Raw genomic sequence first — 72,089 nt, forward strand, 5'->3', positions numbered from 1 at the left:
ATAAAAACATCTTTTTTATCCCTAAATTTGGTCACCATCACAGACAATGACCTGCTATCACCAGGTCTCAGTTTCTGGTCGCCCAAATTTTTTAGGAGGCCTTTTTGATTCCTTCGCATTGTGTGACTGTATTTTTATCAAATAGGTAGTGGAACAGTGGGACGCTAGTATAGAAATTGTCTACATAAAGGTTATAACCTTTATCTAGCAGGGGGTACAAAAGGTCCCACACAATTTTGCCGCTTGTATTGAGGACAGGGGGACACTCTGTTGCAGGGGCGTAACTAGGAAAGACTGGGCCCCATAGCAAACTTTTGACTGGGGCCCCCCCTCCCCTGGGTGTCACACAACCCCCCCTTGTAGATAGTGCCTTCTTTACAGCCCCCCCTGTAGATAATGCCATACAGCCCCCTCTGTAGATAGCGCCATACATCCCCCTGTAGATAACGCCATACAGCCCCCCCCTGTAGATAACCTCTTACAGCCCCCCTGTAGATAACACCATACAGCCCCCTCTGTAGATAGCGCCATACATCCCCCTGTAGATAACACCATACAGCCCCCCTGTAGATAACCTCTTACAGCCCCCCTGTAGATAACGCCATACAGCCCCCCTGTAGATAACGCATACAGCCCCCCCTGTAGGTAACGCCATACAGCCCCCCCTGTAGGTAACGCCATACAGCCCCCCCTGTAGGTAACGACATACAGTCCCCCCTGTAGGTAACGCCATACAGCCCCCCCTGTAGGTAACGCCATACAGCCCCCCTGTAGGTAACGCCATACAGCCCCCCTGTAGGTAACGCCATACAGCCCCCCCTGTAGGTAATGCCATACAGTCCCCCTGTAGGTAACGCCATACAGCCCCCCCTGTAGGTAACGCCATGCAGCCCCAACCCCCCAAAAAAATCCCACCTACAGTGTGTCCTACAAAAGACATGTATCCCCTATCCACAGTATCTACATGTCTTTTGTTTAATGGCAGAGCGGGGAGATACCTCCCAGCTCTGCCGTGGTGTTCAGTGGCGTCGCGCTGTAGCAGCCATAGCGGCTGCTAGCGGAGCCTCCGGCCATGGTGGGGGCTCGTGCCGGCGGGCGACACGGGCCCCCTCATGCCGCGGGCCCCGTAGCAGCCTCTACGGCTGCTACAGCGGTAGTTACGCCACTGGCTGCTACGTACATGTACGTGGCATGTCGTTAGGGTGTTAAAGGGGTCCTCTGGACATTTCTTATTGATGGTCTATCTTTATCATAGGTCATCAATATTAGATCGGCAGGGGTCCAACTACCGGAACACCCGCCGATCAGCTATTTTGAAGGGGCCGTAGAACTCGTCGCCTTGGCCTCTTCAGTGTTTACTAGGCACAATGCCGTACACATCGGTAGCAGCTGCGCCTGGGATTGCAGCTCAGTCCCGTTGACTTGAATGCAATCCCAGGCACAGTCGCCCTGTGTGTGTATGGTGTTGTGCTTGTTAACTGGGAAAAGTCAGACGAACGCTATGGTCCCATCAATCACGGACCCCCACTGATCTGATATTGATGGTCTATCCTAAGGATGGGCCATCAATATAAAATGCCCAGAGGACCCCTTTCTTTAATGTAATGTGTGTGAAGTTTGAAGTTATATAACGTGGCAGAGGGCAGGCATCAGTATATGTGTTAGGAGAAATTCGCACTGAGTTTTTCAGCATGCTTTTTGACACGGAAAAACGTGTAAAAAAACAGACGAAAATGGATGCGTTTTTTCCAGCGAGCGCTAAAACCGCTCACGGGAACAAGCGACTTGCCCCTATCTTCGTGCGTTTACGTCTCTGACCTCCCATTGACAATAAGAGGCAGAGAAATTTGCCCGCGGCGCTCAATGTCCGCAGCCAAAAAACGCAGCAAAAAACACGGAAAACAGCGGGCAGGCATGTGAAAATCTGCCTCAAAATGAAAGAAGGAATTTTGAGGCATATTTTTCTGCCTGCAAAAAACTCTGTGTGAACAGGACCTTAAGGCTTCAGTATAGGTGTTAGGGGGAGTTCACACTGAGTTTTTTGACGCGGAAACCGTGGCAAAAAACGTCCGAAATCCATGACATTTTTCCTGCGAGCAGTAAAAAACGGCTGCGGGAAAAAGAAGCGTATGGCTATGTTCACACTGAGTTTTTTGCAGGAGGAATATCTGCCTCAAAATTCCGTTTGGAAGTTTGAGGCAGATTTTCCTATCCCTGCACGCCGATATTCGCTGCGTTTTTCACCCGCGGCCATTGAGCGCCACGGGCATAAAACACAGCGAAATGCGCTTTCTCTGCCTCCCATTGAAGTCAATGGGAGGTCAGAGGTGTAAACGCCCGAAGATAGGGCATGTCGCTTCTTTTTCCCGCGAGGCAGTTTTACTGCTCGCGGGAAAAAGACGCCGACGCCTCCCATTGAAATAAATGGGAGGCATTTTCGGGCCGTTTTTGACGAGCTTTGCGATGCGGTTTCCGCGTCAAAAAACTTGTCAAAATACTCCGTGTGAACATAGCCTAATGCCCTTTCTTCAGGCGTTTCTGTCTCCGACTTCCCATTGACAACAATGGCAGGCAGAAAATGCGTTTTTTGCTGCGTTTTTCTGCCCACGGCCCGATGGCCGAAAAACGTCACAAAAAACACAACGAAAAACGCGGGAAGTGTTAAAAATATGCCTCAAAATTCCGGAAGGAATTATGAGGCAGATTTTTCTACCTAAAAACTTTTCCCTTCTCCCATGAACTTCATGTACCTGTCCTCTGCATCTGCAGTCTGCACGTCCTCCACCCGTCCTATGAGATACTAGTCCTCCGCCCGAAGTCTCGCGTCGCCCTTTAGCTCCGCCCCCTGTCCTCTCCCCTGCCTGAGCGCTCCTCCTACCACCTATCGCCGTCCTATGCAACTGTGTGGCAGACTATCAGTGCACAGGGAGCAATGCAGCGGCTATCACCCGGCCCCCCCCCCCGCGACTATCACCGAGCCACCAGCCCTCTCCCCCCCCCGGATGCCTAGTGTAACGTTAGTGATGCTACTACTAGGCATGAGGGGGCCCGTGCCTCCAGGCCTGGCACATAATGTAATGTGCCTGACAGGGCGACACGGGCCCCCCCATGCCGCGGGCCCCGTGGCAGCTGCTACGGCTGCTACTGTGGTAGTTACGCCACTGCTCTGTTGGGCAGATTTGGGAGTCTTGTCCCTCGTAAATTCTAACTCTGTGAGTGTACCCACTTTCACAGAGCTTATACATTTTTATCCCGTATTTTGTCCTTTTACTTGGCAAGTATTGCCTAAATAGTAGCCCTCCTTTGAAGCGCACGAGTGACTCATCTATGGCAATATTTTTATTAGGGGTGTATGCCTCTGAAAATTTTTCACTCAGAAGTGAAATAAACAGCCTAATTTTAAATAACCTGTCCTGGTTGGGGTCACCAGGCGTAGGGCACTGGCTGTTGTCAGTGTAATGGAGGAATCTTAATATTGCCTCAAACCGAGTTCTCACCATCACAGCCCTGTACATTGGCGTAGCATACAAAACGTCAGACGACCAGTAGAACCGTATGGTGGGTTTCTTAATAAGCCCTATATTAAGAAGGAGCCCCCAGAACTTTTTAATTTCTGCAGCACATGTTGAATGCCACTTCTGGCCTCTAGCGTAATATGACGCGGGGTGACTGGCCAGATACTGTTCGGCATAAATATTTGTTTGGGTGACCATTAGGTTCACCAATTCCTCCGTGAAGAAAATGGAATTCCGTGTACCCAGTGGTATCAATTTTTATTCCTGGGGCAGAAGTGAATTCAGGAATTTGGGGTGAAAAAATATTTGGGGGCACCCAATTGGAGTCACTTGAGTGACTGTCACTCTGCCTACTCCGCCTTTGTGGGGGTTCATAAAAAAAAAAAACAAAAAAAAAAACGCACCTAAAATGTCAGCGCTGGAAGGGTTAACACTCTTTTTCGGATGTCTGCGTACGATAATAATATAGCGTATATTTCTAACATATGTACACACTATATAACGTGTATATATATATAGTGTGTGTGTGTGTGTGTGTGTACGTATATAAAAAAATAATCACCTATATATATCCTACACTACCTATAATTTTTTTTTTAAACAAATGAAGTAACTTTTGACAGGTCTCCCAAAAAGAGAAGGGAGGTGGACTGGGGAGCTCTATGGGGTTAAAAAAAACGGGTTTGTGTGGTGTATTTCACTCATGAGGGGACGCACTAAATTCTCTCTGGTCCGATCTCCTCAGAACTGTCACAACTGTGACAGAAATTAGGAGATCCGTCACAGAGGAAGGGCGGCAATTCATTTTTCTGATGTGATTGGTCAGTCTGGAGTGACTGACCAATAAAAGCGATCCGGGGGGGGTGTGTGATTGGTCCCACCGCCGATAGCCGTGACAGCTGAAGTCACTGTCCTGTCACCGTTTGTTTACAAGCGGTGACAGTTTTACTGCAGGACGAGAATGCTCGTCCTAATGCGGCAACAACCCGCCGCTCAGGACGAGCATTCTCGTCCTGCATCTTCAACCAGTTAAACAACATCTTTATCACAACAATCTCATTACCCTGGTCGCCTGAGCATGGTAGTGATATCTAGCCTCCCTAATGGACTCTAATTATGCGCTGTTCAAATCAGATCAGTCTTCCTGACTTAATCTCCAATAAAAGGACCTACTTATGCCCAATTCCCTAAACATGCACGGCTGAGAATGCATGTTTATGTCTATGGGGAGAGGGATATAAACTGCAGCAAGACACCTCTGGGATCCGCTCATCTCCCATGGCTCCATACACATTAGATAGTCGTCAGATCTTACAGCCTAATTGGTCAGGTTAGGGCTTAGTTCTAATGGGTATGGCCACCTCAAAGGGGTTTTCCCACAAACACCACTTCACTCATCCATCATATGTGTGGGTGATAAGTGTCTGATGGCTGTGGGGCCCCACCGACACGAGAGCAGGTGTGCGGTATCCCGTTTGTGAATGAAATGAAGGTTAAGAATGCATGTTGGCGCTCCATTCAACACTATGGGACAGATGAGTACATCTATCTCTGCAGTCCCAAGGCATTGAATGGAGCGGAAGCACACATGCTCGACCACAGCTCCATTTTAACGGGGGACACAGGACCCCCAGCAATCAGACACTTATCCCCTATAAGTGCTGTTCGTGGGAAAACTCCTTTAACCCCTTAATGACCAGCCTATTTTAGACCTTAATGACCAAGCTATTTTTTACGTTTTCCATCGTCGCATTCCAAGAGCTATAACTTTTTTATTTTTGCGTCTACATAGCTGTATAAGGTCTTGTTTTTTGCGGGACAAGTTGTATTTTTTAATAGCACCATTTTGAGGTACATATTATTTATTGATTAACTTTTATTAACTTTTTGGAGGGGGGGGGGGGAAATAGAAAAAAAATCTGAAATTACGCCATTATTTTTTGCTTCCTAAATCTACGCCGTTTACCGTGTGCTATAAATAACACAATAAATTTATTCAGCGGGTTGTTACGATTGCAACGATACCAAATTTGTATATATTTTGTATGTTTTACTACTTTTACACAGTAAAAACACTTTTTTTTTCAAAATTATTTGTTTTTGTGTCTCCATATTTGAAGAGCCGTAACGTTTTTCGTCGATGCAGTTGTATGAGGGCTTTTTTTTTGCGGGACGACATGTAGATTTTATTGGTACCATTTTGGAGTAGATGCGACTTTTTAATCACATTTTTTTTAAAGTCAGGATTCACAGAAAACATCAATTTTTTCGTTGTTTTTTATTTTTTTTTTTACGGCGTTCACTGTGCGGGTTAAGTAATGTAATCGCTTTATAGTCGGGGTCGTTACGGACGCGGTGATACCAAATCTGTGTAACTTTTTTACTTCATTTTTTTTAATACTAAAGCAGTTTGTAAGGGGAAAAAGTGGGTTTTTCATTTTTTTTTCATTAACTTTATTAAACTTTTTTTTAAACTTTTTTACTAGTCCCATTAGGGGACTTTAATATGCGATCCTCCGATCACTATTATAATACACTGCAATACTTTTGTATTGCAGTGTATTACTGCCGGTCCGTTTAACACGGACAGGCATCTGCTAGGTCATGCCTGCGGCATGATCTAGCAGGCATTCGCTATAGGCACACCTGGGGGCCTTAGTTAGGCCCCCGGCTGCTGTTGGAGACAGGCACTCGGCGATCTCATCGCCGGGTGGCAGTGGGATGAGAGGGAGATCCCAAAAAAACAACTCAGATGCGGTGCACGCTATTGCGCACCAATCTGAAGGGTTAAACGGGTGAGATCGATACTAATATCGATCTCACCCGGCAGAGCAGGGACGCCCCCAGCTGCCTCTGGCAGCTGAGAGCAGGGAGATTTGACAGCTCCCTGCTCTGTTTACTTTATTCTGATGCAGTGGCGTAAAAAGGTATATGCATCAGAATAAAGCCCGTTAGTGGCCGCCGTGAAAAGGCGTATTGGCGGTCACTAACGGGTTAAGATGTGAAATACTTTTAAATAGGCTACAATAGCAACATTCAAGCACACAATACTCCACTGCTAAATTATGAATAACTTACCAAGACCAAATACAAAAATATAAAAAGTTAAAAATTCATGTATAATTTTCAAGCATCGACTAGACTGAATAGATGCAATTACATGTAATCCAACTATATGAAAAGTCTTGCAAATAAAAAAAATAGAAGTAAGGGTATTCACAAAGCACTCAAAGTGCCAACCCTTTAAAAGGGCAGCACCCAGAGCAGGCATTCATGATGAGTCGTGTTTACAGAGGCAGTAGTTTAATTATCTATGCACTGCAGTAATATTATCTTCACTACATGTGCCAGATAAAATCCCTTATTCTTTAAATGTGATATATATGCAAAGATATGTTACATAACGTAACATGGGCCCTCATACATCATTCCCTGACCTCTACAAATAATAACTGAATACAATATTAATAACTGCCACTTTCCTTATCAGTTACCTGCATCGTGAGAGTGGAGCGGCCTCTCCGGTTATACACCTTTTGTTCCCAGCTCCCAGGGGGCCTTTTAAACAACAGGTCCCCTCCCCCTTATCTATCATGGGTTACAGAACAGGTTGTATAACCAAAAACACAGTGACGATGGGCAAGAAAGAAATACAAGTACAGAACAGTAGAACTTATATATCAGTATATACACCTTTTACCATCAGATTCTCTGTTGCATATATAAAAAACATTGCTAAAACAATAAAATAACTCAAGTATACTGTTGTCTCTGCTCACATTTTTAACATTATTACAGAACTGTCCTAGGTGCAATGTGCTAGGTCACCAAATCTTTAGGAAAAAAATTTACTCCACAGAGACACATCTTATAAAGTCTGTAGGTGATTGAAGCTGGATATACAATTTACTCTCTATTCCTTCCAGTTTTGCCAGTTTGCCTCCTACGCTGAGCTTTGCTTGTACGTCCAGTTGTTTTGGCTGCGGTTTGCTTCTTGTCCTGTAACCTTTGTGGGCGCTTGTTGTATTTACGTTGATTGCGAGCGTGGAGAGACTTGGTGAGAGTGCAGATCCTATGGAGACAAAGTATATTTAATTAGCAAAATCTGTCACTTTACATCCTACATAACTAAAAGGCAAGTCTATACAGCACAGTATCTATATCGGTCAGGGTTGCTGTAATAAAGATTATTATCCCACAAATAATGTATATTCTGCACAATGCACCTATTTGGATAAAACTTCGTGGGTTTGGAAAACATAATAAATTACTTACTTTGGAAGGTGAAAAAAAACCAAGGTGGAAGCTTAAGAACACAATGTATCCACTACTAGAGAGAGGACTAGCAGATCCTAAATTTTGACTATTATTTGGTCACCCAATCTACTTACTTTTGTGACTGGTCAAGAGACTTGTTCTGTCAGCGTCCTGTTGATCTTTGCAAAGATCCTAAGTCTGACGAACTGGTCGAGCTTTCGGAATCAGGCCCTCTAACAAGAGCAGCCTACAAAAAGGTTTTCACTGGCTATTCATAGGTATATGTTCCGGGAGGCGGTTAGAGAGATTGGGAGTATAACGATCGCAACTACACAGTTCCACAGCTTTTGGATAAAAAAGAAAATTAAATTGATAAAGTCTTTATAGAAGGTAGACTAAAAAGCTTTGATATGTTCATAGATCAGGGTATAACGGTGAGATCTGAAGTCTTGTCTTATCTTCAACTAGTGAGTATGGTGACCAATCTCGCTAACCCTCGGAATATGGAAGTTGTGGATTTTAGATTCATTGTTTTTGTCCATGCCGATGGGGCGGTCAAAAGGTCATCTTTCTAGAACATTCAGACTTCTAATAGAAATGTTCATATGTGTAAATGGGCTTCCGGGTAGATACAAATAGAACGTGACATGAGAAACTCATGTCACCAACCACTACCCAGGTATTTTAATAGATTAGGGGTCAGTTTTAAAAAAAAATAGAACAAAATGTAAAAAAAAGTTCACACACATAACCACTCAATGGTTATTGATCAGACTAGACAATTCACCAAGCAGATGGGCACTAATGGGCCTTAGATCTACCTCGGAATGTCCAAAGTGTTTTTCTAGCAATGCAAACCTTATACACTTGTATTGCAGATGTCCAAAGTTGAGGCGCTATTGGGTAAAAATCATGAATGCTATTAACCATATATATGAAAAGGCCATACTTACTCATGAGGGGAGGTACACACACCACCATCCAACAGGGCGCAGACAAAACACAATGCTACATAGCGGTAGATTACACAGTTGCAATATACTGATAAACACCCACTTACACGCCTACTATTCATGAGGGGGGGGGGGGGGTGGCTGCATAGTATGATCATTGCACACAAACGTAGCTTTTATAAGAGTGTCAGTCACATGGGTGCATGTAGTGCACTATGCTGGCTTACAGCCTATCAGTCAAGCCCATAATGTTCGACAAGGCGGGCTGCCCAGCATCTTGACACAACATTCCCCCAGCACTAGATGGCCTGGCTGCACCCCGAAAAGATATCCATGATACACGATAAATATCAATGATAAACATGTGGTATTAGTTAAAGGGATCGTCCCGGAATAAATTGTATTTATATTCTAACTTAATTGGACATATTTAAGTACATTTCTAATATAATGTCTGTTTACCTGTGGCAGCGTTACTCTGTTCTGATCTGCAGTCACGTGACCGCACCGAGGGTAAATTTTTCATTTCCTGTGACTTACGTGTCTTTGCTCAGCCAGCACTTCCGGCTGAGAAAGGCACGGCGCGTCATCAACTACATTTACAGGCAGTGGGCCGGCGGATATTTCATGAGCTCTTCAGAGCTTTGCCTCCTCTTCTGCCGCCTGTAAACAGAGACGATGGCGCGCCGTGTCTCTACACAGCAGGAAGTACTGGCTGAGCAGACACATGGAATGTCGTATTTGCTTGTACACGCCCCCTCCTCCTATCTCGGAGCTCCTGCACTGCCTGCCAGTCTCCTCATCCCCCATGCCGGCCCCCATGGCCCACCCCCACTGATCACAATTCTTCAAATAAATGATTTCCTCACAAACACAGATCTTCATATAATAGAATCTTAACCCTTTCAGGACCGAGCTCATTTTGGCCTTCAGGATCTGCCCCATTTTTTCAAATCTGACACGTGTCACTTTATGTGGTAACAACGCTGGAATGCTTTTGTCTATCCAAGCGATTCAGAGATTGTTTTCTCGTGACATATTGTACTTTATGTTAGTGGAAAAATTTGGTTGATAAATTTAATATTTGAGAAAAATAGTAACATTTAGTGAAAATTTGCAAAAATTTGCATTTTTCAAAATTTAACCCCTTTAGGACACAGCCTGTTTTGACCTTGTGGCACAGCAGATTTTTTCAAATCTGCCATGTGTGTCACTTTATGTGGTAATAACTTGGGAATGCTTTTACCTATCCAAGCCATTCTGAGATTGTTTTCTCGTAACAAAAATTTGGTCAATAAATTCAATATTTATTAGTGAAAAACACCAAAATTTTGAGAAAATTTGCATTTTTCTACATTTAAACGTATCTGCTTATAAAACAGATTGTAATACCACAGAAAATAATCACTAGTTAACATCCCCCATATGTGTACTTTAGGTTTGCATCGTTTTGTGAACGACCTTTTATTTTTCTAGGACATTACAATGCTTATAAGTTTAGCAGCAATCTCTCACATTTTCAAGAAAATTTCAAAAGGCCATTTTTACAGGTAGCAGTTTAGGTCTGAAGTGGTTTTGAGGGCCTTATATATTAGAATCTCCCAATAAATCACCCCATTTTAAAAACTGCACCCCTCAAAGTATTCAAAACAGCATTCAGAAAGTTTCTTAACCCTTTAGGAGTTTCACAGGAAATAAAGCAATGTAGAGGAGAAACGTACAAATGTTTTTTTTTGCCGAAATAAAAAAAACAAAAACAAAACTCTAACACAGAAGGTTTTACCAGAGAAACGCAACTCAATGTTTATAGAATTCTGCAGTTTTTAGGAATATCCCACATGTGGCCCTAGTGCCCTAATGGACTGAAACACAGGCCACAGAAGCAAAGGAGCACCTACAGGATTTTGGGGTCTGCTTTTTTTTAGATTATATTTTAGGCACCATGTCAGGTTTGAAGAGGTCTTGTGGTCCCATTTTGGAAACTACACCCTTCAAGGAATTTATCTAAGGGTATAGTTAGCATTTTGACCTGACAGGTATTTTGCTAGTTATTGGAGTGAGGCCTCATTTACACGAGCGTAATATACGCGCGTGCGACGCGCGTGCTTTTCACGAGTGTCGTACGCACCTATATTACTCTATGGGGCAGTGCAGACGATGCGTGAATTTTGCGCAGCGCGAGTGCGTTGCGTAAAACTCACGACATGTTCTATAATCGTGCGTTTTTCACGCATCACGCACCCATTGAAGTCAATGGGTGCGTGAAAACCACGACGTGCGAACTGCGTGATTCGCGCAAGAGCTGTCAAACTCTGCATGTAAACAGAAAAGCACCACGTGCTTTTCTGTTTACAAACATCCAAAAGGAGTGTCTTAGAGATGAGCGAACCGAACTTCACCGGGTTCGGCCGAACTCGTTTTGACCGAACCCGGCAAAAAATGTTGCGGTACGCGACGTCAGGAGACAGTCACTGTCCAGGGTGCTGAAATAGTTAAACTGGTTCAGCACCCTGCACAGTGACTTCCGATCCCAATATACGTGACCGTGTAAAAAAAAAAGTTCTGACTTACCGAGAAAACTCCCGGCTTCTTCCTCCAGTCTGACCTCCCGGGATGACAATTCAGTCCAAGTGACAGCTGCAGCCAATCACAAGCCAAGCACAGGCTGCAGCGGTCACATGGACTGCCGCGTCATCCAGGGAGGTGGGGCCAGATGTCGAGAGGCGCGTCACCAAGGACGCGTCACCAAGGCAACGCCCGGGAAGTTCTCGGTAAGTACGAACCTCTTTTTTTTTTAAACAGGTTACTCGATATGGTGATCGGAATTCACTGTCGAGGGTGCTGAAAGAGTTACTGCCGATCAGTTAACTCTTACAGCACCATGGACAGTGACTGACGTCGACTAGCCTCATCTCTATGATGGCGGCTGCGCGAAAATCACGCAGCCGCGCATCATACACTGATGACACACGGAGCTGTCAAGTGCCTTTTGCGCACGCAAAACGCTGCGTTTTTTTGCGTGCGCAAAACGCACACGCTCGTGTAAATCAGGCCTTAGTCTGTGAAAAACAATATTATAGTTTTATAGATTGGGTCGTTACAAACGCGGTGATACCAAATATGTGTACTGTTTAACGGTTTCATTTTTTTCCTATAAGAGACTTATAGGAAAAAAAATAAAATGTATTTTTACACTTTTGTAAAACATTTTTAATTAACTTTTTTTAACTTTTTTCTTGACTTTACACTTTTTTTTTTTTTTTTTACCTGCAGCTCTGATCGCTGCTAGAATACATTACACTACCTAGGTAGTGTAATGTATTCCAACTGTCAGTGTGACATCACAGTCACTCTGACAGTAAGTCTACGAGGACCAGCTAGAGGCAGGTCCTCATAAGCTTCCATACATGGCAGACCCGGAGGCCGTTGTCTGGCCTCCGGGTGCCATCTCACGCATCAGCAGCCCCTACAATTGCATGGGGGCTGCCGATGTGCTACAAACCCCCAAAATGTGGCTATCGCAATAGAGAGCCACATTTAACGGGTTAATTGCCGAAATCAGCGGCGATGAGCCGCTGATCGGTAACAGTTGAGTCTCAGCTGTCAGGGACAGCTGACCTCCCAGTTCCCTATGTACACGGTTACCGGCACTGTCACCGACAGTGTGTATCGCGAACGTCCTGTCACTCGGACAGGAAGTCTATCAGGAGGCTGGTCCTGATAGACTTCCGTACATGGCAGACACGGAGGTCATTATTTGGCCTCCGGTCTCCATGCTAGCCATCTGCAAACCTGACGATTTCATTGTGAGGTCTGCCGATGTGCTAGAAACCCCTAAAATGTGGCGATTGCAATCGATTGCCGCATTTAAGGGGTTAATTGCCGAAATCAGCAAAAATGAGCCGCTGATCGGCAATAGTGGCGTGTCAGCGGTCGGGGACAGCTGGCCTCCCGGTTCCTGGTGCACACTGTCTCCTACAGTGTGCACCGGGAACCGCGCAGTAACTGTACGGATCTGGTGCGCTAAGACACTGGCCACTCGGACGTACAGTTGCGTCGTGGTGCACCTAGGGGTTAAATGTATCTGCTTGTAAAACACTTATTTTTCTAGGACGTTACAAGGCTTAGAACTTCAGCAAAATATCTCAAATTTTCAAGAAAATGTCAAAAGGATATTTTTCAAAGGACCAGTTCTGAAATGGCTTTGAGGGCCTTATGTACTAGATAGACCCCATAAATCACCCATTTTAAAAGATGCACTCCTCAAAGTATTCAAAATAGAATTCAGAAAGTTTCTTAACCCTTTAGGCGTTTCACAGGAAATAAAGCAAAGTAGAGGGGAAATGTACAAATTTTATTTTTCTGCCAAAATTCATTTGTAATAAAAAAAATATGTCTTTAAACACAGAAAGTTTTACCAGAGAAACGCAACTCAATATTTATAGTCAAGATTCTGCAGTTTTTAGAAATATCCGACATGTGGCCTTAGTGTGGTAATGGACTGAAGCACAGGCCTCAGAAGCAAAAGGAGCACCTAGAAGATCTTGGGGTCTCCTTTTTTTAGAATATATTTTAGGCACTATGTTAGGTCTGAAGAGGTCTTATGCTGCCAAAAAAGTGCAAACTCCCCAAAACTGACATGGTTTTGGAAACTACACATCTCAAGGAATTTATCTAGGGGTATAGTTAGCATCTTGACCTCACAGGTCTTTTACTATATTTATTGAAGTTTGTCTGTGAAAATGAAAATCTACTTTTTTTCTGAAAAAAACCTAGAAAGGTTTAATTTTTACAATGAATAATGGAAAAGATTACATATCGGTAATCGGTTTTTCATGAACCTATGACAATACCCCTGGAGAGACATCCCATTTTGCTGGCCAGGAAGCCTGAGGATATATAAAAAAAAAAAAAAAAAAAAAGAAGGCCACACCTCTCCACACACCCAGTCTTAGGAAGAACTCAGGATGAGAATTAGTTTGGTTTATTATGTAAAGTTGGCACTCAACTTTGAGGACTATATACGCTACAAGAATTAGGGAGGGTAATAGAGGGGTGCTGTCATAGGTACATGAAAAACCGATTACCGGTAAGTAATCAATCTTTTACCCTTTCACCTATGACAGCACACCTGGAGATGTACAATAGAAGTCAAAATTTAGGGTGGGACCACAGCTTGTAGCACCTTTCTACCAAAGGCCAAGTCAGAGGCTGTATGCAGTTGTAATTGGTAATGCTTGAGGAAGGTGTGAAGAGAGCTCCATGTAGCAGCCTTGCATATCTGATCCAAGGATGCCTCTGCTCTCTCAGCCAAGGAAGTGGATACAGCCCTGGTGGAGTGGGCTCCAAAGAACTCTGGAGGCTGGAGATTCTGACTTACATAGGCAACATTTATTTCATGTTTAATCCATCTTGCTATAGTGGTTCTACTGGCTGTCGAACCCTTGTTGGGACCTTGGAACTGGACAAACAGATTTTCTAAGGTTCTTAAATCTTTATAGTGATTTCTAGGTATTGGACTAGGAAACTCCTTACGTCCAGGCAGTTAAACTGCTGTTCCCTCGGATTTTCAGGGTAAGTACAAAAAGAGCGAACAACAATTTCTCGAGATGTGTAAGGGCTGGTCTAAGGAGAGACTGCTCCTGTCCCACTGATTTAAAATGTTCCACTGTAGTGGCCTGGATCTGAAGTGAGTCCATAGTACGGCTGGGATGCATGATGTCATGAGGCCCAGGACTGACATAGCTTTCCTGAAAGATGTCATATGGCTCAGGTAGATCTCTGATATCCTGTTTATCAGGGGACTGATTTTTTCTTCTGAAAGGAAGGACATCTGCTTGGAGGAGTCTAGCAGAGTTCCTATGGATACACATCTTTTTGATGGGTTTAAATTTATGTTCCACCCTAATTTTGTTAGTATATCGCGGACTATTTGTATCTGTAGGGTCAAGGTTTGAGATGTTTCTGCAACCAACAGGAAATCGTCCAGATATGGGATCAGGAGAATGTCGTTCATCCTGATGTAAGAGGTCATTTCCGCTATCAGTTTTGAAAATACCCTTGGGGCTTGTGAGATGCCAAAGGGGAGGGCTCTGTATTGTAGGTGAATTACAGATCCGTTGAGTGTCACTGCTACCCTTAGGTATCTTTGATGATGATGACATATGGGTAAGTGATAGTAAGCATCCTCTAGGTCTATCGAGGCTATCACACAATCCCTGGAGAGGAGATTTATAGTTGATGAAATGCAGAATTTTTTGTAGGTCAGATAAAAGGTTTCATTTTTTTAGATTTATAATGACCCTGTGTTTTCCTACTGGTTTGTTCACGAGGAAGAGAGGGGAATAAAAGCCTTGACCTGTCTCTATGCTTGGAACTTGAATTAGGACTCCTTTTTTTTTTTTTATGAGTGACAGGGCTTCTATTTCTAGGATCTTTTGTTGGTTGGGCTCCTTAGGGCCCTTGTCTGTCTGGGGGGGAAGAGATCTGAACTCTAGTACGTACCCAGTTTTTAGGATTCCTAGAATCCAAGGATTTGCTGATATTTTTTGCCAATCCTTGTGAAACCGGGAAAGACGACCCCCCCCACCGTAGATTCTATGGCGTCATTGTTGGACCCTATTTTTAGGGTCCTTCTGGGGCCTGAAGATAAAGGACTTATTCTTCCTAGTAAATCATGAGGATCTAAAGTCCTGTCCCCTAGGGTTAGGTCTTTTGTTATTAGGCCCTTTGGGACGAAAGGAATCTCTTGTTGGGCTTGCTTGTGCAGGGAACCCCTTCTTGCTATCTGATGCTTTTTCCAGCAGGTCATCAAGCGGGGGCCCAAAAAGATAATCTCCTGAGCAGGGAATAGCACACAGCTTCCCTTTGGATCCAGTGTCCCCTTTCCAGGTTTTTAGACAGATAGCTCGTCTAGCAGAATTCGACAGGGCCGCTGATCTGGCGGAAAGGCGTACAGCATCTACTGAGGCGTCTGCCAAGAAATCTGCGGCCTTGGAAAGTGTTGGAAGGGAGGCCAAGATCTGATCCCGAGGGGTCTTGTCTTTTAAATGTAGATCCAATTGTGCGAGCCACACAAGTGGCTGCAATGCCTGGTTTAAAAGCCCCCGTCGAAGCTTCCCAGGTCTTTTTTAAGTAAAAGTCGGCCTTCCTGTCCATAGGGTCAGACAAGGAGCCTAGATTTTCAAAGGGAAGGGAGTGTTTCCTTGAAATCTTGGCTACTGGAGCGTCAAGTCTAGGGATGTTGTCCCAATCCTTGCATACCTTGTTCTCAAAAGGATACTTCCTTTTGAGAAATTTGGGAATACTTGTTTTCCCATCAGGATTTTTCCATTCTCTTTTAATGAGGTTAGTTATGTTTCTATGGATAGGAAAGGTTCTATTCTTCTTAGGTCCTAGGCCTTGAAACATTATGCCCTGGACGGACCGAGGTTCCTTAGGATCATCTATATTCATAGTCGCCCTAACTGTTTTGAGGAGTAGGTCTATGTCCTCAGTTGGGAACAAATTCCTTTCTCACTCATCCTCACCTGAGGAATCAAAGGAGCTGTACTCCCCTTCACCTAGTTGAGGATACTCCTCAGCTGAGGAATCAGAATCCATCCTGCTGGAAGAGGCGGACGGAGGATCTCTTTTCCTCTTAAAGGACTTTAGTGAGTTCCTAACTTCAGCCCTTACAATATCCTTGATACTTGTGGCTAAGTTTGTAGACTCTTCTGAGATGATGTTGTCTAAACATTTCTGACAGAGCCTTTTGTTATAGGATGATGCAAGTTTATTTTTACATATCGCACATTCCTTGTTATGAGGATTATCCTGTTTTTTCCTAGGACAATCCCTGGCCTAAACATATGTACAACAGAAAGGGAACAGTATTAGGTAAGGAAGAGGTTTTTTTTTATATTACCCCATATTCCTGGCGTCCTCAAGTACCGGACTGGAGGACTTGGCATCCGAGCGGTCAGTGCGTCCTGGTGCTTCTCCTGGCGTTTCCATAATGGAGGAAGAAGACTGTGGCGAGCTCCTGCTGTTTTATGCCTAAATAGGCCATGGATTGGCTGGGAGGCCCTCGGCTCCGGACACTGGACTGCCCTCCTCCCAACGTGGGTCACCGGAACACCGCCCCCTGGAGTGTTGGACGCATCACCGCGGCGGAAGTGCCTGTGAGAGCGCCGGAAAGCCGCCAACGCTGGGCATGGTCCGGCAGAGTCGAACGTGACCCCGGGAATCCGCACCCCGCCAGAGGAAGGACCACAGTGTGGACCTTAAACCACCTCCGTTTGCAGCAGCAGGAGGGAGGCAATGGACCGGGAGGGGAGGGAGGCGATGGACCGGGAGGGAGTACCTGTACCAGACTCAAGGTTGCTCCCTCCAAAGGAGACTTATACCTTCCAGAGCACCCCTAGTGGAATAAGGTAAGACCTTGCTAGGGGGTCTGCAACCCCGGGAGAAGTGTTTTTCCTCAGGACAATCCTTCCATGCGGAGGACAGGTAACCTGACTGGGTGTGTGGAGAGGTGTGTCCATTTTTATATCCTCAGGTTTCCTGTCCAGCGGATGGGACGTCTCTCCAGGGGTGCTATCATAGGTGAAAGGGTAAAACAGCGATTTTGGAGTTTTAAATTCTTTCATTTTTATGGCGTTCACCGTGCGAGTTAAATTATGGTATATTATAATAGTTCGGACTTTTACGGGTGCAGTGATACCTATTTTGTGTATTTTTTACATTACTTTAGAGGAAAAATGGGAAAGGGTTTTTTTTTTTTTAAACTTTAAAATATATTATATCTTTTTTTCCACTAAACTTTATGTACTTTTTTGATTTTATTTTTTTACACATTTTATTAGTCCCCCTAAGAGACTTGAACCAGCAATCATTAGATCGCTGGTACAATGCACTGCAATACTAATGTATTGCAGTATAACGTCATTTTTACAGGCTCCTGTAACAGCATGACCGATATTCCTGTCCATTCGTCGCGGGTGTCAGCTGTAATACACAGCTGACACCTGCAGCACATGGAGCGGGCTCAGCACATGAGCCCACTCCATATATAACCACCCGCACCACGACATGCTATTAAGTCGTGGTGTACGAAGGGGTTAATGCGCTGCGGATGGTGCAAAGTCAAAATTCAAATTTTCCACTAATATGCCATTTTATTGCACAACATGTTGTGCCCAGTTTGTGCTACTGAAGACAAATACCTCATACAAAGTTGAGCGAGTTCTCCTGGGTATAAAATGTCATATGTAGACGTAAACTGGCGTTTGGGCTCGCTGTATGGATGAGAAACAAGGGAGCGCCATATGGCTTTCGGCATGTAGATTTTGCGTGGTAATGTTTCTGCTTGGGGATTTGCTGGTATTTCAGCTGATAACGTGGGGGCATATGTAATCTGTGCGGAGTACATCAGGGCATAATAAGAGGGTATAATATTGCGGTAATAAATAAATAATTCACAGATGTGTGGCCGTTGTCGCACTGAGAAATGGTGCCCGATCTTATCCGCTTTTGGAACACTCTGCACATTTTGCGCCATCATATGCGGAGAGCCAGAACTTCTTTATTTTTTCGCCACCTTAGCGGTGTGAGGGTTTATTTGTTGCGGGACAAATCTGTAGTTTTCATTGGTACTATTTTAGGGTACACGCGATTTTTTTATTACTTTGTATTAGATTTTTTGGCAAGCAAGGTGATAAAAAAAAAAACAAATTCTGACAATGTTTTTTGTCTTTTTTTTTCAGCGATATAAATGACAATTTTACTTTATTCTGCGGGTCGATACGATTACGGCGATACCATACTTATAGTTTTTTTTTATATTTTGTAGTGTTTGCGCAATAAAATCACTTTTCTATAAAACAATTTATTTTTTGTGTCACGATATTCTGAGCGCTATAACTTTATTTTTCAGTCAAAAAAGCGGTGTAAGGGCCTTCATTTTGCGAAACGGGTTGTAGTTTTTATTGGTACTATTTTTGAGTACATGCGACTTTTTGATCACTTTTTAGTCTATATTTTGGGTGGGGTGGTGACCAAAAAAGGGATTCTGGTGTTCACCATGCGGGAAAAATATTATTATATTTTTATAGTTTGGGTCGTTACGAACGCGGGGATACCAAATATGTGTACTTTAAGGTTTTCATTTTTTTCCTATAATCAAAGACACAGTGGGCGGTCGGGAAGCGGTTAAAGGAGTTTTCCAGTCCCTAAAACAGATGACCTACCCTTAGGTTATACCATCAATAGCTTGGTAGTACGAGCGCTGCACCCCCTTTAAAACAGCTGATCAGTGGGGGTCCCAGGAGTTGGACCTCGACCCATAAACTATTGATGGCCTATCCGGAGGATAGACCATCAATTTTTAGGGACTGGAAAACCCCTTTAAGATCTCACACAAAATTTGTCAGAGTAACCATGTCCCTGGAAGGCCAAGTCATACACCTTCAATTCACTTGCCAGCCATTTGGTCTCTCCTATCATTTGAGGATATTTAAGAAGATTGTCATTGTTCTTTCTGCAGCGTTTATGATGTGTTATCTACATATTCCCGTAACTAGACGAGGAAAAAAAATTCACTTATGTCCTTCCCATGGCCTCAGGCACTTCAAGTGTAGAATCTAGTAGCGGGAGTCAAGACCATGTTGAGGCAGTCCATCATCTCAGTACATTCAGCGATGAGTGTTGTGCCTCCTAAGATCTCTGGAGGCAGTGCCATTGGATGATTTTACATGAGGAACTTACAAAACAAAATACCTATAGAAACAACAGTCACAGGGGTCTGGACAAAAAGGATATGCATTCTTTTAGATACCGAGAAAGATCTACGGTGGTGGCTGGTGCAGGGAAGGCTCTCGCAGAGGAGTTATCTGTCATTTCCTCAAGTAGTGCTGACTATCCCAAGATTGGGGAGCCTATTATTTAGGGAAGTATGTCCAGAACAAGTGGCCTTAAGAGGACAGATTCTAGTCTTCCAACATGAAAGAGTTAAAGGCAGTCAGGCTTGCACTACTCCACTTCCAGTTTCTCTTGAAGTACAAATCAGTGGTCATTCAGACGGAAAACATGCAGACAGATTTTTACACCAACAAGCAGAGAGGAACATTTATCTGTCCAGGTAGTACGACATGACTTTTCTGGGTGAAGAGAAATCTTAACTGTATTACAACAGTCCACATAATGGGAACAGTGAACAGCACAGCAGACTGGCTCAGTTGCAACTTCCAGGTCTTTCGGCTATATACAGCACCCCATTTTAGTCAGAGCAGTGAGATCTCACAGTTTTACATTGTATGCCCCTGGGGTTTATGGTAAGAGCATGACAAGAGCAACTTTATAGGAAGTTCACTGCTGACTCCTGCGGTGGAGTTGGCCTATTTTCATAATGTGCCCTATAAAGCCATTATTATTTTTGAAAAAATAAATATCATAATTCCCCCGAGAGATGTCCTCTATAAATCCCATTCTGGGTTGCCTGAACGACAGTTCGGAAAGTGAAATTTTCATTTCCTGGAGTCCGAAGGGAGCACTACTTTACCTCCCTTAATAAATTTGAATTGCTAAAAATTACACGAGTGTCAGGGGTCTTTATGGGGCGGTCAATTGGTCATATAATTAATTATGCTAATTATTTCTAGTCCTCTGTCCAGTCAGACACGAGAGGAGCTTAACCCATCCTGTGCTTCCTTCACCCTCCAGGAAATTAAAATTTCAGGTAAACAAATTTTAACTTTACCATGGCATGAACACGGTCTGTCTCATGAAGGCTTACAGAGAAGCCAAGTGGAATTTTATTTTTGTTGCAGTTGTTATTTTATTTGCTAACTGTCATAAAGGGAGTGAATCTGGTAATGGATATACATTAGGGAATCGATGTATAGACATTTACCCAATACATAAGGGAAGGTTAAGCATACGTGGAGAGAAGTCTTCTGATTCAGAGATTACCTCACTATGAAATCGGTTCAGAAACTATATACTGAACCGAACGGTTGGAAAATGAGCAACATGAATATTTAGAGTTAGCGAAATAAAGAAAAACTGAAACTGATCACAAACAGGAATTTTTATTTTATTTTTTCTCCTGCAATCATCAGTTCTTTTACCGAGGCAGTGTCTGATAATGAAGCGGAGCCCTATACACTTTATAGAATGATGCTGACAAGTTATCTATGTAGCCTGCACAATCACTGAAAAAGTATATCATTGGAAGTCTCTTAAAGGAGTATTCCTAACAAACATTTATGGCTCATCCATGGGATATGCAAATAAATATCGGCCCCTGACCCGCCTGCTGAGACAGCCACTTGATTGAGGTGGACAATAAATGGAGTGGTAGCCGCACACATGCGTGGCTCTCTCAATTCATTCCTATAGGAGTTACAGAAACAGCCGTGCAAGCAGGCACATCTCCATCCATTCTCTAATCCGGATGCGGACAAAGAACTTAAAGCAATTAAAACCATAACTTTAAATTATTTGTTTATAGCAAATACAATATCCTATCAATGTCCAGACAAAGCTGGGACCTGCATTTATCACACATTTATGGCATATCCTGTGGATATGCCATAACTCTTTCAGTTGGGAATACCACTTTAACCCCTTAAGGACGCAGCCTAGTTTGGGCCTTAAGGCTCAGAGCCCATTTTTCAAATCTGACATATTTCACTTTATGTGGTAATAACGTCGGAATGCTTAAACCTATCCAAGCGATTATGAGATTGTTTTCTCGTGACACATTGGGCTTCATGTTCGTGGTAAAATTTGGTCGATATATTCAGTCTTTATTTGTGAAAAATTGCAAAATTTCGAGAAAATTTAGAAAAAATAGCATTTTTCAGAATTTAAATGCATCTGCTTGAAAAACAGACGGTTATACCACCCAAAATAGTTACTAGTTCACATTTCCCATATGTCTACTTTAGATTGGCATCGTTTTTTGAACATTATTTTATTTTTCTTGGACGTTACAAGGCTTAGAACATAAACAGCAATTTCTCATATTTTTAAGAAAATTTCAAAAGCCTTTTTTTTAAGGTACCTCTTCAGTTCTGAAGTGGATTTGTGGGGCCTATGTATTAGAAACCCCCATAAAACACCCCATTTTAAAAACTAGACCCCTCAAAGTATTCAAAACAGCATATAGAAAGTTTTTTAACCCTTCAGGCATTTCACAGGAATTAAAGCAAAGTGGAGATGAAATTTGCAAATTTCATTTTTTCTGCTGAATTTCAATTTTATTAAATTTTTTTCTGTAACAGAGAAGGTTTTACCAGAGAAACACTACTAAATATGTATTGTCCAGATTCTGCAGTTTTTATAAATGTCCCACATGTGTCTCTAGTGCGCTCGTGGACTAAAACACAAGCCCCAGAAGCAAAGAAGCACCTAGTGCATTTTGAGGCCTCTTTTTTGTTAGAATATATTTTAGGCAGCATGCCAGGTTTGAAGAGGTGTTGAGGTATCAAAGCAATGGAAACCCACCAGAATTGACCCCATTTTGGAAACTACACCCCTCAAGGAATTCATTTATGGTTTTTGTCATCATTTTGACCGCACAGTTTTTTCACAGCATCTATTTGAATTGGGCTGTGAAATGAAAAAAATGATATTTTTTCCAATAAGATGTCATTTTTTATCACAATTTCTTATTTTCACAGGGAACAATATACCCCATTTGGTTGCCCAATTTGTCCTGAGTGCGGCAATACCCCATTTGTGGTGATAAACTGCTGTTTGGGCCCATGGGAGGGCTCAGAAGGAAAGGACCACCATTTGGCCTACTGGAGCTTTTCTGGTGCTAAGTCATGTATGCAGAAGCCCCTGAGGTACCAGTACAGTTGAAACCCCCGAGAAGTGACCCCATTTTAAAAACTACACCCCTTAGACATTCATCTAGAGGTGTAGTGAGCATTTTGACCCCACAGGTACTGTGTAAAAGATAATGCGCAGCAGATGGTGCAGTGTGAGATTTGCAATTTTATATATATATATATATGCCATTTCAGTGTCCAATATATTGTGCCCAGCATGCGCCACCGGAGATATACACCCCTTAAATTGTAATGTGGGTTCTCCTGGGTACGGCAATACCCTACATGTGGCTGTTATCAGCTGCCTGGGCACACGGCAGGGCTCAGAAGGGAAAGATGAGGGGGATAAGCTGTGCGGAGTGCATCAGGGTAATAAAACTGGTGTAAATTAAAAATCAAGGGATGTATGATAAATTCTAAAACAATCTTTCATACAGAGCCCTGGTTTTTCAGGACACGTGTCACATTGGTATGTTGTGTCCTTCCTTATCCCCCTCTTAGTGCAGACTCTGCACCTCTTTTGATTCTTTCCCTTCTTGGCAGTTTGGGGAACTTCTCCTGGAAAGTGTTGCCCTGGTACGATGCGTGTGGCCTCGCCTCCAGAAGTACTGGGTGCCCCCCCTTCCTGGTCCCTAAATATTAGGTTTTTGATAACCACCTCTTGAAATTCCAGGAAAGTTCCCCTCTGACCTGCACATCGATGTAGCACGTACGCATTGTACAATGCCATCTGTATGATGTGCACGGCCAGCTTCTTATTCCACACCCTCGATTTCCGCATGGCGCTGTAGGATTTCAGGACTTGATCTGCCAAGTCCACCCCTCCCATGTACCTATTGTAGTCCAGGATGCAGTCTGGTTTGAGGGTCTCTGTACTGGTACCTCATACAGGTACATGGGTACTGGTGTGGCCATGTATTGTTGTCAATACAAGGACATCTCTCTTGTCCTTGTACTTGACACACAATATGTTGGTGCTAGAATGTGCCCTGCTCTCACCCCTTCTGAGTGTTTGCCCAAGCAGAGTCTTAGGGAGGCCTCTCAGATTTCTTCTAGCAGTGCCGCATGCCGCAGTACTTCTGGAAGCAAGGCACTTCAAGAGTGGGACGCTAGTATAAAAATTATCCAGGTAGAGGTGGTAACCCTGGTCCAGCAGTGGGTGCACCAAATCCCACACAATTTTTGCATTAATTCCCAGTAAGGGGGGGCATTCTGGGGGCTGAATACTGCTGTCCTTCCCTTCATATATCCTAAACTTGTAGGTATACCCTGATGCACTCTCGCACAGCTTATAGATCTTCACGCCATACCTTGCCCTCTTACTTGGCAAGTACTGGCGAATTGAAGCCTCCCTTTAAAATGTACCAAGGACTCATCAATGGAAATACACTTCTCGGGGGTATATGCTTGGGCAAACCGGGCACTGAAATGGTCTAATAGGGGTCTCAGTTTATATAAACGGTCATAACTGGGGTCATCTCGGGGTGGGCACTGCTCATTATCAGCATAATGCAAGAAGCGAAGTATTGCCTCATAACGCATCCTGGACATGGCCATACGGTACATCGGGGTGTGGTACAAGATGTCCATGCTCCAGTAGGTCCTAATGGACGGCTTTTTCAGAAGCCCCATGTTCAGGTGAAGTCCCCAGAACTTGCCCAACTCTGCTGCATCTACAGGGGTCCACCTGTTGGATTGGGCATAAAATGATGTGGGGTTCTTACTAATATATTGTTGGGCATATAAATTTGTCTGGGAGACCATTAGTTCTATAAATTCATCAGTGAAGAACTTCTTGAAAAAGTCCATCTCACTGAACCCTGCCGTGTTAAATTTGATCCCCGGACTGCCCGTATACTCGGGGATTTGGGGCTCATAATTTTCTGGTGTGGGGGTCCATATGGGGTCACTTCGCTCTGGGGCTTCAACTGCGACGGGGTCACTTCTCTCGGGGGTTTCAAGTGTGGTGGATGTCCTGGGACGTCTCCTAGGTGGTCCCTCCTCTTCATCACTAGATGAGGAGGTTGACAAATAAAAAAAGAGTCTCACCATCCGACGAGTCTGTGTCGGAGGCAAGGAATGCATAGGCCTCTTCAGCAGAAAATGACCTTTGGGACATCTTTTTTTATTATTTGTGCGACACGTGTAATTTGTGTGATGAGACACGTGTATTACGTATACAGGAAAAAAATAAATAAATCCCTAACTCAAAGCAATAAGATGCTACTTTCTTTTTGGATTTTTTGTTTTTTTTTGAGAACAAGTGGCCTTCCCTAACACTAAAGCTAACTAGGGCGAGGGTTCCTAACGCTAAAGCTAACTAGATTTTTTTTAACTTCCCTAACGCTAAACCTATCTACGGTGACGATTCCCTGACACTAAAGCTAACTAGATAATTCTGAAATTCCCTGACACTAAGCCTAACTACGGTGACGGGTTCCTGACACTAAACCTAAACTAGAGTATTCTGAGATTCCCTGACACTAAAGCTAACTACAGTGATAGATCCCTAACGCTAAAACTAACTACGGTGACGGATTCCTGACGCTAAATTCCCTGACACTAAACCTCACTACGCTTTTTGACTGTTCCCTAACACTAACTAACCCTAATACTAAACTAGCTAGATGATAACTTTCTAAAAAAAAATTTAAAATTTTTATAAATTTTTATATATTTTTTTTTTATTTTTGTATTTTATAAAGAAGAAAAAAAATAAAAATAATCCACAGGGACCAAAAAATGTGGCCCTGAAGACTAAGCAATGGTCAGTTATAGATCACTGACCAAAAAACGGGGGTGACAAGGGGAACACAAGGAGGAGGAGGAGGACAGGTGTGGGAAGTGGATGGAGCAAGTGGGAAGTACAAAAAAGTAAGTTTTTGAAACTTTTTTTGATATTTTTTTAGCACAATTCTCCTACACAACCGCTCTGAACAAATCTCCTACGCCAACAGAGAAGTTCAGGGCGGGTGCGGCAGGATGTGGAGTCTGGGGCAGGAAATGATGTATGCGATCGCCGCTATTGGTTAGTAGTCACTAACTAACCAATAGCAGCGATCGCCGGGGCGGGACCACTTCAATTGGTCCCGGAGTATTGAGCTGTGATAGCGTGCTGTCAGAAACAGCAGTTATCACAGCTCAAGCACGCGCCGGGATTAAATGGCGCCGTGTTTACTCAGGTCAGTAATAGTACTGACCTGAGCGCGAACGTTCTACTTAGCAGGACGTACTATTACTGACCTGAGCGCGAAGGGGTTAATTCCATCTCTAGAAACAATGACGAATACAGCTCAGTAGTTTTTATCCTCCACAATGGTGCTCGACGTTGCCAGAAAAAAAAGAAACACCTGTTTTTCTGCAAGCAACTATTTTTAAATCATAGGACTATACATATACAGGACATTATTAAGAGAATATTTCCGTTGGGCCATCTATCAGTTACTGTAAACCAAACTGGTTACATGCGTAGCTCATTATTTACTACCAGCTCAAATGTCCTCAATTAAAGTGTTTGACAAATGAACACAACCCTGTTCTGACAACGCATCCCAACAACAACTTGAACAGAGTAGGGGGCAAGAGAATCAACCAGTGACTGACCATTCCCCCTGCAGAAAATGAAGCTTTACAAGGGGTTTATTGAAATCAAACTAACGCAGTGATGCTTGAAATCCTCCAGAGCTAAAGCTGGTCTTTGTAGTGGCTCTAGACTTTGGTTTGGTACCCCGATCAGTGCCACGACACTGTGACCCTAACCACTTATAACACTGCAAAGGCAGCAAAACATGTTGGGGGTAGGCGGGAGCTCAGCGCTATTTATTAGTTTTACCAATGAAATGTAGTGGCATTATTTCTGTCCTGACCCTAACAGCTACTGGTTTACCATTTGCTTCATAGGTATTAAACCCAGTATTCATAAAGTGGTTATTAGAAATATGGTCATAGATTCCCTACATCTTTGGCTTTATTTAACATAATTTCATTTTATGTTTTTAAATGGCCTTTCCAAGGTAGAACATATTTTTTGGGATGATTTTTCTGTGTCTGCCGATTCATATCTATTAAAGATGGACATATGGATTGTACATATCTACATCCCTGACAAAGTATTTACCTCTTAGAAAGAAGTGGCTCTCCAGCTTTTTTGGGTAGAGGAGCTATGGATTTGGACTGCTCATCTTTATCCTTTTCCTCATCTTCCTTCTGTAAGAAAGATACACAGATGAAATGAACAAATTTTTTTTAAATGAACCTACAATTCTCTGCTATTCTTAACCTCCTCTATACATATACCATACAGACAAAGTTATCGGGACCCGCCTATTAATCATTGAATTCAGGTTTTTTCATTCAGTCCCATTGACACATATATAAAATCCAGCACCTCGCTGTGCAGTCTGCCTTTAAAAGCATTTGTGTAAGAATGGGTCTTCCTAAAGAGCTCACTGAATTCCAGCGTGGTACTGTAATAGTTGTAACAAGTCATTTTGTGAAATTTCTTCCCTTCTAATTATTCCACAATGAGCAGTGAGTGGTACTATTGCGGAGTGGAAACGTTTAGGAACCACAGCAACTTAGCCACGAAGTGGCAGACCATGTAAAGTTGCAGAGCGGTGTGCACAGAAGGGTTGCAAGATGCTTCGAAACATTGATACTATTTCTATGCCGTGCACCAAACTGTTAAATATCGTTAATTCATGTATTTTGAGACTAATCTGCGAGGCTGCAAAGCTTAGTAATAACACACATGAATGTAGTTAGATTGGGGCTGCGTGATGGAGATGCGGCCGGCACTGCACTAATGAGCACCGGCACTGAAGAAAGAACATGGCGGGCGCACTGCAAAACCTCCCCCCCCATTTTGTATCTTCAGAGCCGGCGCCACCGCTCATTAGTGCGGCGCCGGCCGCATCAGCTCATGATGACTGCAAGGGCTGTATTACGCAGCCCAGCTCCAGGAAGATCTGATCTTCACCGCTATTCCCTTGAATGCTGCGATCAAAGCATTCAAGAGGAAAATGAGAAGGGGGAATCCTGACAATTGAGGGAAATACCATATATGTGCAGACAGCCCAGGGTCCATTGAAGGACCCCAGGGCGGTCACACCATATTTCTTGTGGTTAGAACATACTTAGGTATGTCCTAACAAGTGCCTGTGTACTATCAGTACACAGGCGAATATACTGGCATATAGATATATGCCAGCAATGTTTAAAAATAAAAAGATAAAGTAATAATGTTGTCCATTATGACTGTTCGAAACATGATGGGGTTAATTACGAATAATGTGAGGCACATAGAAGTTCAAAATTCATCACGCCCGAAAAAATGGAAGAACTTTTTTTTTTTTGTATTATTATTGGCAAAGTATCGTTTTGGTATCAAGAATCGCAATACTACAAGAAATATCGAAGTCCAAATTCTGATATTGTGACAACCCTAATGCATAAAAGTTGCTAGTGGTCTGCCGACTCAATAACTAGGAGGTCCAAACCTCCTCTAGCATTAACATCCGCACAAAAATTGTGCACCAGGAGCTTCATGGCATGGGTCCGTGTTCTGTGGAGTGACGAATCACACTTCTCTATCTAGTAGTCTGATGGATGAATCTGTGATTGGCGAATGCCAGAACGTTACCTGCCTGACTGCATTGTGCCAACTGTAAAGTTTGGTGGAGGAGGGATAATGCTATGGGGTTGGCCTAGGCACCTTAGTTCCAGTGAAGGGAAACCGTAACGCTTCAGCATACCAAGACATTTTGGACAACTACACAATTCGATCTTTCTGGAAACAGTTTGGGGAAGGCCCTTTTCTTTCCCAGCGTGACTGTGCCCCAGTGCACAAAGCAAGGTCCGTAAAGCCATGGTTAGGTGAGTTTGGGGTGGAAGAACTTGACTGGCCCGCACAGAGTCCTGACCTCAACCCCATGGAACATCTTTGGGATGAATTAGAACAGAGATAGCGAGCCAGGCTCTCGTGTCCAACATCAGTGTCTGTTCTCACAAATGCTCTTCTGGATGAATGGGCAAACATCTAAAACCTTGTAGAATTCCTCCCAGAATGATGGAAGCCGCTTTTAGCTGCAAATAGGGGACCAACTCCATATTATTGCCTATGGATTTAGAATGGAATGTCATAAAAGCTCCCGTAGGTGTAATGTGTAGATGTCCCAATACTTTTGTTCATATAGTGCAGGGGTCTCAAACTCCGCCGGGTTAGTGGGCCGCATATAGAAAAAATGGGAAGTTGACGGGCCGCATTACTTTCAAATTTGATACAATACAAAATTATTGTTAATCAATTAGTTATTTGAACTACTAGAACACTATATTACTAGAATAATAATACTACATTACTATAATAATAGCGCTAGGTTTAAAATTTGAGATATTTCTCCACGTGCTTATTTCAACAATCCAGCTTTCCAGTTTAAGTGTCGCTAAATGCAGTCCGGCGGCTCAGTTAGCACACATGTCAAGATTGGGCAGCCCCTTTTTAGATAGTGCCGCAGTGCCCTCTGTGGATGCTGCCGCAGTGCCCTCTGTGGATAATGCAACACACCCCTAGATAAGGCCGCAGTGCCCTCTGTGGATAATGCAACACACCTCTAGATAAGGCCCCAGTGCCCTCTGTAGATGAGGCCGCCCCAGTGCCCTCTGTAGATGAGGCCGCCCCAGTGCCCTCTGTAGATGAGGCCGCCCCAGTGCCCTCTGTAGATGAGGCCGCCCCAGTGCCCTCTGTGGATGAGGCCGCCCCAGTGCCCTCTGTAGATGAGGCCGCCCCAGTGCCCTCTGTAGATGAGGCCGCCCCAGTGCCCTCTGTAGATGAGGCCGCCCCAGTGCCCTCTGTAGATGAGGCCGCCCCAGTGCTGACAGGGGCTTGCCCAGAGCTGGAGACCCGGAGCAGAGCCGCTTCTGGCACTCTGCCTGGGATTCCAGCTCTGATCCTGATATCACTGTCCATATATGGACAGAGATGTCAGGGGCAACCCCAGAGCTGGAGTCCCAGGCATAGCGCTAGTAGGCTCTTCCTGAGACTCCAGCTGTGCTCCTGACATCACTGGGACTCCTGCTCTGGGGAAGCCCCTGACATCATTGTCGATGTATGGACAGCGATGTCAGAGGCTTCCCCAGAGTCCCGGAGCAGAGCCGATAATAGCGCTCTGCCCGGTACTCCGCTCTTGGGAAGACCCTGACACACTGTCCATATATGGGCAGCGATGTCAGGTAATTCCGCAGCGTCCCGGAGCAGAGCCTATACTAGCGCTCTGCTCGGGACTCCGGCTCTGGGGAAGCCCCAGACATCGCTGTTCATATGTGGACAGCGATGTCAGGGAATTCCAGAGTCCAGGAGCAGAGCAGACACCAGCGCTCTGCTCCGCTCTGGGCAAGACCCTGACACACTGTCCATATATGGGCAGCGATGTCAGGGAATTCCACAGAGTCTCGGAGCAGAGCCTGCACTAGCGCTCTCCCCGGGACTCCGGCTCTGGGGAAGCCCCAGACATCGCTGTTCATATGTGGACAGCGATGTCAGGGAATTCCAGAGTCTCGGAGCAGAGCCGATACTAGCGGCTGTGTCCCGCGGGCCGCAGATGACAGCCCCAGGGGCCGCATGCGGCCCGCGGGCCGCGTGCTTGAGGCCCCTGATATAGTGTATATGTTGTGCATTAGTTTCAAGTTCACATGTTTCAATGTGTTTTTAAACCAACTGTATAAGAACGGAGGGATGGAATATATAAAAATGCTCTACATAAAGTGAACTAATTCTTGTAAATGATAATCCACTTTTAATTTCAAAACGTGGCAAATAGCAGCCAGTCCATCTCAAGACACTATGTGAATCTGGATAGTACAGTTTATTAAAGAGAAGCTTTTACCTGCCAATACATGTGCAGCTGACTGCACCATGTAATAGGCAGGGCTGCACAAATCCTGGGGCACTTTACATTTTTTTCCTATCCTCCTCCTTTATTTAGATATCGGCGGCGTTATGTTTGGCACCCGATATTTAAATAACCCCCTGAACTGTTATTAGGGCGGTGTCACAGCAAGAGTGAGGAGAGCGTGATGAGCGAGCGCATGCGCAGCACTGCCGCCGCCACCACCGTAAAGAGGAGAAGGTGAATTCTTCTGTTCCGTGGCAGCGGGAGTATCGTCAGTAGCGGTGTCGGAGTGGTGCATCATGCGCAAACGCTCTTCAGACTGTGTGATCTTTTATGAGAGATCACAGTCTTGTCGTCCTTGTCTACCGAGAGCTGGAGTGAGAGGGTACACACCCATGCGCGCACAGCTCCAACATCGCTGCGGACGATACTCCCGCCGCCACAGTACAGAAGAATAATTCACATTCCTCTTCTCCTCCTCTTCTTTTCAGTGGTGGCAGCAGAGCTGCGCACACGCTCTCCTCCCCAGCTCTTGCTGTGACACTGTCCGTAGCCGATTGGACAGTGTCACAGCGATAGTAACACGCCCCCTTGCCAATTACATGCCCCATTGACAGTTCAGGGGTTTATTTAAATATCGGGCGCCAAATATAACGGCACCAATATCTGAAATAACGCAGGAGGATAAGAAAAAAAAATGTTAAGTGCCCCAGTATTTGTGAAGCCCTGCCTATTACATGCGGAAGTCAGCTGCATATGTATGGGCAGGTGAAAGGGTTTCTAAAAACAGTAGATTGTAAGGTTTATAGAACAAGAACTCTCCATCCACAAAGAGGGGAATTTAAAAAAAATAAGTGAATTGAGAAACTACCATTGGTCAAATGAATTAACGGTAGCATACTCCACATGGATGCATTGCCAAAGCCACCTACTACATAAGATGCTATTTCACAAATAGGTAAAGAGGAGTCACTATTTTGAGAACATCCTGGCTTTTGTGCTGGGGCCTCAGTGTCTGGAATTTACCAGATCACAGGAAGTATGGATTGAGACATCTCTCCAACAATAATTCAATGAACTATATTGAAATCAGACACAACGTAGTTTGTCGTTGATTAATACTTTTAGGGCTGCTCTCATGCCATATTAAATAGAAGCTATTTACCCAATTGAACACAGGCAATTGCACAACCAATGTATTTTTAAAAATTATTCCGAAGTACTGTAAAAAAAAAAAATTTCGAAAAAAAATTCTTTCTATATCTGCTACATGTATGAATTAACCCTTTCAAGACCAAGGGTCATTTATACCCGTGTCCAGGTCAAATTTTCTATTTCTGATATGCACTTCTTTAAAACGATAATATCTGTGCAACCGCTTTGAATATCACAACTATTTTTTCTATTCTAAGACTTGAGGCTTTCATTTTCGAAATTTATTTAATTCCATGTTTTTTTATTATGAGTAGACAAATCACTAAAAATTTGAAAAAAAACAACTATTGTAATCCTTTATATATATTTTGCATATACACACACATTACACTACTGATCAAAAGTTTAGGGTCACTTAGAAATTTCCTTATTTTTGAAAGAAAAGCAGTTTTTTTTCAATGAAGATAACATTAAATTAATCAGAAATACACTCTATACATTGTTAATGTGGTAAATGACTATTCTAGCTGCAAACGTCTGGTTTTTAATGCAATATCTACATAGGTGTATAGAGGTCCATTTCCAGCAACCATCACTCCAGTGTTCTAATGGTACATCGCGTTTGCTAACTGTGTTAGAAGGCTAACGGATGATTAGAAAACACTTGAAAACCCTTGTGCAATTATGTTAGCACCGCTGTAAACAGTTTTGCTGTTTAGAGGAGCTATAAAACTGACCTTCCTTTGAGCTAGTTGAGAATCTGGAGCATTACATTTGTGGGTTTGATTAAACTCTCCAAATGGCTAGAAAAAGAGAGAGCTTTCATGTGAAACTCGACAGTCTATTCTTGTTCTTAGAAATGAAGGCTATTCCATGCGAGAAATTGCCAAGAAACTGAAGATTTCCTACAACGGTGTGTACTACTCCCTTCAGAGGACAGCACAAACAGGCTCTAACCAGAGTAGAAAGAGAAGTGGGAGGCCCGCTGCACAACTGAGCAACAAGACAAGTACATTAGAGTCTCTCGTTTGAGAAATAGACGCCTCACAGGTCCTCAACTGGCAGAGTCATTGAATAGTACCCGCAAAACGCCAGTGTCAACGTCTACAGCAGGGGTCTCAAGCACCGAGACTCTGGAATTCCCTGACATCGCTGTCCACATATGAACAGCGATGTCTGGGGCTTCCCCAGAGCCGGAGTCCCGAGCAGAGTGCTGGTGTCGGCTCTGCTCCGGGACTCTGTGGAATTCCCTGACATCGCTGCCCATATATGGACAGTGTGTCAGGGTCTTGTCCAGAGCGGAGCAGAGCGCTGGTGTCGGCTCTGCTCCGGGCCTCTGTGGAATTCCCTGACATAGCTGTCCACATATGAACAGCGATGTTTGGGGCTTCCCCAGAGCCGGAGTCCCAGGCAGAGCGCTAGTATAGTCTCTGCTCCGGGACGCTGCGGAATTCCCCGACATCGCTGCCCATATATGGACAGTGTGTCAGGGTCTTCCCCAGAGCGGAGTCCCGGGCAGAGCGCTATGATCGGCTCTGCTCCGGGACTCTGGGGAAGCCTCTGACATCGCTGTCCATACATCGACAATGATGTCAGGGGCTTCCCCAGAGCAGGAGTCCCAGTGATGTCAGGAGCACAGCTGGAGTCCCAGGCAGAGCCTACTAGCGCTCTGCCTGGGACTCCAGCTCTGGGCAAGCCCCTGACATCACTGGGGCAGCCTCTACAGAGGGCACTGGCGTTATCGACAAGTGGGTGTGTGACAGTATCTGAAGAGGACACGGGCATTATCTAGGGGTGTGTGGCCTTATCTACAGGGGGCACTGTGGCCTTATCTAGGGGTGTGTTGCATTCTCCACAGAGGGCACTGCGGCAGCAGCCACAGAGGGCACTGCGGCAGCAGCCACAGAGGGCACTGCGGCAGCAGCCACAGAGGGCACTGCGGCAGCAGCCACAGAGGGCACTGCGGCAGCAGCCACAGAGGGCACTGCGGCAGCAGCCACAGAGGGCACTGCGGCAGCAGCCACAGAGGGCACTGCGGCAGCAGCCACAGAGGGCACTGCGGCAGCAGCCACAGAGGGCACTGCGGCACTATCTAAAAAGGGGCTGCCCAATCTGGACATGTGTGCTAACTGAGCCGCCGGACTGCATTTAGCGACACTTAAACTGGAAAGCTGGATTGTTGAAATAAGCACGTGGAGAAATATCTCAAATTTTAAACCTAGCGCTATTATTATAGTAATGTAGTATTATTATTAAAGTAATATAGTGTTATAGTAGTTCAAATAACTAATTGATTAACAATAATTTTGTATTGTATCAAATTTGAAAGTAATGCGGCCCGTCAACTTCCCATTTTTTCTATATGCGGCCCACTTACCCGGCCGAGTTTGAGACCCCTGGTCTACAGTGTAGAGGCGACTACGGGATGCTGGCCTTCAGGGCAGAGTGGCAAAGAAAAAGCCATATCTGAGACTGGCTAATAAAAGGAAAAGATTAATATGGGCAAAAGCACACAGACATTGGACAGAGGAAGATTGGAAAAAAGTGTTATGGACAGACGAATCGAAGTTTGATGTGTTTGGATCACACAGAAGAACATTTGTGAGACGCAGAACAACTGAAAAGATGCTGGAAGAGTGCGTGACGCCATCTGTCAAGCATGGTGGAGGTAATGTGATGGTCTGGGGTTGCTTTGGTGCTGGTAAAGTGGGAGATTTGTACAAGGTAAAAGGGATTTTGAATAAGGAAAGCTATCACTCCATTTTGCAACGCCATGCCATACCCTGTGGATTGCGCTTGATTGGAGCCAATTTCATCCTACAACAGGACAATGACCCAAAGCACACCTCCAAATTATGCAAGAACTATTTAGGGAAGAAGCAGGCAGCTGGTATTCTATCTGTAATGGAGTGGCCAGCGCAGTCACCAGATCTCTACCCCATAGAGCTGTTGTGGGAGCAGCTTGACCGTATGGTACGCAAGAAGTGCCCATCAAGACAATCCAACTTGTGGGAGAGCCTTCTGGAAGCATGGGGTGAAATCTCTCCCGATTACCTCAGCAAATTAACAGCTAGAATGCCAAAGGTCTGCAATGCTGTAATTGCTGCAAATGGAGCATTCTTTGACAAAAGCAAAGTTTGAAGGAGAAAATTATTATTTCAAATAAAAATCATTATTTCTAACCTTGTCAATGTCTTGACTATATTTTTTAGTCATTTTGCAACTCATTTGATAAGTATAAGTGTGAGTTTTCATGGAAAACACAAAATTGTCTGGGTGACCCCAAACTTTTGAACGGTAGTGTATATATGTATATATACACACATATATATATATATATATACAGTGAAGGAAATAAGTATTTGATCCCTTGCTGATTTTGTAAGTTTGCCCACTGTCAAAGACATGAACAGTCTAGAATTTTTAGGCTAGGTTAATTTTACCAGTGACCGATAGATTTTATAAATAAAAAAAAAGAAAATCACATAGTCAAAATTATATATATTTATTTGCATTGTGCACAGAGAAATAAGTATTTGATCCCCTACCAACCATTAAGAGTCCAGCCTCCTCCAGACCAGTTACACGCTCCAAATCAACTTGGTGCCTGCATTAAAGACAGCTGTCTTAAATGGTCACCTGTATAAAAGACTCCTGTCCACAGACTCAATTAATCAGTCTGACTCTAACCTCTACAACATGGGCAAGACCAAAGAGCTTTCTAAGGATGTCAAGGACAAGATCATAGACCTGCACAAGGCTGGAATGGGCTACAAAACCAGAAGTAAGACGCTGGGTGAGAAGGAGACAACTGTTGGTGCAGATGATCTGCAAAGAGAAGTGGGCCAAAATTCCATCTAACATGTGTGCAAACCTCATCATCAACTACAAAAAAGGTCTGACTGCTGTGCTTGCCAACAAGGGTTTTGCCACCAAGTATTAAGTCTTGTTTGCCAAAGGGATCAAATACTTATTTCTCTGTGCACAATGCAAATAAATATATATAATTTTGACAATGTGATTGTCTGTTTTTTTTTCTATATAATCTATCTCTCACTGGTAAAATTAACCTAGCCTAAAAATTATATAGTTACATAGTTACATAGTTAGTACGGCTGAAAAAAGACACTGTCCATCAAGTTCAACCAAGGGAAGGGAAAAGGGAAGGAAAAATTTCTACACATAGGAGCTAATATTTTTTTGTTCTAGGAAATTATCTAACCCTTTTTTAAAGCCATCTACTGTCCCTGCTGTGACCAGCTCCTGCGGTAGGCTATTCCATAAATTCACAGTTCTCACTGTAAAGAAGCCTTGTCGCCTCTGCAGCTTGAACCTTTTTTTCTCCAGACGGAGGGAGTGCCCCCTTGTTTTTTGAGGGGGTTTTACAAGGAACAGGATTTCACCATATTTTTTGTATGTGCCATTAATATATTTATATAAGTTAATCATGTCCCCCCTTAGTCTTCTTTTTTCAAGGCTAAATAGGTTTAATTCTTTCAATCTTTCCTCATAACTTAAATTCTCCATGCCCCTTATTAGCTTCGTTGCTCTTCTTTGTATTTTTTCCAACTCCAGGGCATCCTTTCTATGAACTGGAGCCCAGAACTGAACTGCATATTCTAGATGAGGCCTCACTAATGCTTTGTAAAGTGGCATTATTACATCCCTGTCCCGCGAGTCCATGCCTCTTTTAATACACGACAATATCCTGCTGGCCTTTGAAGCAGCTGATTGACACTGCATGCTGTTATTGAGTTTATGATTTACAAGTACACCCAGATCCTTCTCAACAAGTGAATCCGCCAGTGTAGCGCCCCCTAGGACATATGATGCATGCAGGTTGTTGGTACCAAGATGCATAACTTTACATTTATCTACATTAAATTTCATTTGCCAAGTGGACGCCCAAACACTTAGTTTGTTTAAATCTGCCTGTAATTCATGAACATCTTCCATAGTCTGAACTATATTACATAGCTTGGTGTCATCTGCAAAAATAGAAATAGTGCTATTAATCCCTTCCTCTATATCATTAATAAATAAGTTGAATAATAGTGGTCCCAGCACTGAACCCTGGGGTACACCACTTATAACCGGGGACCATTCAGAGAAGGAATCATTGACCACAACCCTCTGGATACGGTCCTTGAGCCAATTCTCAATCCAATTACAAACTATATTTTCTAAACCTATAGTCCTTAATTTACCCATTAGGCGTCTATGGGGGACAGTGTCAAATGCCTTTGCAAAGTCTAAAAACACTAAATCCACAGCGGCCCCTCTGTCTAGACTTCTGCTCACCTCTTCATAAAAACAGATTAGGTTAGTTTGACAACTTCTGTCCTTAGTAAAACCGTGCTGGCTGTCACTTATAATGCTATTTATTGTCACATAATCCTGTATATAGTCCCTCAATAGCCCCTCAAACATTTTCCCCACGATGGATGTTAAGCTTACTGGTCTATAATTACCCAGGGAAGACCTAGAGCCCTTTTTGAAAATAGGCACCACATTTGCCCTGCGCCAGTCCCTTGGCACTATACCAGTCACTAGAGATTCTCTGAATATTATGAAAAGGGGGACAGAAATAACTGAACTAAGCTCTTTAAGAATTCTAGGGTGTAACCCATCTGGTCCCGGAGCCTTGTGCACATTTATTTTATTTAATTTAGCTTGGACCATCTCTACATTCATCCAATTCAGTATATCAACTGATATATTAACAGCACTGGCACCGGCTACATCAGCTGCTCTTTCTTCTGTTGTATATACAGAGCTAAAGAACCCATTTAGTAACTCTGCCTTCTCTTGATCCCCTGTGATCAACTCCCCATTACCATTATCTAGGGGTCCTACATGTTCAGACCTTGGCTTTTTTGCATTTATATGCTTGAAGAATTTTTTAGGATTTGTTTTACTATCCTTGGCCACCTGCCTTTCATTTTGTATTTTTGCTAATTTTATTACATTTTTACAGATTTTATTAAGCTCTTTATATTTTACAAAGGCTACAGCTGTACCCTCAGATTTGTATTTTTTAAATGCCCTTTTTTTGTCATGTATTGCCCCTTTCACAGAAGGTGTAAGCCATGTGGGGTTTAATTTGAGTCGTTTATACTTATTACCTGTAGGAATAAATTTTGCACTATAATAACTCAAAGTAGATTTGAAAATCTCCCATTTATCATTTGTTCCATTATTTGACATTAGTTCTTCCCAGTCTATATCCTGAATTGCAGCCCTCATCCTGGGGAAATTGGCTTTCTTAAAATTAAATGTTTTTGCCCTCCCAGCCTGCGTTTGTTTTTTACAGTATAGGTAAAATGTAACTATATTATGATCACTGTTACCGAGGTTTTCACGAACATTGACATTCCCAACAAGATCTGCATTATTAGAAATGACCAGATCCAACAGAGCTTCACCTCTAGTCGGGTCTTCCACAAACTGGCCCATAAAATTTTCCTGCAACAGGTTGAGGAAATGTCTCCCCTTTGCAGTTGAAGCCGAACCATGACACCAATTAATATCCCGGAAATTAAAATCTCCCATTATCACTACAGTACCCGCCTGTGCAGCCCGCTCCATCTGTTTATATATCTGACCTTCCATCTCCTCAGTTATATTGGGGGGTCTATAGATTACACCAAAAGTAATTTTTTCAGTGTTTACCTCCCTTTCTAGTTCCACCCACAAGGTTTCAACCTCCTCACAGTCTTCACCCACTATTGTCTCTTTCACACTCGCCTTCATATCACGTCTCACATTCTAGACTGTTCATGTCTTTGACAGTGGGCAAACTTGCAAAATCAGCAAGGGATCAAATACTTATTTCCTTCTCTGTGTGTGTGTGTGTGTATATGTGTGTATATATATATATATATATATATATATATACACACATACATACACACACTAGGGATGCACGGTGCATCGAAACTTCGATACTGTGCATCCCTAAACTGTTCGATACCGCTATTTCGATACTGAGCTGCGCAGCCGCACATGTCAGTATAGTAATACATGAATGTATGGGAGCGCGGCTGCGGCTGTGTAATTCAGCCACAGCCCCGCTCCTGAGTCATGATAAGTTCGTGGGGTCAGGATGATGCGATGCGGCCAGCACTGCACTAATGAGCGGCGGCACTTGAGACAGAACATGGCGGGCGCACTACAAAACACCCCCAGGTTCTGTCCTCAGTGCCTGAACCGCCGCTCATTAGTGCAGCGCGGCCGCATCACCTCATGCTGACCACGCGCGCACTTCCTGTCAGGAGCGGGGCAATGGCTGTATTACACAGCCGCAGCCCCGCTCTATAACGGCGGAGATCAGAGAAACCTCTCATCTCTGCCGTTATTCCCCTGAATGCTGCGATCACAGCGGACTGCAGCATTCAGGAGAAAATGAGCAGGGGGGATTCCCCTGGATCGCGCTACAGGGAATTCCTGTGATGCGATCGAGGGCCATACCATATATGGGCAGACAGCCCAGAGTCTATTGACGGACCCCAGGGCTGTCTTACCATATTTCATGTTGTTAGGACATACCGAAGTATGTCCTAACAACTGCCTGTGTGCTATCCGTCCACAGGCTAATGTACTGGCATATATCTGATATATGTCAGTACATTAAAGTTTAAAAATAAAGTAAAAACAAAGTATTGTTAAAATTAAAAAAAAAATACACATTCACCTTTTTTACAATAAACATTAAAGTAAGTCTCAATACATAAAATATTCACACATTCAGTAATGGTGCGCACAACAATTTTTTTGCATCATTTATGATGTGTACGCTGTAAAAAAATGAAATAAACACGGCTTTCATTCACTTGTTAATGTGAGGCGCGATGAATTTAACCTCCATGTTCCTCACATTAATAGTAATTAACCCCATCATGTACCTCGCACATTAACCCATTATGACTGAGAAACATGATGGGATTAATTACTATTAATGTGAGGCGCGTTCAAAATTCATCACACGTCGCGCCTCACATCAGAAAACGGAAGAATTTATTTTTTTATTACTCTTGGCAAAAGTATCGAAATTGGTATCGAAATCGCAATACTAAACGAAGTATCGGTATCGAAGTCCAAATTCTGGTATCGTGACATCCCTAATACACACACACACACACACACACACATATATATACATACACGCACACATATACATATACACATTGTGAAAGCAAAAATATTTTCCAAAGTGTTTTAGACTTAATGTATATCTTATATACTTATATCCTTATATGCTTGTACAAGTTAGTTATATTAGAAGGTAGATGCTCTGGGACTTTGAGAAGTGCCGTGTGCAAAGCACTACGCTGCAATAATAATAATTAAAATGGAGAAACATAGTGCGTGTGCAAAGCACTACGCAGCAATAATAAGAATTAAAATGGAGAAACATAGTGCGTGTGCAAAGCACTACGCAGCAATAATAAGAATTAAAATGAAGAATCAGTTCTGTGTGCAAAGCTACGCAGCAATAATTGGGAAGATGAGGGAACGGCCCCCCTAAGAGCCAATTAAGTTGTGGAACTTTATCTAAACTTTGACTCATTTGTTGTTGAAATTTTGTTATAAATATCCGTGCTGATAAGAATAAAGTAGAAGCATTTTCATACAGTAACGTGTCTGTGTGTTTTTGCTACTCCGAGCTGCTCGTATTCATAGGATGATTTTTAAAAGCTAATTTGGAGCTGGATGGAACTCAAGGCGTAGTGTATGCTAGAATTGCACTCACAACATATATACAGTGTCACTCTGAATCGCTGTGAGCAGAAATGAGAGCTGTATTCACACAACGTGAAAACAAGGGCAGTCAACAATGGATCAACTCAGTTTTTCATGGCTGTTTAGCATCAGTGTCACAATTTGAATCCATTCCACGGCTGACCGCTTTTCACCGACATTTGCCATCCATTTTTCACAGACGTTAAAATGGATTAATTTTTTTAGTGGGTTTTTTTTTTAATTCGCAGCAACTTGTAAACACCACAGTGCCCATGTAGATAGTGACACAATACCACTGTAGATAGTGCGACATTGCCCACAGACTGCCACAGTTCCCACAGTGTGTCACACACAGTGCCAAGGTAGACAGCTCACAGTGTCCCCTGTAGGTCGTGCCCATATAATGCCACACTGCCCATGTAAATAGCACTCCCTGTAGACCGCACCACACCCCCTGTAGATAGTGCCACCCCCTGCAGATAGCGCCACCTCCAACTGTATGTATCAGCACCCACCCCCGTAACTGGCACACCCTTCCTGTAAATAGCAAAAACTGAAGCCCCCTGCAGGAGCGGAATCCATCTGGCCAGGGATTTCGCTCCTAGAGGGAGCCCCTGATGGCTGTCCATATATGGACAGTGACATTAGGGGCTAACTCTAAAAGCGGAATCCCCTGTCTCAGCAGCGCTGTGGCCGGAGACTCCGGTCCAGGAGTAGCCCCTGACGTCACTGTCCATAAATGGATAGTGACGCCAGCTGGCTTCTCCAGTAGCAGAATCCCTGGCACAGAGCGATCGGACACCAGGGATTCCGCTCCTAGAGAGGGCCGCTGACGTCACTGTCCATACATGGATAATGACGCCAGGGGCTTCTCCAGTAGCGGAATCCCCTGTCAGAGTGTCAGCCAGTGGATTCCGCCCCTAGATAGAGCCCCTGACGGTGGACAGTGACGTCAGGGGCTCTCTCTAGAAGCGGAATCCCCGGCACAGAGTGATCTGACATCGGGAATTCCACTCCTAGAGGAGGTTTAGGTGGCGCTACCTACAGGGGTGTGTTCCTACTAAGAGTGGGGGGCACTATTTAAAGCAGGGATGAAGAGACGTCAGGGGCTCCCTCTCCTAGAGGGAGCTTATGTAGCGCTATCTACAGAGGGTTTTGCGCTATCTACAGGGGGATGTGTGTGGCGCTAATCAACAGTGGGCGGTGTAGTCCGGAGCTCTTAAAGCCCCGGCAGACATGAGAGTGCAGCGCTGCTCACACTGAAGCAGCACTGCACTCATTAAACACTGTTCAAGGCCGTAAACATTTACACACGTGGCAACTGCACGGGGCATCTGCAGTTGGAACGTATATAGCCGTATGGCATTCATGAAGGGGTTAAGATTTCTCCCAGTACAAGAATAAATTTGGAATAGTAAGCATCCCTTTTTTTTTTCAACACTGGTACAATGTTTCCAAAACAAACTGAGAAACTCCTAAGCTTTAAATCTCCAGAGTTATTACAAATCCTGCCGTTTTGATTTGTCATTATACAGTTTATTTTTGCTATTTGTAAACTAAGAATTTGAGCGATTTTTACCACAAAAAAAAGGGATATAAAAAAAAAAAAATACGTGTTTTTAAATATCTACCCTAGATCATCATTTTTTTTTTCATCTAAATATGTCAAAAATGCTGTACTGATTATTTTCTTTATATATCTTTAGTGGCTGAAGCTAAATTTTTCGGTTACAGAGGTCCATGTCCCTTGCATGGACATAGATTTAAAAGATAAAGGTCTGGCTAACGCCACGACTAGTCAGTATATAGTTTACACATTGAACTCAATAAGACGAAAGCATGCTGAAAGTTCCTAATCTCCTCCTCCCATTGGCAGATGAAGGTAACCATTTTATTAGGCTGCATCTGTGCTATCAGCAGTTCTGATACACATTTGTACAAGCAGTTCTGGATGCACATTTGGCCACTGGGGCAGAAAGGAACAATTTGCAGGACTCCGCCCGCTACATCAGAACGAGCTTGTTGTGTGCATGTATACGTAATGTAAATACCTTCCATTACAAAAAAAATAAAAATGCTGACTTGGAAGAAAAAAAGGGATGCTCCTCTAGACGGGCACTCAGGTGTGAATGGGATGGTATTTTCACAAAATCGTCAGAGTTTAAAACAACGATTTTATTCAATATACTGTTTAAAATAATAAATAGACAATGCTGCAACGCGTTTCGACCACGCACTGTGGTCTTCGTCAGGCATATAAAAGATTTTCTTTAACAACAGTCTAAAGAAACTATTGTTTGGTAAAAAATAGATGGATTAAAATAGAACGTAATAGAAATAGGAAATAAGAGAAAACCAGAGAAAAATATACACGCACCTGTGATGAAACGCCCACAATGAACTTTTACCCTGACTGTTTAACCTGGGTGTGAATTACATGATGAGAGTATTTAAGATGATGTGTTTTAGTAAAATTTATATGCCTGACGAAGACCAAAGTGCGTGGTTGAAACGCGTTGCAGCATTGTCTATTTATTATTTTAAACAGTATATTGAATAAAATCGTTGTTTTAAACTCTGACGATTTTGTGAAAATACCATCCCATTCACACCTGAGCGCCCGTCTAGAGGAGCATCCCTTTTTTTCTTCCAAGTCAGCATTACTTCAAAACCACGAGGAAATGAATTCCTGAGATGAATTCACCCCATGCGGTTATGGCTCCAGAGGCAAGCAGTGTGATTCAGTGTCTACAAGCTACAAAGTTAAGTTGTGCTGGCGACATTGGACAACTTACTAAGGTGAGCTTTATTCCTATCAACATCCATTTCTAATACAGATTAGAACGATATCACCTTAGAGGAGCGCCGTTCTCTCTTTTTCTCAAGAAAAAAAAAAAAAAAGCACTGATGTATGCCGAACTACTCGAGAAAAAGGGGCTTTTGGTTCCATTTAGCTCTCCTAAAATTGCTACCTAATCCTTTAAGTCCATGTAGTGGCTTTGGAGCTCTGCAACAGAAAAGTGGAGCTCTGACTGTCAAAGATATATTACAAAATTATTCAGCGCAAAATGTTGGATCCAAAATTAGGACATTCACTTGGCTCTAATCGACCAAGCTAAAGTAATTTTCATATGGGTGCAAATATTAGTTCACACAAAGAAGAAACTCCCTCAAGGTGAAATGTGTTGGCACGGAGAAAACTTCATATAATCATACCTCCTTGCTGCCAGGAGGTAGGAGACCCACTCCGGAAAGATCCAAGTCACTGATGGTTGTCACAGTTACAGTGTGGTTGGGGTGATCAAAAATAAAGGACTCTGTTTTAGATGTAACAAGCCGCTCTACTTCATCTGCTTCCTCTACAGAAATGTTAGAAAAATGAAGTATTTTACAGAAGCATATCTTTATCAGTTTATACATTTACCAATATTTCCTGCATAGAGATATAACAAATGATGGATCAAGTGATAAACAGCGCATATGCAGCTTGGATAAAGAGGGATCAAATCCTTTATATGCCAGCTGATGAGGACAGCCTCATGTGTCACCAACCACTTGTGTTGGCGATGCCTCTGCCTTTATTTCGTGCTTTACACGAAAACCGAACAAGCTCCTTACCTAAAGCCTCTTCTCTCTCCTTTAGCCTCTTCATGTATTCCGTGTGTCTCTAAGGGAAGAAAAGAAAACTGGTGACAGCCGGCGAGGAATGACCATCTCGCCGTTACAGTTCTGAAGGCTTCAGTGCGGACATCTCCCAGAATTACTTAGTGACACATTGGGGCACATTTAATAACAACAGCATACTTTTCCTCTATGCACCATTGTGTAATCCTATTGTAGCATGCTCCTTTTTTCCCCAACAAGTCACATATCTGTAGAGGAACATAGCACAGCTACTGAACAATCCCAGATTGTACCTGATGTTGTCGAGCGCTAAGTAATAAAAAAAAAAGTGTTGGATAATTTTTAGTAAATCAGTTGCATGTAGTGTGACTTGAAATGTCACAAGTCTGATACGTTGAATCGGTTATAAAAAAGTATCAGGGTACTTGAGTAGGTGAATTGCGTTCTGGGAAAAGTCATCTTTATACCGATTACTGTGCAAGAATCTGAAGCAGGACAGACTATAGCTGCCAATACACATTAGAATAATGCAAATAGTTAGGCTGCACGATCAAGGTCCCTGTGACTTGAATCTAATATAACATTGTCTTACACAGTGCTGCTCCCTTCTATTATTTTCATTAGCTAAATGCTGGTGGATTCTGCTAAAATTGGGTCTATGGGTCGGTCAGGGTAGATAAGTATCGGCCGAATGAGTGTTTGGCCAACAGCTATTTTAGGCTGTATGAATGGCCAGCTACACTGTCCCACTTATTATAGAAGCTCAACCAAAGCCATATATTTGCAAAGTTACTAAACTTCTTATGCAGATTATATCTATATATAAACTGTAAATGTGTTCAAAGATGAACTAAAGGTTACAATCGGTGTTCCTCAACCAGTGGCTCAAGAACTACACATAGGTCCCAAGCGAACGATAGCCGCAGGTGGTATAGTGCACGAATGTCACCAGGTCATAGCATTAGACCAGGCTACAAAGTATACCATAGATAATTGGAACCTGGGCTTAGTCACTTGACAGATCAGCTAGAAATGTCAATTTGTTCTTTGTACCTCGTCTCTCATCCTCTTTTGCTCCTCTTTAATTTTGCGTTTGATCTCCTCCACAGCAGCTTTTCTCCTTTGCACTTTGCGTTTGTGAAATCCAGTCAAATATTCCCTAAAACAGACGGATGAGATTTGTGAAAACTACCGGAGATCATCACACACGTTTTATTAACACTGGCAGGTTAATGGTAAAGACCAATATAAATTAACTAGTTCATTGTCCAGCCATATGACAGCTAATAATTAATGATCAGTACAGGTATATTAGTATTACCATACAATAAATAGATGTTCAGAGTGTAATACGCAAGTCATAAAGGAGGATTAGAAGGGTATTCCCAGCTGAAGCTTTTATGGCATATCCACGGGTCACCCAACCCTCGTGCCATCTGGGGTGAGGCTGCCACCGCATCCGGGCAGAAAACAAAAAGAGAGGTGGGCACACATGTGTGCGCGACTCTCTCCATTCATTCACATAAGATTTACGGAACAAACCAGGCAAATGGGCTCGACTGTTTCCATAACACCCATAGGAATGAATGGGCGCGGCCAGCTTTCCATTCAATCTCTGCCTGGATCAGTCGGCCCCGTTGCCAGGCAAAACCGGAGTCTGGTAACCCCTATTGTGAAGATACCCCTTTAATGAAAATGTCAAAGCTATAGGCCTCATGCACATGACAGTGCTTTTCCAGCTGTAATTCATCCGAATTTTTGCGGATCAGTTGCAGACCCATTCATTTCTATGGCCCCATGTACACAATCATGGTTTTCATAGATCCATGCTGGGGCCGCGAATCTAGACCACAAAAACTCAGAACAAGTCATTTTATCGTCCAGATGTGGGGGTTCACTGATACCTGTGAATTGTTTTGGATCCACGAGTTCTGATGAGACACAGCAAAGGTTTTTTTGATGTCTGATAGCCACAGGATCATTGTGGTCTTCGCAGACCGCAAAACGAATGCAGTCATGTGTATGAGGCTCTAGGCTGTGGTACAATTACTGAATATGCATTAGTCATGTTGTATGGTTATGTAGTATAATAGTGTAATCTAATACACTACAAACCCGATTCATCCAGGCACCAAACAGCAGAAGGGTGGTGAGGCGCATCTATACAAAGCCCATGCACTTTATTTTTTTTAGTGTAAACAGAAGCACTAAGGCCCGTTTACACTGGTCAATTATCAGAATAATTAACTCATTTCTAAGTTGATCTTGATCAATTGTGCCACCGTAAAAATCATCATCATTATTGACAACAAAATCTGTAAAGATCACTCGCAGCAACATTTACAATAGGCATTGCTATATACCACACGGCTCTGGCTACGCAATACTAACACTCCTTCCCATCGCCTGCAAGTATCGTCTAAGATTTTCGTCAGCGATTTTTTTAAATCACTGTGCTTTAGTCGGTGGTTTAAAAAAAATCGTTGCATATAAGGACTCCTTTACCAAATTAAAATATGTTGCTTATTGGTGGGTGATCACCAGCTTGAACTGATAGCGATGCAATGGATAGATATATTAGTGAATTTCTGTCACTGCAAATCCTTAAAGGTAACGTTTTGCGAATTAAAACATTTTTTTTTAAGTTACTTATTTTTATTGTTTTTAAAGTGTAGCTAAACGTTCGAAAAACTTCTGACATGTCATAGTGACATGTCAGAAGTTTGTACTGGTGGGGGTCCGAGCACGGAAACCCCCCCGCCCCCCCCCCCCCCAATCGCTAGAACGAAGCAGCTGAAGCATCTGTGTGAACGCTCAGATGCTTCGTGTCTGTTCGGCTTTTTCCGGAAATAAATGTATCGGTGTACGGACTCAATAGAAAGCCGAACAGAAACAAAGCAGGTGAGCGCTCACACGAACACTTCAGCTGCTTCGTTCTAGCGATTGCTGGGGGTCTCAGTGCTCGGACCCCCACTAATACAAACTTCTGACATGTCACTATGACATGTCAGAAGTTTGTCGAACATTTAGCAACACTAAGTTTTTTGCTGTATTTTTTTTTTTCTTCCACATGGTGAGCAATATAAAAAAAATTTAATAATAATTTGACGCTGGGAATACCTCTTTAATAACTCCCATCTTCTTTACATTAGTGCACATTCCATGCTGTGCCATCACTCACCTTCTCTTCTCCTCATCGAATACCAGCTCTCTTTTAGCAAAAACAGCTTTCTTCTGCCTCTTTCTGCCCATTGTGCTACTTTTTAAGCAACTTCTACTTCCTTGTCAGAGTAGCTACAAAAGGAAAATACATATTAATAGAGAAAACAATATAAATAAATAACACACACATTAAAAGGTAACTTGTCAGGAGTTTTGAGGTCTCAAAACTGCTGACAGAGCGATATAGGGGAGGGCATTTTAAACTTACCTTTTTTCTTGGTTAGCAAATTGTTTAATTTTATGTTTACTTCCCCCGGCACGCCGATCGCAAGTGCCTCTAAAGCAGGGCTTAAAGGAGTTATCCGGGGACCAAAATTTGCATTGCCATAATATATTTATGTGAAACTAAGTAACTTTTTAATATACTTTAATTTAAAATTCTGTACTAAATGGTGCCGTTCAAACCTCGTGAATTGTGACTGAGAGCTTGCTTCATGTGCTGCTTGTGAACATGACCGTATGGGGCTGTCACGTTGCCTATTGCTTGACTCCCGAGCAGAGCATCAGCTAGCACTTTGCTCTGGACTCCAGCACAGCTCCCGACATCCATAATTGGTCAATTCAGGGGTTTCCTATCGCTGGAGTTCCCGAGAAAGAGCATCAGCTGATGCTCTGCCAAAGGACTACAGCACGTACTCCAACGTCACTGTCCACATATGGAAAATGACAGCAGTACTGGAGTCCATGAGCAAAGCATCAGCTGATGCTCTGCTTGGGAACGCCAGCGATAGGAAACCCCTGAAGTCACTGACTATATATGCACAGTGACATCGGGAGCAGGGCTTGAGTCCCCATGCAGAGCATCAATTGATGCTCTGCTCGGGAACTCCAGTGATAGGAAACCCCTGAATTGACCAAATATGGACGTCGGGAGCAGTGCTGGAGTCTCGAGCAAAGCGCTAGCTAATGCTCTGCTCAGGAGTCAAGCAATAGGCAATGCCCCTTGTGGTCACGTTCACGAACAGCACACGAAGCAAGCTCTCACTATTAGGCTGGGTTCACACGAGCATGTTACGTCCGTAAAGGACGGAACGTATTTCGGCCGCAAGTCCCGGACCGAGCACACTGCAGGGAGCAGGGCTCCTAGCATCATACTTATGTACACCGCTAGGAGCCCGGCTCCCTGCAGTGTGTTCGGTCCGGGACTTGCGGCCGAAATACGTTCCGTCCTTTACGGACGTAACATGCTCGTGTGAACCCAGCCTTAGAAAAGCTCCAGCACTTCTGGGAACAATTCACGAGGTTTGAACAGCACCATTTAGTACAGAATTTTAAATTAAAGTATATTAGTAAGTTACTTCATTTCACATAAATATATTATTGCAATGCAAATTTTGGTCCCCGGATAACCCCTTTATTGTGCAAGTGCTCCTGCACAGCACGCTGCAATCCCTGCCCCTCTGTTCTTAGGGACACACTCTAGCGATCTCTTGATTGGTTACTGGAGCCATCATTTAGAGCAGCGTTTCACTTGCAATCCCCATGCCAGGGAATCAAGTGTCAATTTCTCTTTCATGCAGCTTTAATGACTGATGAAAAAAAATAACGTTTTAACCCGTTAGTGACCGGCCCATAGTCTTTTTACGTCGGTCACTAACGGGCCTTATTCCGATGCCATAGACTTTTTACGTCGCGGCATCGGAATAAGTAAACAGAGCAGGGAGCTGTCAAATCTCCCTGCTCTCAGCTGCCAGAGGCTCTGCCGGGTAAGATCGATATTAGTATCGATCTCACCAGTTTAACCCCTCAGATGCGGTGCTCAATAGCGTGCACAACATCTGAGTGGTTTTGGAGAGAGGGAGGGAGCTCCCTCTCATCCCCACCGACACCCGGCGATACGATCTCCGAGTGTCAGTGTCTCCCATGGCAGCCGGGGGCCTAATAAAGGCCCCCAGGTCTGGCTGTAATGAATGCCTGCTAGATCATGCCGCAGGCATGACCTAGCAGATGCCTGTCTGTTTTAAACGGACAGGCAGTAATACACTGCAATACAAAAGTATTGCAGTGTATTATAATAGCGATCGGAGGATCGCATAGTAAAAAAGTTAAAAAAAAAGGTTAATAAAGTTAATTTAAAAAAATGTGGAAAAAAATAAATTAAAAACCCACTTTTTTCCCTTACAAACTGCTTTACTATTAAAAAAACAAAATAAAGTTAAAAAGTTACACATATTTGGTATCGCTGCGTCAGTAACGACCCCGACTATAAAACTATTACATTATTTAACCCGCACGGTGAACGTCGTAAAAAATTAAATAAAAAACGACTGAAAAATTGCTGTTTTCTGTGAATCCTGACTTTAAAAAAATGTGATTAAAAAGTGATCAAAAAGTCGCATCTACTCCAAAATGGTACCAATAAAAACTACAAGTCCTCCCGCAAAAAAAAAGCCCTCATACAACCGCATCGGCGAAAAAATAAAAAACGTTACGGCTCTTCAAATATGGAGACACAAAAACAAATAATTTTGAAAAAATAAGCGTTTTTACTGTGTAAAAGTAGTAAAACATACAAAAACTATACAAATGGTGTATCGTTGCAATCGTAACAACCCGCTGAATAAACTTAGTGCTATTTATATCACACGGTAAACGGCGTAAATTTAGGACGCAAAAAAAGAGTGGCGAAATATCCGATTTTTTTCTATCCCCCCCAAAAAAAAGTTTATAAAAGTTCATCAATAAATATGTACCTCAAAATGGTGCGATTAAAAAAATACAACTTGTCCCGCAAAAAACAAGACCATATACAGCTATGTCGACGCAAAAATATAAAAGTTATAGCTCTTTGAATGAGACGATGGAAAAACTTAAAAAATAGCCTGGTCATTAAGGTCTAAATAAGGCTGGTCATTAAGGGGTTAAAATGCTCTTCCTAACACAGACTTTAGATTTAAAAATTGTTTTGCTACCCGGATAATGAGCTACAACAGCTTATTCCCCTCCCACCATTGAAATAAACATGTGCATGGCAGAATAGGTCAACCTTTCAGCGCTTTGAGCATTAAAGAGGCTCTGTCACCAGATTTTGCAACCCCTATCTGCTACTGCAGCAGATAGGCGCTGCAATGTAGATTACAGTAACGTTTTTATTTTTAAAAAACGAGCATTTTTGGCCAAGTTATGAGCATTTTTGTAGTTATGCAAATGAGGCTTGCAAAAGTCCAAGTGGGTGTGTTTAAAAGTAAAAGTCCAAGTGGGCGTGTATTATGTGCGTACATCGGGGCGTTTTTAATACTTTTACTAGCTGTGCGTTCTGACGAGAAGTATCATCCACTTCTGTTCAGAACGCCCAGCTTCTGGCAGTGCAGACACAGCCGTGTTCTCGAGAGATCACGCTGTGTCGTCACTCACAGGTCCTGCATCGTGTCAGACGAGCGAGGACACCGGCACCAGAGGCTTCAGTTGATTATGCAGCAGCATCGGCGTTAGCAGGTAAGTCGATGTAGCTACTTACCTGCAAACGCTGATGCTGCTGCAGAATCAACTGTAGCCTCTGGTGCCGATATGTCCTCGCTCGTCTGACACGATGCAGGACCTGTGAGTGACGTCACAGCGTGATCTGGCAGAAGCTGGGCGTTCTGAAGAGAAGTGGATGATACTTCTCATCAGAACGCCCAGCTAGTAAAAGTAGTAAACACGCCCCGATGTACGCACATAATACACACCCACTTGGACTTTTACTTTTAAACACACCCACTTGGACTTTTGCAAGCCTCATTTGCATAACTACAAAAATGCTCATAACTTGGCCAAAAATGCTCGTTTTTTAAAAATAAAAACGTTACTGTAATCTACATTGCAGCGCCTATCTGCTGCAATAGCAGATAGGGGTTGCAAAATCTGGTGACAGAGCCTCTTTAAGCACAGATTCTTTTACATGGTGCTTGTTTACAGAAGGCCCTGTAGGATAAATCCTTACATTCATATCATACATCCTCAGCCGGTAGGAAAAAAAATTCGTTTTTGGGAGGTTATGAAAACTTTGACATTGCCCATAGCAAACACACTCCAAATCTGTTTTTTTTTTTAGAGGCCGTATAGAAAAGGAGAGCAGTAACCCCATTGGTTGCTATGGGGAACTACTTAACTTCTCCCTCGTTTAGATAAAAAATGATCAGTAGCATGTGGGTAAATAGAAACCCCTCGAAATAACCTTCCATGCATGTACTCAAACTCCAGTAACGTTACAAATGTCGGTCTGGGGAGTCTCTCTTATAGACATTAAACAGGTTCAGAACGGCAATAAAGAAGGAAGCTCCGGGACTCACATGCACGCAGTATCGAAGGACAGGCAAAGCAGAAGCGCGTGCGCCCGCTCCAGGTTTCCGGACACGCTTCGATGACGTCATTTTACTGCGCCGAAACCTCTAGAGCCTATATTACGGTTGCGCCTAGAATGCAGTTGTTCCTGGTAGATCCTCCCTATAGTAACTTCATGCTAGACGGGTCACTATTGAGGTGACTGATGGAGGAAGGACGTGCACATAACCGCTCCGTTCTAGACAGGTCACTATGAAAATAACTAGAATAGAGTTGCCTACAGCAGCTCACCGTAGAAACTCCATTCTAGTGACTGACTACAGGAGCGGCTAGAGTGGAGTTGCTGCAGGGAGAATCCTGGAGCTCGGTCACAGCTGCCACATTATAGATCGTGCTGCACAACATGTCACCCATACATTTTACATTTATGTCTGTAGACAATTTCTGCTGCCATTATATCAATGTTTATGATTATTTTGTTTGTTTATGAACTTTTTTTTAACCCCTTCCCTCTTTGGCCACTTTTGACCTTCCTGACAGCCTCATTTTGCAAATCTGACATGTTTCACTTTATGTGGTAATAATTTCGGAATGCTTTTACCTATCCAAGCAATTCTGAGATTGTTTTCTAGTGACACATTGGACTTTATGTTACTGGCAAATTTTGCTCGATACATTCAGTATTTAATTGTGAAAAATTGCAAAAATTAGCATTTTTCAAAATGTAAATGTATCTGCTTGTAAGACAGGCAGTTATAACACACAAAATTGTTGCTAATTAACATCCCCCATATGTCTACTTTATGTTGGCATAGTTTTTTGAACATCCTTTTATTTTTCTAGGACGTTACAAGGCTTAGAACTTTAGCAGTAATTTCTCACATTTTCACGAAAATTTCAAAGTCTATTTTTACAGGGGCCAGTTCAAATGTGAAGAGGCTTTGAGGGCCTTATATATTAGAAACCCCCAAAAAGTCACCCCATTTTAAAAACTTCACCCCTCAAAGAATTCAAAACAGCATTTAGAAAGTTTCTTAACCCTTTAGATGTTTCACAGGAATTAAAGCAAAGCAAAGTCTAGCTGAATTTACAAATTTCTTTTTTTTGTAGAAATTCCTGTTTAATCCATTTTTTTTGTAACACAGAAAGTTTTACCAGAGAAACACAACTAAATATTTATTGACCAGGTTTTTCAGATTAAAGAAATATCCCACATGTGGCCCTAGTGTGGTAATAGACTGAGCACCGGCCTCAGAAGCAAAGGAGCACCTAGTGGATTTTGGGGTCTTCTTTTTATTAGAATATATTTTAGGCACCATGTCCGGTTTGAAGGGCTCTTGCGGTGCCAAAACAGTGGAAATCCCCAAAAAGTGACCCCCATTTGGGAAACTACACACCTCAAGGAAATTATCTAGGGGTATAGTGATCACTTTGACCCCACAGGTTCATTGCAGAAATTATTGGAAGTAGGCCGTAAAAATTAAAATTACATTTTTTCAAAGAAAATGTAGGTTTAGCAAAAAAAATGTAATTTCCACAAGGACTAAAGAAAAAAAGCACCGCAAAATTTGTAAAGCAATTTCTACTGAGTAAAACAATACCCCACATGTGGTAATAAACTGCTCTTTGGGCACACGGCAGAGCTTAGAAGGGAAAGAGCGCCATTTGGCTTTTGGAGATCACATTTAAAGAGGCTCTGTCACCACATTGTGCAACCCCTATCTGCTATTGCAGCAGATAGGCGCTGCAATGTAGATTACAGTAACGTTTTTATTTTTAAAAAACGAGCATTTTTGGCCAAGTTATGACCATTTTTGTATTTATGCAAATGAGGCTTGCAAAAGTACAACTGGGCGTGTTGAAAAGTAAAAGTACAAGTGGGCGTGTATTATGTGCGTACATCGGGGCGTGTTTACTACTTTTACTAGCTGGGCTTTCTGAAGAGAAGTATCATCCACTTCTCTTCAGAACGTCCAGCTTCTGGCAGTGCAGATCTGTGACGTCACTCACAGGTCCTGCATCGTGTCGGCACCAGAGGCTACAGATGATTCTGCAGCAGCATCGGCGTTTGCAGGTAAGTCGATGTAGCTACTTACCTGCAAACGCTGATGCTGCTGCAGAATCAACTGTAGCCTCTGGTGCCGACACGATGCAGGACCTGTGAGTGACGTCACAGATCTGCACTGCCAGAAGCTGGGCGTTCTGAAGAGAAGTGGATGATACTTCTCTTCAGAAAGCCCAGCTAGTAAAAGTAGTAAACACGCCCACTTGTACTTTTACTTTTCAACACGCCCAGTTGTACTTTTGCAAGCCTCATTTGCATAAATACGAAAATGGTCATAACTTGGCCAAAAATGCTCGTTTTTTAAAAATAAAAACGTTACTGTAATCTACATTGCAGCGCCTATCTGCTGCAATAGCAGATAGGGGTTGCACAATCTGGTGACAGAGCCTCTTTAAAGGGTTATTCCCAAGTTGACTCAAATTTTTTTTTTTAGATATTCTAAGCAGGAAATGAATTGTAAAACATTTGCTGTTAAAAATTTTTACTAATTCATTCCCTAAGTACCTTTTTTTACACTTGATAACTCAGCAAGTGCTGGTTATCTTTTCTAGAAAGGGGCGTGAGCGGCTCGATGTCAATCAAGCCGCTCTGCTCTGCAGTGTGCGCGCTCCCGACCTTGCTAGATACTGTAGTTCTAGCAACATCTGGAGAATGTTCGTCTCAAGCGGGCATGGTAAGCCCGCTTCAGACGAACTTACCGTGACTGTCAACTACACTACACTACATTCACCCCATTTCGGCAACCAACTTTTCCCTCCCCCACCCTGTCACTACATGTAATATCTGTAGTCGCCGCACCGGTGCTGCATCAGCACCCGGCGAACAACAAAAAATATATTAAAAAAATAAACTCAACTAAGACGTTCCTACGGATCTCTGAAAGGTCCCGTCACTTGCCATCGTCCTTCTTCTTGGCGCCGCTCGCATTCATAGTAACAATGCGTTGTGGCGCAGGTGACGTAATCATATCAGGCACACGTGATTACGTCATCTGCGCCCACCGCTCTGTTATTGTGAATCGGATCAGTAAGAAGAAAAGTGACGGGACCGTTCAGATCTTCGTGGGAACGTCTTAGGTGAGTTTATGTATGTATGTATGTGTATATGTGCATGTATGTATGTTTGCATGTATGTATGTATGTATATGTGCATGTATGTATGTATGTATGTTGTCATGTATGTGTATATGTGCATGTATGTATGTATGTATGTATGCATATTGCCATGTATGTATGTGTGTATGTATGTTGGCATGTATGTATATATGTGCATGTTAGTATATATGTGCATGTTAGTATGTATGTTTGCATGTATGTATGTTGGCATGTATGTATGTGTATATGTGCATGCATGTATGTTGTCATGTATGTATGTTGTCATGTATGTGTATATGTGCATGTATGCATGTTGTCATGTACGTACGTACGTACGTACGTACGTACGTACGTACGTATGTTGGCATGCATGTATATATGTGCATGTTAGTATATATGTGCATGTTAGTAAGTATGTTTACATGTATGTATGTTGTCCTGTATGTATGTGTATATGTGCATGTATGTATGTTGTCATGTATGTGTGTATGTTTGCATGTATGTTTGTATGTATGTATTTTGTCATGTATGTATGTGTGTTGTCATGTATGTGTATATGTGCATGTATGTTGTCATGTATGTGTATATGTGCATGTATGTTGTCATGTATGTATGTATGTGTATATGTGCATGTATGTTTACATGTATGTATGCTTGCATGTATGTTGGCATGCATGTATATGTGTGCATGTATGTTTGTATGTATGGTTGCTTGTATGTATGTTTGCATGTATGTATGTTTGCATGTATGTATATATGTGCATGTTAGTATGTATGTATGTATGTTGTCATGTATGTGTACATGTGTATGTATGTATGTATGTTGTCATGTATGTGTATATGTGCATATATGTATGTTTGCATGTATGTATGTTGTCATGTATGTATGTGTATATGTGCATGTATGTATGTATGTTTGCATGTAGGTATGTTGTCATGTATGTATGTTGGCATGTATGTATGTTGGCATGTATGTATGTTGTCATGTATGTGTATATGTGCATGTATGTATGTATGTTGTCATGTATGTGTATATGTGCATGTATGTATGTATGTATGTTGTCATGTATGTTGTCATGTATGTGTATATGTGCATGTATGTATGTATGTTATGTATGTATGTGTATATGTGCATGTATGTATGTTTGCATGTAGGTATGTTGTCATGTATGTATGTTGTCATGTATGTATGTGTATATGTTGGCATGTATGTATGTTGGCATGTATGTAGTCATGTATGTGTATATGTGCATGTATGTATGTATGTTGTCATGTATGTATATGTGCATGTATGTATGTTTGCATGTAGGTATGTTGACATGTATGTATGTTGTCATATATGTGCATGTATGTATGTTGTCATGTATGTATGTGTATCTGTGCATGTATGTATGTTATGTATGTGTACATATGTATGTATGTTTGCATGTATGTATGTTGTCATGTATGTGTATATGTGCATGTATGTTTGCATGTAGGTATGGTGTCATGTATGTATGTATGTTGTCATGTATGTATATGTATGTATGTTGGCATGTATGTTGGCATGTATGTGTATATCTGCATGTATGTATGTTGTCATGTATGTGTATATGTGCATGTATGTATGTTTGCATGTATGTATGTTGTCATGTATATGTATGTATGTGTATATGTGCATGTATGTACGTTTGCATGTAGGTATGTTGTCATGTATGTATGTATGTTGTCATGTATGTATGTGTATAAGTGCATGTATGTATGCTTGCATGTATGATGGCATGTATGTATATGTGTGTATGTATGGTTGCTTGTATGTATGTTTGCATGTATGTATTGTTGCATGTATGTATGTTGTCATGTATGTTGTCATGTATGTTGTCATGTATGTTGTCATTTTTTAAATTATTTATTTATTATTTTTATTAAAAAGACATGGGGTTCCACCCAATTTATCATAACCAGCCACAAACAACACAGTGTTATTAGCCTGGGAATGTACTAAACCAGTGGCCCCTCCCACCCGTGTAATGCCAGGCTGCTGCGGCCTTGTATATGGCTGGTTATTAAAAATGTGGGGGACCCAACGTCTATTGTTAAATTTTTAAAAAAACGACGTGGGGGTCCCCCCCATTTTTATAACCAGCCCGATACAACACAGCAGCAGCAGCCTAGCATTACAAGGATGGGAAGGTCCACTGTTTTTGGCCCTTCCCAGCCTCATAATACCAGCCTGCGGCCGCCCCAGTGTCCGACCATCACAACAGATGGTCGGGTACTGGATCGTACCAAGCTCTTCCCGGCACCCCTGGTGGTGGTGGGTACCGGGGTAATAATGGGTGGTTAGTGCTAGCCTCTGCACCGGCTAACACTAAGTACCGCCTCAATAGTAGAAACAGGGAGAGAACCTCCAGCTCACCGGTCTGCGTCTCCTGCCATGATTAAGAATGCAGACCGCGTTCGAAACGCGTAGGCTCGGGTATACACCCTGACTACTTGCACCTTGGGACTGTGTCTCCCTTTCAATTTTAAGATTTTCTTCAATAAACATGGGACTCTCATTTCCCGTTTAAACCATCATCAGCGCTGGATCATCCTTTTCTTCCATATTGCTACCGCCTTAATAATGGACGCTGTCAATCAGCCAACTGCTATTATCTAGGCACTAATAAAGTTTGAAAAAAAAACAAATACAATTTTTTTTATTGAAATAAGAAATCCGCAACAAAACCCTCGTTAACCATTTTATTAAAATTTGCAAAAAACGTAGATCTACGAAGTAGTCCAACGAATCGAAGATGTAGTCCAATCGGTACATCAAAATCTGCAACAACATAAAAAAAAAAGTTATCAATGTGAACAATACCAATACTTATACTCACCTACACACACGCACAAACAACCACACACAAACATATACACAAACACATATAAACACACACCCATATATTACACAAACACACACAAACACATACACACATATACACACAAACATACACAAACACACACATATACACACAAACACACACACATATACACAAACACATGTACACAAACACCTGTACACAAACACCCATATATACACAAACACACACACATAAACACACACAAACACACACACACACAAATATATACACCCATATATACACAAACACACACACATATACACAAACACACATATACAAAAACACACACAAACATATACACACAAACATATACACATATGCACAAACACACCCATATATACATAAACACACAAACACACACATATACACAAACACACATATACACACAAACATATACACAAACACATGTACACAAACACACCCATATATACACAAACACACCCATATATACACAAACACACACATATATATACATATACAAAAACACACACAAACATATACACACAAACATACACATATGCACAAACACACCCATATATACACAAACACATAAACACACAAACACACACATATACACAAACACACATATACACACAAACATATACACAAACACATGTACACAAACACACCAATATATAAACAAACACACACATACACAAACACACACATATACAAACATATACACACAAACACACCCATATATACACAAACACACCCATATATACACAAACACACACATATACACAAACATACATATACACAAACACACACATATACAAAAACACACACAAACATATACACACAAACATACACATATGCACAAACACACCCATATATACACAAACACACATAAACACACAAAAAAACACACATATACACACAAACATATACACAAACACATGTACACAAACACACCCATATATACACACACACACAAACATATACACACAAACACACCCATATATATACACACACACACACACACACACACACACACACACACACACACATAAACACACATACACAAACACACAGATATACACAAACACACACACACAAATATACACACAAACATACACATACACACAAATACACCCATATATACACACACACATATACACAAACACATATACACAAAGACACCCATATATACACAAACACACACACACATAAACACACACACATATACACAAACACACACATATACACACACACATACACACTTACTTTTAGCGGAGTGCAGACTTCTCGCGACGGGTGCCTTCCACTGCATCACCTGCGCATGCGTTGAGATGAGCGTTCACAAGTAAATGACATCCACTGCTCAGGACGCAGAGGATGTCATTACGCATGCGCGGCCACCGCTAAAGGTAAATAGCGGTGGCCGGGAACCTAGACAACGCGCAAGATACAAAGAAGGACCGACCTGGACTTCAATCAAGAATAGCAGGAAAACGACATCGCTGGGCGACGGACAGGTAATTAGAAAAGTTCTTATTTTAACATGGGGGAGCTTCATAGCTACATTTATCAACTTGGGAATAACCCTTTAACAGGAATGATTTGTAGAGGCCATGTCACATTTTCAAAGCCCCTGAGGGGACAAAACCATGAAAACGCCTAAAAAGTGACCACATTTAGGAAACTACACCCATTGAGGAATTTATCTAGGGGTGTAGTGAGCATTTTGAGCCCATTAGGTGTTTCATAGAATTTATTAGAATTGGGCAGTGAAAATAAAAACAATCCCTTTTCTTCAATAATACGTAGCTTTTTTCATTTTCTCAACAAATAAAGGAAAAAAGAACCCCAACATTATTAAAGCAATTTCTCCCGAGTACGGCAATACCCGATATGTGGTCATAAACTGCTGTTTGGGCACACAGTAGGGCTCAGAAGGGAAGAAGCGCCATTTCGCTTTTGGAGTGCAGATTTTGCTGGATTGGTTTCTGGTCGCTATGTAGCATTTGCAAATCTCCTGTGGTAACACCCCAGAAGTGACCCCGTTTTGGAAACTACACCCCTCAAGGTATTCACCTAGGGGTGTAGTGAGCATGTTAACCCCGCAGGTGTTTTGTAGAAATTAGTGTGCACTCTATGTTGCAGAGTGAAAATGGGATTTTTTTTCCACAGCTATGCTAATATGTGTTGCCCTACTTGTGCCACCATAACAGGACCACTCTCTAATTATTATGCTGTGCTTCCCGGTTTTAGAAACACCCTAGATGGGGCACTAATCTTTTGCCTGGACGTTCGACAGGACTCAGGAGTACCATGCGAAATTGAGGCCTAATTTGGCGATTTACACAGAATTGGTTTAAAATTGCAGAGGCTCTGATGTGAAGTAATAAAAGAAACCCCTGAGAAGTGACCCTATTTTGGAAACTACACCCCTCAAGACATTTATTAAGGGGTGTAGCGAGCATTTTCACCGCACAGGTCTTTTCCATAAATGAATGCGTTGTGGATGGTGCAAATTTCAATTTTTCCCCAGATATGCCAATTCAGTGGCGAATATGTCATGCCCAGATTATGCCACTTGAGACAAACACACCAAAAATTGTTAAAAGGGTTCTTCCGGGTATGGCAGTGCCATATATGTGGAAGTAAACTTTGTTTGGGCACGCTGTAGGGCTCAGAATAGAGGGTGCGCCATTTGACTTTTGAAGCATAGATTTTGCTTGGTAGTTTCATTTGGAGTTTTACTGGTATTTCAGTTTATAATGTGGAGGTACATGTAAGCTGGGCAGAGTACATCAGGGGCATAGCCAGGTGGTATAATAATGAGGTAAAAAAAACAAAATAATTAATAGATGTGTGTTTCTGCATAAGCTAGTGCCGCACTGATAAATTGTGTCCTTTCTTATCCCACTTCTGGTCCACACTCGGCACCTTTGCAGCTTGGGGAATTTTGCTGTGAAGTGTTGTCCTGGTATAATACGGGCACCCTCGCTTCCAGCAGAGCTGCCGATCTGCTGACAACCACAAAGATGCAGTGATCACTTTCGAGCACTGTATCTAAGGGGTTAATGGCAGGGATCCAAGCTAACTTCGGTCCCCGCCATTACAGCCGCACAGGGCCGCCATCAGGGGGGTACTGCAGTGAGGGGCCCGGGCATAAATTTTAAAAAAAGGGCCCCGCACTCTGCCGCTGGAATTAATATACTCACGGCAGTGTGGCTCTTACGATTTCATTTCGGTGAAAGGAACAGGTCCCATCACGAAGCAGGGGCCCGTTCATTACATCAGAATGAAACCGTAAGGGCCCGCTGGAGAGTGAGATGTGCCCGCCCCTCCTCCTCCACAACAGCGTGACAGCGTGTGGGGAGGAGACAAGGGGTGGAGACATCACAGCAGCGGGAGTTATGAGCTCAGCCTCGGAGGATACGTCCAGCAGCAGCAGCAGTCGTCGTCTTCTTCATCAGACACAGTGAGTACTAAGTTATGTCTGTGTCCGGCTGCTGCTGCCCGGAGCCTCCTGAAAAGATCTCCTCCTGCCCCCATAGAAAGTAAATATCTTACCCACGTCTGTATTATGTTAACACCGCAGCATAGGATTGTATCAGCTCTCTGTTTACACAGGACAGGAGAAAAGAGCCGTTGTAGAGCTGATAGTGATACAATCCTATGCTGCAGTGTAAACTAATACAGATGTGGGGAAGATAATGGGGGCAGGGAGATGATAATGGGGGCAGGGAGATGATAATGGGGGCAGGGAGATGATAATGGGGGCAGGGAGATGATAATGGGGGCAGGGAGATGATAATGGGGGCAGGGAGATGATAATGGGGCAGGGAGATGATAATGGGGCAGGGAGATGATAATGGGGCAGGGAGATGATAATGGGGCAGGGAGATGATAATGGGGCAGGGAGATGATAATGGGGGCAGGGAGATGATAATGGGGCAGGGAGATGATAATGGGGCAGGGAGATGATAATGGGGGCAGGGAGATAATAATGGGGCAGGGAGATGATAATGGGGCAGGGAGATGATAATGTGGCAGGGAGATGATAATGGGGCAGGGAGATGATAATGGGGGCAGGGAGATGGCATTGGGTAGGGAGGAAAATGATGCTAGAGTGGGAAGGAGATAATAATGGAGGGAGGATGGCACTTGAGTAGGGATGCACGATGCATCAAAACTTCGATACGGTTTCGATACCGTGCACCCCCAAACGGTTCGATACCGTTATTTCATGTATTTCGATACTAAGCTGTGCGGCCGCACAGCTCAATATTGTAATACATGAATGTATGAGAGCGGAGCTGCGGCTGTGTAATACAGTTACGGACCGCTCCGGAATCCTGACATGTGCGCGCCGCCAGGATTATGTGATGCGACCGGCGCTGCACTAATGAGCGGCGGCACTGAAAACAGAACATGGCGGGCGCACTACAAAACACCCCCACATGTTCTGTCTTCAGTGCCTGAACCGCCGCTCATTAGTGCAGCGCCGCCCGCATCACCTCGTGCTGACCGCGTGCGGGGCGGGGCAATGGTTGTATTACACAGCCGCAGTCCCACCCTATAAAGGCAGAGATCAGAGAAACCTCTCATCTCCGCCGCTATACCCCTGAATGCTGCGATCAAAGCTGACTGCAGCATTCAGGGGAAAATAAGATGGGGGGATGCCCCTTGGATCACGTCACAGGAATCCCTGTGACGCAATTGAGGGACATACCATATATGGGCAGACAGCCCAAGGTCCAATGAAGGACCCCAGGGCTGTCTTACCATATTTCCTGTTAGGGCATACTCAGGTCTGTGCTAACAACGGCCTGTGTACTATCCGTATATAGATATATACCCGTACATTAAAGTTTAAAAAACAAAGTAAAAACATAAAGTAATGTTAAATTAAAAAAAAATTCACACACTCCTTTTTTACAAAACACATTAAAATAAGTCTCAATACATAAAATATACACACATTCAGTAATGGCGCGGCCGTAATAACCTGCACAACAATTTTTTTGCGTCATTTATGATGCGTACGCTGTAAAAAATAAAAACTTCTTTCACTTAATAATGTGGGGCACGAGGTGTGATGAATTTAACCTCCATGTGCCTCACATTAATAGTAATTAACCCCATCATGTACCTTACACATTAACCCATTATAATTGAGGAACATGATGGGGTTAATTACTATTAATGTGAGGCACATGGAGGTTAAATTTACCATCACACCTCGCGCCTCACATAAGAAATGGAAGAACTGTTTTTTTTTATATTACTGTTGGCAAAGTATCGCTTTGTTATCGAAATCGCAATACTACACAAAACATCGGTACCGAAGTCCAAATTCTGGTATCGTGACATCCCTCCACTGGAGGAGGCATTATACAATGGGGGGGGGGGGTAATAATTGGGTGAAAAGTGATGATATCTGAAGGGAGGGGAGAAATTATACATGGGGAGGGGTAGAGGAAGGAGGGAGTATACCTGGGTAGGGGGAGAAAGCTTATACCGGAGGCATAGTTAGCAACAGTCCTGAATTTGCAGGGACTGTCCTGAATCTACAGAGGCAGTCCCGGCAAATTACTGTCCCAGACGTGTCTCAGCCACTGCCATATTCAATTGTATCTGCGTTCACAGGATGCAGATACAATTGAATACTATGGCAGAGCAGGAAAGTATCAGCATCCTGCTCTGCCATTCACCCATCCAGGAGCGGAATCCCCGGCCAGAGAGTTGCCGACACTCTGGCCGGGGATTCCTCTCCTAGAGGTAGCCCCTGAGGTCACGGTCCATATATGGACAGTGAGGTCAGGGTCTCCTCCTGGACTGGAATCCCCTGTAGAGAGTGCCACATACTCCCCTGTAGTTAGCGCCGAACATACCCCCTGTAGATAGCGCCACACACACACTCCCCTGTAGATAGTGCCACACACTGCCCCCTGTAGATACCACCACACACTCCCCTGTAGATAGTGCCACACACTGCACCCTGTAGATACCACCACACAATCCCATGTAGATAGCACCACACAATCCCATGTAGATAGCGCCACACAATCCCATGTAGATAGCGCCACACCCACCCTGTAGATAGCGCCACACACCCCCCTGTAGATAGCGCCACACACAGCCCCCTGTAGATAGCGCCACACACAGCCCCCTGTAGATAGCACCACACACAGCCCCCTGTAGATAGCGCCACACACAGCCCTGTACATAGCGCCACACACACCCGCCTGTACATAGCGCCACACACACCCCAGTACATAGTGCCACACACACCCCTGTAGATAGTGCCACACACCCCCTGTAGATAGTGCCACACACCTCCCCTGTAGATAGTGCCACACACCTCCCCTGTAGATAGTGCCACACACCTCCCCTGTAGATAGCGCCACACACAGCCCCCTGTAGATAGAGCCACACACAACCCCTGTAAATAGCGCTCCACACACCCTGTAGATAGCGCCACACACCCCCCTGTAGATAGCGCCCCACACCCCCCCTGTAGATAGCGCCACACACACCCCCCTGTAGATAGTGCCACACACACCCCCTGTAGATAGTGCCACACACCCCCTTGTAGATAGTGCCACACACACCCCCCTGTAGATAGTGCCACACACCCCCCCTGTAGATAGTGCCACACACCCCCCTCTGTCGATATCTCCACACACTGCCCCCTGTAGATAGCTCCACACACTGCCCCCCTGTAGATAGCTCCACACACTGCCCCCCTGTAAATAGCTCCACACACTGCCCCCTGTAGATAGCTCCACACACTGCCCCCCTGTAGATAGCTCCACACACTGCCCCCCTGTAAATAGCTCCACACACTGCCCCCTGTAGATATTACCACACCCTGCTCCCTGTAGATACTGCCACACACTGCCCCCTGTAGATAGCGCTACACACTGCCCCCTGTAGATAGCTCCACACATTACCCCCTGTAGATAGCTCCACACACACCCCCCTGTAGATAGTGCCACGCCCCCCCTGTAGATAGTGCCACACACACCCCCCTCTGTAGATAGTGCCACACACCCCCCTCTGTAGATAGTGCCACACACTGCCCCCTGTAAATAGCTTCACACACTGCCCCCCTGTAAATAGCTCCACACACAGCCCCCTGTAAATAGCTCCACACACTGCCCCCCTGTAAATAGCTCCACACACTGCCCCATGTAGATAGCTCCACACACTGCCCCCTGTAGATAGCTCCACACACTGCCCCCTGTAGATAGCTCCACACACTGCCCCCTGTAGATAGCTCCACACACTGCCCCCTGTAGATAGCTCCACACACTGCCCCCTGTAGATAGCTCCACACACTGCCTCCTGTAGATAGCTCCACACACTGCCCCCTGTAGATAGCTCCACACACTGCCCCCTGTAGATAGCTCCACACACTGCCCCCTGTAGATAGCGCCACACACTGCCCCCTGTAGATAGCGCCACACACACTCCCCTGTAGATAAAAGCCTAAATGCTAAACTCTGGCCACAGGTAGGGGTCTGGTGGAAAGGTGTCTGAATTACCTAACAGGTCTGGTCTAGGATCTGAATTTTTTTCTGGTTTGGTGTCTGAATTAATTTTGTTGTGTGGTTTTTACACAGATAACGTGTGTGCAGCGTGTGAAGAGAATGCAAAAGCATCATCCAGGCATGCCCGTGGCGGTGGGAGATCTTAGGGACTACATTTTGGTGAGTGACTCTGCTGTGTATAGGGCTTCAGTGCAATGATTTTTGTTTATATTGCCCTCCTACACCCTGACAGATTCTATACACACGCACACACACGCACACACACACACACACACACACACACACACACACACACACACCGCTGTCTCTTCCCTGTCACTCCACAGAGCCCCTGTGAGGTTGCGTCTCCCCACTGGCTACCACTGCTACCTTCAGTTCTCCCAGCCCTGGCACTTAGTCTCTCCCCTTTGCCCTCCGACACCCACCTCCTGTCTCTGCCCTGCTCCTCCAAAGAGTTTTCTTTTTGATGTGTCCTACCTCCCACCCCTTTACATTTCACCCCCCCTCCTAATAACGAGGGGTCGGGGGCCCAGACTCATTGGCAGTATGGGGCCCAGAAATTCCTGATGGCAGCCCTGCAGCCGCATGTCAGCTGTAAGATACAGCTGACATCCGGGGATGATGGCCCCGACTCCGCTTCTGAGCCGGTGCCATCCTTTTGTCATTAGTATACAACATTTTGCGGGAAACACTGGGTTTCCATGACGTATACTTGCGACAAATGTCGATAAGGGGTTAATAGCATCAACACCTCTCAAGGCATTTATTAAGGGTTGTAATGAGCATTTTCACTATACAGGTCTTTTCCATAAATGATTGTGCTGTGGATGGTGCAAAGTAAAAATGTTACATTTTTCCCTAGATGTGACATTTCAGTGGCAAATATGCCATGCCCAGCTTGTGCCACTGGAGACACACACCCCAAGAATTGTTAAAAGGGTTCTCCCTGGTATGATGATGTCATATATGTGGAAGCAAACTGCTGTTTGGGCACGCTGTAGAGTTCAGAAGGGAGGTATCGCCTTTTGGCTTTTGGAGCGTGGATCTTGCTTGGCAGTAGTTTTGTTTGCAGTTATACTGGTATTTTAGTACAGAGTACATCAGGGGCATAGTCAGGTTTTATAAGAATGGGGTAAAGAAATAATAAAATAATCCATACATTTTTGTTATGCTGTGAAGCAATCCTTTCTGCACAGGCCAGTGTCGCACTAATAAATTACAGTGAAGGAAATAAGTATTTGATCCCTTGCTGATTTTGTAAGTTTGCCCTCTGTCAAAGACATGAACAGTCTAGAATTGTTAGGCTAGGTTAATTTAATCACATAGTCAAAATTATATATATTTATTTGCATTGTGCACCGAGAAATAAGTATTTGATCCCCTACCAACCATTAAGAGTTCAGCCTCCTCCAGACCAGTTACACGCTCCAAATCAACTTGGTGCTGCATTAAAGACAGCTGTCTTAAATGGTCACCTGTATAAAAGACTCCTGTCCACAGACTCAATTAATCAGTCTGACTCTAACCTCTACAACATGGGCAAGACCAAAGAGCTTTCTAAGGATGTCAGGGACAAGATCATAGACCTGCACAAGGCTGGAATGGGCTACAAAACCATAAGTAAGACGCTGGGTGAGAAGGAGACAACTGTTGGTGCAATAGTAAGAAAATGGAAGACATACAAAATGACTGTCAATCGACATCGATCTGGGGCTCCATGCAAAATCTCACCTCGTGGGGTATCCTTGATCCTTAGGAAGGTGAGAGCTCAGCCGAAAACTACACTGGGGGAACTTGTTAAGGATCTCAAGGCAGCTGGGACCACAGTCACCAAGAAAACCATTGGTAACACATTACGCCGTAATGGATTAAAATCCTGCAGTGCCCGCAAGGTCCCCCTGCTCAAGAAGGCACATGTACAGGCCCGTCTGAAGTTTGAAAATGAACATCTGGATGATTCTGAGAGTGATTGGGAGAAGGTGCTGTGGTCAGATGAGACTAAAATTGAGCTCTTTGGCATTAACTCAACTCGCCGTGTTTGGAGGAAGAGAAATGCTGCCTATGACCCAAAGAACACCGTCCCCACTGTCAAGCATGGAGGTAGAAACATTATGTTTTGGGGATGTTTCTCTGCTAAGGGTACAGGACTACTTCACCGCATCAATGGGAGAATGGATGGAGCCATGTACCGTCAAATCCTGAGTGACAACCTCCTTCCCTCCACCAGGACATTAAAAATGGCTCGTGGCTGGGTCTTCCAGCACGACAATGACCCGAAACATACAGCCAAGGCAACAAAGGAGTGGCTCAAAAAGAAGCACATTAAGGTCATGGAGTGGCCTAGCCAGTCTCCAGACCTTAATCCCATCGAAAACTTATGGAGGGAGCTGAAGATCCGAGTTGCCAAGCGACAGCCTCAAAATCGTAATGATTTACAGATGATCTGCAAAGAGGAGTGGGCCAAAATTCCATCTAACATGTGTGCAAACCTCATGATCAACTACAAAAAACGTCTGACTGCTGTGCTTGCCAACAAGGGTTTTGCCACCAAGTATTAAGTCTTGTTTGCCAAAGGGATCAAATACTTATTTCTCTGTGCACAATGCAAATAAATATATATCTAATTGTGACAATGTGATTTTCTGTTTTTTTTTTATTTTTATATAATCTATCTCTCACTGGTAAAATTAACCTAGCCTCAAAATTCTAGACTGTTCATGTCTTTGACAGTGGGCAAACTTACAAAATCAGCAAGGGATCAAATACTTATTTCCTTCACTGTATGTCCTTTCTTATCCCCCTTTTGGTCCACACTCCGCACCTTTGCAGTTTGGGGAATTTAGCTGGGAAGTTTTATCCTGGTATAATACGGGCGCCCTCTCTTCCAGCAGATATGTTTGGGCCCTCCCCTTCCTGGTTCCCTAATTTTAGGGCCTTGATAAATCACCTTTTGAAACAGAAGAAATGTTCCTCTTGGGCCGACACAACTGCATATTTTTCTTTCCTGACATATTGGAGCCTTAACTAATTTATTTTTTCATAGACGTAGTGGTATGAGGGCTGTTTTTTTGTGGGACGAGCTGTTCATACATGGGACGTGCATACAACTTTTTGATCACTTTTTATCCTATCATTTGGGAGGCAAGGTGACAAAAAAACAGCAATTCTGGCATTGTTTTTTTTCAGGTTTTTTTATACAGCGTTCACCATGCGTTATAAGTTACATGTTACCTTTATTCTGCGGGTCAGCATGATTCCGGCAATACCTAATTTATAGCACTTTTTATGTTTTACAACTTTTTGCACAATAAAATTACTTTTGTAAAAAGAATGTCTTTTTTCTGTCGCGATGTTCTGAGAGCTATAACTTTTAAATTTTTTCATCGACGGAGCTGTATGAGCGCTGTTTTTTTGCAGGACAAGCTGTAGTTATTATAGGTACCATTTTTGGATACATGCGACTTTTTGATCACTTTTTATTTAAATTTTTGTAGGGCAAAATGAGCAAAAAACAGAAATTCTGGCATTGTTTTTCATGCCGTTCACTGCGTGGAATAAATAACATAATATTTGTGTAGTTCAGGCCGTTACGGAAGTGGCAACACCAAATATGTATGGTTTATTTCTTTTTTTCAATAATAAATGACTTGATTAGGGAAAACGGGCAATTGTATTTTATTTTATTACTTAAAGCTTTTATTTTCCTTTTCACTTTTTTTTTTCACCTTTCTTTAGTCCCACTAGAGGACTTGAAGGTCCAACTGTCAGATTTTTTTTCTAATACATTGCGCCACCTATGTAGTGCAATGTATTAGGTCTGTCAGTCATTCACTGACAGCAAGCCGAATAGGCTTCGCCCCCAGGCGGGGCTTAATCGGCTTCCATAATGGCAAAGCAGGAGGCCATTGTTAGGCATCCTGTTGCCATAGCAGCAGTTGGCAGTCCTGTGATCGCAGGGCAGAGCTGCCGATCTGCTGTTAACCACTAAGCGTCAGCGATCGCTTTCGATCACTCCTTCTAAGGGGTTAACGCCAGGGATCGGAGTGAGCTCCGGTTCCTGCCGTTTGAGGTGGATGTCAGCTGTAACATACAGCTGACATCCACCGCTGATGAGGTTGGCTCAACTCCTGAGCCGGCGCCATCTTGCCGACGGCTATGAAAGCCTTTTAGTCCCCCTCCTGTCACCAGTATTCCACCCGTATTTACGGGGACGTTTTCGCTGCAAAATTGCACTGCACTAATCGGCAGCCCTTTCTCTCTATCAGTGCATGATGAAGAGAAGGGGCAGCCCTTTCCATAGTAAAAGTGAAAGAAATTCATACTTACCTGGCCGTTCTCTTGGTGACGCGTCCCTCTTTCGACATCCAGCCCGACCTCCCTGGATGACGTGGCAGTCCATGTGACCGCTGCAGCGGTCACATGGGTTGAAACGTCATCCCGGTAGGCCGGACTGGAGGAATAAGCAGGGAGTTCTGGGTAAGTATGAACTTATATATTTTTTTATTGATCTATATTGTGATCAGAAGTCACTGTCCAGGGTGCTGAAAGAGTAAGGGCCTGTTCACATCACCGTTCATTTCCGTTCCGGGGTTCTGTCCGAGATTTCCGTCGGGTGAACCCCGCAACGGAAAGTGAAAGTATAGCTTCCGTTTCAGTCACCATTCCGTCTGGTTTCCGGTTTTCCGACGGAATCAATAGCGTAGTCGACTCCGTGATTCTAGCGGTCTCCCTACTGCACTGACTAGAATGGAGTTGTTATAGGGTAGTTACAGCAGAGCAAGCGTAATCTCGTTGTAACCGGTCATCTACAGCGTAATCTCGCGAGGTTACGCTTGCTCTGCTGTAAGTACCACAGAAAGAGTAACGAAGTGCAGAGTTTGTGAATAGACATCCCGTGGAATGTCTGTTCACTGTCTAAACACTTCAGTATTGTTAATGTGTTAGTATAAGGGCTTATTCAGACGAACGGCATATACGTCCGTGCAACATGTGTGATTTTCACGCGCGTCGCACAGACCTATATTAGTCTATGGGGCCGTTCAGACATGTGCGTGATTTTTACGCAGCGTTGGTCCGCTGCGTAAAAGTCACGACATGTCCGTTCTTTGAGAGTTTTTCGCGGATCACGCACCCATTGAAGTCACTTCCGTGCGAACAGCGTGATTCGCGCAACAGCTGTCAAAAGGATGAATGAAAACAGAAAAGCACCACGTGCTTTTCTGTTTACAAACATCCAAATGGAATGTCATAATGATGGTGGCTGCGCGAAAACCACGCAGCCGCACATCATATGATGCTGCCACACGGAGCTGTCAAGTGCCTTTTGCGCAGGCAAAACGGCACGTTTTTGCGTGTGCAAAAGGCACACACTTGTGTGAATCCAGCCTAAGGCAGCATATAGTGATCTAAAAGGATCCCTATGCGCTGAATAAATGAAATCAGCGTCATACACTCCTCTGTACAACGCCCACTTGGTCTAAAGTAAAAACACGCCCACTTGGGCACTAAGCAACTCATTAGCATAAATCTAAAATCGCTAATAAAGTGGTGAAAACACATCGTTTTTTTTTTAAATAAAAAGCACTGCTATCACCTACATTATAGCGCCGATCTCCTTATGTAGGAGATAGGGCACTTATAATGTGGTGACAGAGCCTCTTTAAGTATTTAAGGAGTATTTATTAAGGTAACACGTTTCAACGCCGGAATGGTGCCTTCATTAGGTCTGATGAAGGCGCCAGTCCGGCGTTGAAACGCGTTACCGTAATAAATACTCCTTAAATACTTAACTCAATTTCTTTCCACCTCCGGATGGAGTAGCGCTTCTTGACTTCCTCTAATATATGTATTTCATATATATATATATATATTTACATTTTTTTCGCACTGAACCATTACGAAGACGGTAAAAAAAAATACAAGGACACAGAAAAAATATTTTATTGCAATAAAAAAATCCACACAACACTTGTTAACTATTTTATTGAGAATAAAAAAAAAAACCCCGTCATTTAAGTAGTCCTCGAATATGAAGAAGCCCAAAATCCGAACCTGTAAAAAAACAGAAACACTCCCAAAATTTTTTTGTAACAAATAAAAAAGCAAATCAGTTCCTATACTTACCTTTCCTGGGTCCAGCGCTGGAGCTGCAATGTCAATGAGCTGGGCCTTATATCTAATCCTATCATGTGTGATACTGTCTGCTGAGCCACTGTATCTAATCCTATCCATAGCTATAGTGTCGTAGTGCTATAGATATGCTGTCTCATATATATATATGCATACACACACACACGCACACACATATATATACACACACTCATTTTCTTGGGGGGGGGGGGCATATGTATTGGGGCTATTGCCCCTGGCGTTGTAAGACCTCAGTGATGCAGTGTGCTGTCGCAATTTATTTGTGTGCTGTATATTTGCAGTCTCAGGCGTTCTTGCACCTCCATACACGTTTTGTTTCATTTTTTTGGAATGTGCTGTTCAAACTTTTGTGTTTGTGTAATCCTATTCATACTTACATATATACATACATCAGTGGCAGATTAAGTAGACCATAGGCCCTGGGCTGTTACCCAAACTTGGGCCCCCCTTCTGCACCGCCGCCCTGCCGCGCTGTAACTATTTTTAACACTACCTTTTTGGGCAAGCATTAACAAATGGGTGTTACGATTCCCCTTGTCACAGGGCTGTGTCCCTACATACTGACAGTATCACACTGTGCAGGGACACATCCTCCTGACAAGGGGAATTGTCTATCTGTCCTGGACTGCAGAAAGACTTTCCTATAATAAACATGTCAGGAGAGGTGACAGATTCTCTATAGATCTAGTGACTCACAGGTGACGACGTCTCAGATTCTAGTCGTTTTTTTCCTCTTTTCTTCTCCATCCGGTCCAGAGCTCATGACGATGTCTCCCGGCCATGACCCATTTCTGCAGAATTTGCCACTCAGATGTCTGCGGCTCCTCACTTTTTCAACATTTCCACACCTATAAACGAAAATAAAATGATCATGGTGCCACATACTGTGTCTCTAAATATAATAGCACCAAAGACTGAATATAATAATACCAAACGCTGTAAAACACCAG

At 43.4% G+C, this 72,089-nt stretch overlaps 1 protein-coding gene across 3 annotated transcripts; it reads right to left on the bottom strand.

The window, feature by feature from the left end:
* Window positions 1-6,613: 6,613 nt before the first annotated feature.
* On the bottom strand, window positions 6,614-51,531 carry NOL12 (nucleolar protein 12). Of its 3 annotated transcripts, none has more exons than XM_075833640.1 (7): window positions 51,446-51,531; window positions 47,134-47,246; window positions 45,006-45,111; window positions 43,947-43,995; window positions 43,545-43,687; window positions 26,660-26,748; window positions 6,614-7,587 (listed from the first exon to the last, which is right to left on the bottom strand). In XM_075833640.1, the coding sequence occupies exons 2-7, from the start codon at window positions 47,202-47,204 to the stop codon at window positions 7,422-7,424; spliced, it is 624 nt and encodes a 207-aa protein (XP_075689755.1). In that variant the 5' UTR covers window positions 47,205-47,246; window positions 51,446-51,531; the 3' UTR covers window positions 6,614-7,421. The 3 variants fall into 3 exon arrangements, with proteins under 3 accessions (XP_075689755.1, XP_075689757.1, XP_075689756.1); XM_075833642.1 differs by lacking the exon at window positions 51,446-51,531 and adding an exon at window positions 51,331-51,427; XM_075833641.1 differs by lacking the exon at window positions 51,446-51,531 and adding an exon at window positions 51,097-51,267.
* Between the last annotated feature and the right edge of the window lie 20,558 nt (window positions 51,532-72,089).

This window comes from Rhinoderma darwinii, chromosome 7, assembly GCF_050947455.1.
Source record: "Rhinoderma darwinii isolate aRhiDar2 chromosome 7, aRhiDar2.hap1, whole genome shotgun sequence".
Taxonomy (NCBI): domain Eukaryota; kingdom Metazoa; phylum Chordata; class Amphibia; order Anura; family Rhinodermatidae; genus Rhinoderma; species Rhinoderma darwinii.

Bases quoted from the DNA above. Each gene is read 5' to 3' on its own strand.
- NOL12 (XM_075833640.1), bottom strand. From the start codon at position 47,204: ATGGGCAGAAAGAGGCAGAAGAAAGCTGTTTTTGCTAAAAGAGAGCTG. The intron at 43,996-45,005 runs GTACAAAGAACA...TTCTTCCCTTAG, and splicing joins AAAAGAGGATGAGAGACGAG to AGACACACGGAATACATGAA. The intron at 7,588-26,659 runs GTAAATACTTTG...TTGTCTCCATAG, and splicing joins GAGCCACTTCTTTCTAAGAG to GATCTGCACTCTCACCAAGT.